Raw genomic sequence first — 71,751 nt, 5'->3', positions numbered from 1 at the left:
ATCTCCTTTAATTTTCTAGGGCAGTTCTGCACTGAGGTATACAAGAGAATCACAACACCACTCAAAATGGGTGCCTTTGACTCTGCAGGTCTCAGCAGTCCTCTGTGCCAGTTGCTATCTATCTGGCCCAAAGCAGTGGGAACTCCTGTGCTAAACCATGAGCTTTTGCATTTTGACCCTAAAATGCAGTGCCCACTCATGGGCTGTGATCAACTGTGCTGAGGAAAGCTCAGGAAAGTCAAGTCTCCTTCAACGAGACTGACAGCCACGTACTCCACCTAACACTGCCATCCCCTTTGGGAACATCGGGTTTTTGACCACTGCTATAATTAATAAATGTAGTACAAATGTAGTAAGGTGTCCTTGTTGGAGGGGTTCGAGATAAAGCTGTGCCTGGGCAAGAGTCACAGGTCGTCTTTGGAGACTAAAGAGCAAGGTAATCAATTACCACAAGCCTGCCTGCAGGCCTTTTGTAAATCTGGCTCCTTTCCATAGTAGAAATAATAGCAGTATCCTTTGCCAGGTAATTTTCCAAATGATTATTTTAAATAATATGTTGCTGCAATCCAGCAAAAGAGTTTTGAGATTTATTAGAGCATTTGTCAATGAGAGGAAAAGCAGCCAGTGAACTCTGTGGGCTGGCAGTAAGCAGCACAGGGCAAGTGGCACATAAAATACTAAAGTCTCTAATTGCTCAGGTCCACTCTGTGTTTGCAGAAATTGGAGACAGGGACATACATCTCACCCCTCAGCGCTTGCTGCCAGCATCACAGGTCACCAGGCAGATGGTACGGGAGTTGCTCTGAGATGGCAGGAGATATGGAGGGGGTGGTGGTGATAGATGGCTCCTCTCCCTTCCCTGGGCAGGTCTGCACAAAAAGCAAAGGAGGTTATCTGGTCCTGGATCCATTGCCCCTTCTTGTGGTAAAAGCTGAGACAGAGCCCTGTTTTAGCAACCTGGCTTGAAACTGAAGATTGTGGCTTTGCATAGAAACTGATCCAACCAAGCCTTGGAGAGCATGCTCTTATGGGTGCTTCAGTTTACTCTGGCTATGTGCCTGCTTTTATTTTATTTTACTTTTTAAAGGCAGAATTAGGATATTGTAAACCTAGGGTGCTTTTGTCATTTCTTGACTGTTTCTTGCATTTTGGAGCAGAGGGGGGAAATCTGCAGTTGCTTTGGGACTGACAGATATCTTATAACCAAGTAGCTTGACTCTTTTTCCTATTAAATAGCCTTTCATGGCTTTGTCAGTGTTGAGGAGGTGCTTCTAGTAGGATTTGGCAGATAGTGCTGCCAGGGTGGAGTGAAAGAGCCTCAGTGAAACTAAGAATCAGTCCTATGGTTTGGGAAGAGAAAATAGCACATACTGATAGAAACACACAGCAAAAAAAGTGCATGTCCACATCATAATGGCATTTTCTTTTTCCTCCTTCCTCCAGGTTACCTTGCACCCCGAAACCTTCCTAGTGCAGGCTTCTTCCCATTCCTGCAAACTGTGCTGTGTGATTCAGATGCCAGATGTAAAGGCACACCGTACACACCAGAAGATCTGTTGCCAAGACTTAATGACATCTCATCTCTCAGACTGTAAGGGAATCTGAATATATCTGGGTGTTACAAGCTGTAAAGCAAAACTTGCTTTGAGGTGGTGGGAGCAGCCATGTGTGTCTGTATGTGCAAGTGTGTCCACAACAGATAGATCATCTCAGATATCTGTTATAACAGATATAGTCTCAGATATATGAACACTTAGAAATGAGAATATGGGCTGCAACATGGGACACTTTAAAAATGTCCCTATAAGGGACAGCTCTCAGTAATGTGTCAGTTGATCCAGGCTTGATACAGTAGAAAAGAATTTTAGTCCCTGAGAAAAATGCTTCTGCTCACCCAGATCAGAGCAAAGAAACTTTTTTTTTTTGCATAATTGTGCGTTAAGTCCTGTAGGGTGTCAGTGGATAAGATTTGTACCAAGAGCAGCCCAGCGTGCTGATCTGCCACTGTGGTGATTGGTTCAGGACACTTTAGGTGGAAGTAGCAAATGTTTTCCAACAGCTCTAGTTTGAGTTACACTTGTTCTGGAGTGACTGCTCTTTCAGTAGCTCCTCTGGGTGCCAACTGGAATGGGTGTCTTCTCTGCATGTCATCAAACATTGGGAAACAGATGAAAATGGGGAGACAATTTTTGCCCACAAAAGCATGTAGATTTGCAGCGTGGACCTGGCTGGCCATGTTTTGTTGGAATGTCGGTTCATTGAAATTGAAATGTTCAGTGGAGGCATTTCAATTTCATTGATGTTCCAGTCAAAGCCAAGTAGCATTTGCTTTGAGACATGCCAGCCAGCGTTGTTTCTATGTCTTGCCTGCCTGGTTCTGGCACACCCCTGGGGAACATGGTTACTCTGAGGCCTGGCTGTTTAATGGAGAGCTGAAAATCTGGGTGTCTCTCATACAAGGTCCCTGGTTGCTCATCTGTGCTTTCAGGTGAGAGGCTGCTTCATACTGGCTATCTCAGACCCTCAAAATCCCCCTTGGCCAGAGCTTGAGAGTCTGAAGAGGTAAGGTGGGGCCCATGCCTTCCACCGGAGAGTCCAGCAGGCAGGATGGGGGATCCTGGGGTTGGTGGCTCCTCAATGGTCCTCCTTAGTCAGTGCAGAGGAACGGGCATTTTCTCAGGCTAAGTCAATGGTCAGGATCTGTCCATTGATTCAAAAGAGTCTGGATGGCTAAATATGTGGATGACTGAAGTAACGCAAGGTGAATCCTAGTCAAATTCAAGGTCACACAGCAGAAGAGGACAGAGCCGCACAGAGACTGGATGTCTGGATTCACAGTTCTCTACGCATTTTCTCAGTGTCATTGTTTTTCCTGGGCATGTTAAACAATGCTTAATTTGGGGTATTGAAATGAAGAAATGGGAACTTCTATCGCCAAAGCTGGAGGTCTTCCATGCGTTTCAATAGCTACAAATCCTCCTTGCTTTCTGTTTTTGGTTTCTGTACAGCTGTTTAGGAAATAACTGTTTTCTCCTGCCAACTGAAAACTAAAGGATTTGGCCAAACTATAGCTCAAGTCACATGAGTCATTAATAAGCATCTTGACATCTATTGATGCTGAAAGTTGGCTATATGTGAAGTATCACACAACTGTGTGGGTATACCTACCGTTGTGTGGTCAATGTCAGCTTTAGAAATATATTGTATTCTACAGGAAAAAACACCCAACTATTAAGTAGTCACAGCAAACCTAGCAGGATATAGCAGACTATAAAACCTCAGCAGAAGGTTGACTGGGTAGGGGAAAGATCCAGAAGGCAACATGAATAGATGCAGCTCTGCCCCAGGAGCAGAATGACCATGGGTGAGTTTGTCAGGAAGGCAAATTATTTGAGCTGTGACCCTTCACTGGATATATTATTGTGTAATATTCTAGAATTTGTAATATTCAGCTAACCCAGACTGGGTTTTTTCCCCTACCACTGTGCAACTCACTGAAGCTCTTATTAAACTGTTTTATAACTTGCCCTAAAACTGTGTCTTACCAGTGGCAGCAGAGAAAATGGGGAAGGTTCTTATCTTTGAATCTGTTCCTTAGAAGCATTTACTAAGGTGTGCAGGACATGGTCGCTTGAGATTTCCTTTAATAAAAGGGAACTAAGTACAAAAACTGAGCTCAACACCAACATCTTCCATCCTTTCTTTTACCTTGTAGTGAAATGTTTGGGAAGGATGAAGTAAGGTCCTGATGTCTTGAAGGATTTCTTGGTAGGGGCATGCAACCTGCTGTTAATAGCTTAGAGCTGTTCCAGCTTACATCAAAGGCCTCTCTGCTCAGTCCAAGTGTCATTAACAGTGCCATGAAGTTCTGCATTGTTTCTTCTGCTGAGCATATGTTGGTGGAGGACAGAATAGGACTTGATAGAATGAGGCTGCCTTTCCAGAAGTGGGAATTTGTTTAAGATTAGACCAAATACATATGTCAAGCCTTGCCTGTCCTTGATGTCCCTGCAGAGCAGGCAACAATGTGGTCCCCTCCATCTGTTTTGTGTCTGAGAGCACTGCAGTGTGCTTCCCCAAAATACATTCCAGGCCTCTAGAAGGAATCAGAATTTTGCACAACCAAAATTTCAACACACCTGCCATGAGTCACACAGTAGTTAAGTGTAAATTTAATCATAAGAAACTCTGTGAGTTGTTACAGGTGTCTTTTATTTTTGCCTTTTTTCTTTTTTTTTTTTCTTCCTTCCCCCAGTAAGCAGAGGAGCTCATTCAGTGCAGCCAAGGACAACCATCCATCACCACGGAGTGCAGAGGTTCCTAAAAGCAGGAATGCTTCACTGGGTAGGTTATTCACTGCTCTGCAAAGTTCTGGTCTTTAAAAGCGATCCTTTGAAGCCCTCTGGACAGAGATGCAATTCTTAGAGCACTGCTAAAATGATTTGTGTGTTCTGTACAGGGATGTGACCATGGCCATGAATTAGTGTAAATTCTTGGGAATAATTACAAGCAACTGTCTGTAGAAAAGACTTTTGGAATTTGTCCAACAAACCAGGATTAAATCGTTGTGCTTCACAGGAGCAATGTGAGATCGCAGACTGTTTGGACGTTAATTAAAGACCTGGCTATTTATGGAATATTGCCCTTTTACTGCCCACAAATTGTCCATAAACAGCTTACGATTTTTTTTTCAAACATATTTCTTATTCACAGTTATCCAGCAAATAAGTCTTCCTCTGTGCCACAGTGGATATTTATTGTTGGTGATGTTCTGATGTGATTCTCTTTCCTGAAGGAACTTTCAGACTTAAATTTTCCATAAAATTATTACAATTATTATTTATTGATGGTAATGGCTAGTACTATCCGCAAGCCATCATGATGGATAGTCCTTTCTCCAGGGAGCTCATGATCAAATGAATGATTACAGATTTGCATTCTCTGACTGTTCTGCCCCAGCCATTCACTATTGCAATTAGCATTCCTGCCAACGCACTCACTCTTCGGTGTATGGGCAGAAAAAGGCAGAATGCAAAAGGGACTGAATGCAGAGGCGTGGGGGAAAAAAAAAATCATCGAACAGTTATGGGAACTATCAGCTCATGCTGATGGCCACAGATGGTCAGGGAGGAACTCAGTTCTACGTCTTATTTAAAAAAATAAAATAAAAATCACAGGTCATAGCTTTTGCTGGTGTAAACTGGCATAGCTTCTTTGGTTTCAGTGAGCTGTATAGTTTTGAGAGTGCAGCTCAGTGCAAGTGTTGGCTTTGGTGTGTGTAAGCTGGGGACCTGGCAGTGTGCCACCATTTGTAGTGGGCAGCAGTGCTCCAAATCTCTGTTGGAGCTGTTTCTGAATAAAGAGTACCACCCACTGGTGCCAAAGACACCTGGAGAGTTCTTCCTTACAGGGCTATCAGCTTGAGCCAATGCGGGCTTCCTTGTAAGGCTACTCATTTCTCTTCCTGCCTGGGAGAGCTGCAATACTGGAGAAAAGAGGTGGAAATTAATGTTGAACTGCAAGCACATGGTTAAAAGCATTTAATTTTTAAGAGTTGCAGAAGTAAATAATGTAATCCAGGATTTAATTACACCAGAAAAAACCTTAAGTAAGTAATTACAGGATGCCATTGGCTGTACCTTTGGAAACAGATTAATAATGATGGCATGCCCAAAGCTGTAGTCAGCTATCCTCTGTCATGGTTTGATGTAGCAAAGAGGTTAAAAGACATTAAGTAAAATACAGTGTTTCAAACTGTATTGCAGCATTTGGGGATTTGGTATTTCATGGAGAAAAAACCCTTCGGAATATTTCATCACCATCCAACTTGACTTCCAACATCAACATGTTCAACAAAATCCTCAATTTTGGGAAGGTAAGTCTGTATTTGCATAATAGCTGAGTGTCAACATTTATGTATTGTTGTATTTAAAGAGTTAGAAGCTCAAAGTACCAACATACAGCTTTTACTGCTTTGAGATCTCTCCTATTATGTGAATGTGCTTTATTTTGGAAAGAGGAAGGCAGTTACTGTGGGTGGACTTTTAAGCTTTGTGGTAAATTTATTATCCTCTAAGCAGAAACCAGATAAACCAGACACCTTGGGACATAATACCATGAATTACCAAATACAGTTGCACACAATACCCTGAGATATTTTGCTCAAAACTTGTGTGAGTTAAGGTGTTTAGAGTCTGTTTTCTTTCATGTGAAATTAAAGATATGATGTCACAGGCTTTGCCATTCAATTCATCATTTGCCCACAATACTACTGCAGTGGTATCAGAGGCACTGTGTGTTCATTATGTAGGTGTTGACTATGTATAGGAACAACTCCTTTGTAACAGAAACTTGGTACCATGTAATGGACACCAGTGTGCTTATGTTTTTGTATTAAGGCCTACAAACACTTATGCACACATTCCTCTTTGTCTGTATGAGGAGTTTGAGGGATTTCAGTGACACTGTTCACTTGTTAGAATTCTGTATGTGTGTAAGTGCTTGTAATGACAGTGTTTTTCAGAAGTCACTACTACCCTTTAAAAAAAAGTCTCATCACTGCATTTAAAACCATACCAAACAGAGTATTGCTTTAAAGCTACCTTTAACGTTACATCTTAATTTTAGAGCCAGACCCAATATTCAACTGCAGCAAATCTCAAAGTCATTCTGTGTGAGGTCTTGTCGCGATACATAGCACATCCCATTCTCACTGGAGAGAAGATGGCAGCCAATATCCACCAGACATTCTGCTTTACTGACTCATCGCTTTTAGAGTCATTTACCCAAGAGTTCAAAAGTCAGCTCTCTCAGGTAAGTGCCTGGGACCTTTCCTAATATCCACATCTAGTAGCTGTGTTAGGTCACATGCGTTATTGCCATGTTTGGGAGATGATAGAACGTGACCCCACCTTGCTAGGAGTTGCTCATCTCTCTACCAAAGTGCAGATAGTGCATGATGAGGCTGAGCTAATTCTTGTGAATGGGATTAGCCCAAAAACCTTAGAGTTGAGTACACAGCTTGGAAAGGCAAGGACATCCAGCCGTCAGGTAGTGGCCACTAAGGGTCCTCACCATGCCTAGGTCTTGTTTCTCCTCTTTATTTGCCCTGCTGCAGTGTGAGGATGTGGCGTAAATAAGAGTATTTAAAGCTAGAGGAGGCAATAAATTTAATCGTGTATTACCTCAGCCGTATAACTCTATCTAGTAACTCCTGCATCTGATCCAACAATTCATGACTGAAGCAGTACTTTTCTTTGGGAAAGCTATGTAATTAAAGCAAATGAATACTTTAAAGGTAATGCCTTCTTTTTTGCCAGGGTGCGGATTAATATTAATTTTTCTTGTATCCCTAGTCTTTGGACTGTTTGGGACATTCTGAATCGTAGGGCTTGTCTAAACAGAGAATTTGTTGTACAATCTGGGGTGTGAAGGTAAAGCACAGTCACTCTCTCAGTTATTGCCTGTCACTGGAGTCCTTTGAATGTATTATTTGTAGAGTTGTGTACAAGTGCAGTGCAAACTGAAAAACATAAAAAGACACACCGGCAGCAAGGGTTCTTGTTCTTAAATAATTTCTTGCATTGTTTCTGTTAAGGTGCAACACAACACGCAATACCAGGCAGCATTCGTCAATGAAATGGTCTCGTTTCTAATGCTCATCTCCCGAGTGCAGAATGACACCTCCCTGTGGCATCTCCTTTTGCTGGCTCCAGATGTGTTTCAGGGCAGCATTGATTTCCTTCAGAATCCAAGCAGGTAAAAATACAGAAAATGGCAGGAGAGGCACTGAAAGTTGGTGGGTTTCTAATCTTGAAGAAAGTGTGTTAGCTTAAAAGCATGATTTGAGTGATGGTATAGCTCCATAGTAATGCATCTCTAACGGTCTCTATGGCCAGTGAGCAGTGTTTTGATTTTCAATGACTCTTGTGTCACTTTTTAAATGGGAGCTTGTTATGAACTCTTAGTTTTCTTCCAGCAGACAGAAAAGGTGGTGAGTAACAGCCACTGCCTTTGGTTGAACAAAAGCCCTCCTGGCTGGATTGTTGTTCCGCTAAAGAAAGCAGCTGGCTGCTTCTTTCTAGAAAAGCACAGAGCCAAATTCAAGTTGCTTTGGAACACCTCAAGCATTTGTAGGGGAGCCATAAATTCTCTCTCTATTTTTTTAAATTGATTACCTGATTTACTGCTGTTTTATCTTTCAAGATTGGTCCCAAGAAAGCAGAGAAGAGAGGGAGCCTGGGTTTTAGCATATGGGGCTTTGAATATGTCTAACTTCAAGAAGAAAGGACCAGTTATGTTCTTGCTCAATGGTTATATGAAAAACAGAGCTGACTTAACTGCATTAATTAACTGTGCTGAAATATTTGATGCTGTATGCAGCTGGGACAATAAAAACTCTTCTAAAATGGGCTTAGCCTTGAAAATCCCTTTCCCGGTCTGTACTTGGGCTGAAGTCTCACTGATCTCTAGAAGACCTGAGTTACTCAAGAAATTAGGGAACTCTGCTCCAAATCATCTACAGGATATGTGACTGACACTGCTATAAATTATTCTGAATAATCCACTTGTTACAGCACATGAAGGACAGCAAGAAACTGAGTGTCTTCAGGCTTTTTTTTTTTCCTTGGATACATGAGCAGTTGGGTAAAGATGCCAAAAGAAGTTGTAGAAACTTTGCCACTTTGATTACACTCAGGCTTAGAGAGACTCGCTTTTCATCACTGGCATGTTGCCAAGGCACTTAAAAACCTGTACATTTAATATCTAGGTAGTTTGCCATATTGCATTGTGACAACTATTTGTAAGTTGTAATGTCCTTATCCTTAAAGGAGTCAGTAGCAGTGTGGCAAGAATTTTAATTTTATTCAGAGTTGTTTTGTCCATGCTGCTGTTTCAGTCACAGGATTATTGCATTTTTTTGCATTTACTGGTTTGCGGAATCAAGCCTAAGAACCAGCACTGTTTGAGTGCCCAGGAAGAATTAATATTTACTGTGCTGCTCTGCCTTGCTCTACAGCTGCAGAGCTAGGCAAAGTTATCATAGGCGCAACAAAGAAGCACATAGAATTTCATCACCAGAACTGTGCAGTGCTTTTATGCCTAGCATCTGGCAGTGTAAGTGCATGAGTAAAGAGTTATTGCAAAGAGATTGCACAAATAGTATTTTTAATGATGCTTACAAAAGCACATCTTAGCGAGCCTGGCCATGTCTTTTACTCAGGCAGTACTGGCCTCCTAAAGAAATGCTGTACAGGGATTTTTTTGTAGTATAAATATGAAGATACAGAAGAAAAGAACTTTTACTCATTGTGGCATCTGTATTAACCATGTGATAAACACCACCACTGTGAAACCAACTTTAAAGTCATGAATACTATAGAAAGTTTAGGAGAAAATTTTATTACCCATACCACCCTGGTTTACAGACAAAATTCACAAAAGCTCCTGTTTGTTGCTTTAAGATAGTTTCTCAGAGAAGCACATAAGCTGAACTTTTTCTCTAAAGCCAACATCTGCAAAAGCGCTGCAAGACTGAAATAAAAGGGCAACAACAACACTTGTTTCCATGTTTTCTACCTTCTGATCTGTGTATGCGTCCACTTTTGACAAGCCTATGCCTCCCTCCTCCTTGGCTCTGCCATGGCTCAACTAAATATGTCATTTATAAATAACTGCAGTTTCTTACCCCTCTTATCCCTCTAAGACTCTTGCTAACAAGCACCTCTGCAAAATGGAAACAGTGAGCACCAAGTCCACAAAACCTGCATGGAGACATTATGTTAAATGAGGAGAAAAGAGATCCCTGGTGCTCTGTCCTCACTAGAAGTCTGTTCCCACAAATCAGTATGTATTCATGCTACTGAAATCACCTCAGCTAGGTTCTTCGTGTAGCACCTGCAGAACTTCAGGCAGGCAAGAGATTGTGCATTATTTCACAGTGACCCTATGCCCACAGTGAAGAGCTATTCTTTATACAGGAGAAGCAAAAGGGACTAATAATCACCGTGAGGTTTTCAGTAACCTGCACACATTGAACACACAGTCTTTTAAATTATGTCCTCTGTGATACAATATGCCTGATTATCACCTTGTTCTTTCCTAAGACTGAAAAACATTCCTTGCTTTCCCGTCAGCCTGATTGTTACAGTATAAATGAGGAAAGAAGGAGAATTGGAAATGGTAACAGTTATTTGTGATTGCTTCTTCCTTCCCCAGATGTTGTCCCCTAGGGATCCCTGCTCTCCCTGGAGCCTAGTCTGCTTGCTTCTTGGTTTCTTTTAGGAAGAGATTCACCCGCAGCAGTGAATCACTGGGCTGGCATATCACCTTAGTGTTTTCTAAGACCTATTGTGAGGATTTAAGTGGTCTATAGATTTTATATAACCCTTTGAATAACTGCACCTAATGAGTGCAACACATATGTTTGTGCTAATATACTGTCGTGGCTTTCCCATCAAAGCCCTTTACATTTTGTGCATGATCAAACAAATAATTAAAAGTAGGGGCAATGAGTTGTCTGTCAGACATTTTAAGAATGATAGGCTGTACTCCAGCTGTTTCCTATTTGAACACTTGTTTTATTTCTTCTCATAAACCTGTAACCACAATTTATTTTTCTTGGTTTTTTCTTCCCTTTAGTGTTGTGCTGGCAGCTCAGAATGTCTCTGCATTACCTGTGACTGATGATAGATTCAAAACTGTTCAGAATGGGGTTACAGATCCTCCATATTCCCTGAACTGCTTGGAGCAAGGTAAGACGCCTGCATATAGTTATATCTCTGCTGAAAACCTGTGGTGCTAAGGAGAAGCAAACTGCAGGCTAATAAGTAACCATACAGATTGCATACTGTTCAGGGCTCAGCATAATGAATTCTTCTTTCAACTTTTTACAAATGTGAATAAAATACCTCATTTCAAATGGAAAAGTAAAAAAGCTTGGTTTTGTCAGTAGACAATTAATTAACATGAGTTTGCAGTTTTGGTGGAAATGGGGAGCAGTAATTTTTTACTGTGATTTTTGGGGGGGGTCCAAATCAGCCTGTAGTTGTGGGTTCTGTCAAACTCACCTCAGTATATCAAGGTAGGGGCTGAGGCTGAGCTGCAAAACAAGGTGTATATGTCAAGATTAGCCATTTCTCTAAACCCCTTTCGGCTTACAGCAGAGGAAGAGACCTCGGCATCTAGCTCTGAGGTTATGTGAATGGGCAAGGGAAGGGTACAGCACCTAAATGCTACAAGGGACAGATTGGTAAATGCTATCCATTCTCTACCTCTTGTTTGATAGAGATTGTGGAAGTTGGGGTGGATAAGAAGAAAGCAGATTAATGCAGTGCAAGTAGGGAAAACATGGAGATGTGGCTAGTGAGAGGACTGGATGTGTGGGCATACCAAGATGGGTGTAAATGGCTATGGGAGACATAAATGATGCTGCAGTCAAAGCCTATGTGTGGGTAGTAAAAAAGCGTTCCCAAATGAAGGGAAAGAAACAATAATAAATATTAGGCCAGCTGGTGCTGCATCACTGATGGCAAAGTGCTCCTAAAGCAGGAGGAGAGCTCTATTAGCACCCAGATCACAGGGGCATTGAACTGTTCCAGAGATGGAAAATCATTTCTATGATGACAGGTAACATCCTGACTTCTTTCAGAAGGCCAGGAAGATTTATACCCTAAAAGAGCAATCAAATTTCGAACCAGGATCTTGTGTCTTGTCGTAGGAGCTTAACTTCATACATGCATGTTATCCTTAATAGATTTGCCATAGGGCTCTTCTCAGTTTCCAAATTAATGTCATCTTGTCCTATTTTCAGCTGGGCTAGAGTTAACTGTCTTCCTAGTAGCTGGTACAGTGCTATGTTTTGAGTTCAGTATGCGAAGAATGTTGATAACACCGATGTTTTCAGCTGTTGCTAAGTAGTGTTTAGACTAAAGTCAAGGATTTTTCAGCTTCTCAACCCCAGCCAGTGAGAAAGCTGGAGGGGCACAAGAAGTTGGCACAGGACACAGCCAGGGCACCTGACCTAAACTGGCCAACAGGGTATTCCATACCATGTGACATCACATCTAGTATAGGAACTGGGGGGAATGGGGGTGGGGAATTGCCGCTCGGGGACTAGCTGGGTGTCAATCGGCGGGTGGTGAGCAATTGCCCTGGGCATCATTTGTACATTCCAATCCTTTTATTATTGCTGTTGTAATTTTATTAGTGTTATCATTATCATTATTAGTTTCTTCTTTTCTGTTCTATTAAACTGTTCTTATCTCAACCCACGGGTTTTACTTTTCCCAATTTTCTCCCCCATCCCACTGCGTGGTGGGGGGAGTGAGTGAGCGGCCGCGTGGTGCTTAGTTGCTGGCTGGGGGTGAACCACGACAGATCTTTACTAATATACTCTTTACATGTTTGTTGTAGATAAAGAAGAAAACTTGATGACCAGATATATTTGTAATCGCTTTGTTAACTGGAAAGACAATCGGACTTTAGTGTCTGAATTGGAGGAAGTTCTGAGGTAAGACATTAGCTACAGAGAGATTACTAACAGTATAATTCAAATCTATGATCTTTGCTCTAAATCACTTTACATTTCCACTTGCATTGATTTCGTATTCACTAAAATGTTTTGGGTTTTTTTTCCCCTCCAGAAAAATAAAGTCACCAGAGATTGGTGGAAAAGACTCCAAGAGGTCCATTAATTCAGGTGATTTAGAAGCCATACAAAAGTCTCTACATCGTCTAAAAGGCTTTGAGAAAAAAATGAATAGAAGTGAATTAAAAAGCTTAAATCTATTCAGAAATTTGAAGAATGAAACATTACAGAAATTGTATGCAATTCTTGAACTGGGAATGAATCCACATCACGATTATAAATTAAAGGAACCATATAATAAGGAAATAATTGATGAAATCTATAACTTCACATCACTGCAATTACAGAGTGACTTTAATGGGACTTCCGTTTTCAATATAATGACCCAGTGGAAAGAAATTCAGAGTGCTTTAAAATTAGCTGCAATGATTTGGAATCCAGTTCTGTTAAATAATTCTAATTTTAGTACAGCACAAACTAAGGATCCTCTCAAAATGTTGCTCTCCGCTAGCATGCCATCATTTCTGGAAGACTTCAGAGACCGTTTAAATGGAATGCATGAAATACTGTCTTTGTTTTCTGATTATCTGCTTAAGCCTGTGTCCTACAGAAACTTTCCAGACCAGCTCCTAGCTCTCCAGAAGGTGTTTTTTATAATGACAGACACCAACATAGGTTATCAGTACTTACTGATGCCTGTGTTTGAACTGATGCGGAGAGTAGAAAGCTCCATGGGTGAAGCCTGGTGGGATGAGTTGAATGCCTATTGGCGCATTGGGGAAAAACTGAGATCGATGAAGTGGAATAACACAAGCATCACAGCCTATGGGCAGTTTTTAGAGGTATTAAACAGCCATTTACAAAAGCTGAATAATAATCCAAGTAGTGTCTTCAGTGGACAATTGGATCAACTGTCAGAATTTATAACAGCCGTGTTTAAAGAGTTTGGGGAAAATTCTGAAGTAGCCAGTATCTCACTAGTCAGTCAAGCCATACAAAAGACCTTGTACATATTAAAAGACTTACAGCTGAATTATAATGTCAGTAAATTAAAATCTATAGATCTTTTCTTTAATTTTGACAATAAAACCTTGGAGAGCTTGTCTGAACTTCTGAGGACAGGAATGAAAATCCTTCATTATACAAGTGCCAGTGAAGCTTCAAGTGAGGAAATAATCAACCCTGTCTATAACTTAACACATCTTCTACTGCAGGAGTTCAGCCAGTATTCCTCACAGCACAATACTTCGCTAGAGGCAAAGATTTGGGAGTTCTTGCATTTAGCCTTGAGTCCTTTCCTTGAAAAGAGCAACAGTGGTTATAGGACACCCCAGAACTGCTCCGCTCGGGATATGCTCCACATAACGCTTGAGATGCTGTTTGAAAATGCCACTCTAAGCAAGTCCTTAGCCGGGAGCCCCTGCAAACCCCTCTTTGATTCCATGGGCATGGAGGGTGGAACAGTATGCAATGACACCTTTACAAAAATGTTCCAGCTTGCCATAACAAACCTGAAACTGTCTCCAGAGCTTGCTGCCGTCTACAAGAACCGCAGTGAACGCTTTTCCAAGGAGCTGTCGTGCATCATCCAGTCTCTGCAGTTTACTCTGAGTTTCCTTTCCAAATTAAACCTTGTCTCTGAGCTGGAAAACTCTTGGGTACAGGAGAAAGTGAGAGCTCTGACTGCTGTCACAGAGGGGCTGCTGCAGAGTAATGCCTCCTGCCCCGTCCCAGTCCAAGATGTGGGTGGTGTTCTCCCATCCCAGCTTTTGAACATGCTCCTTCCTTTCATGCTGAGTGAAACAGTACTGAACTCCCTAAATGTCTCTGACAGTTTAGCAGGCTGGAATAACCTGTCCATGCTTTCCAGTGTGGCACAGGATGAGCTCCACATGAGCAACCTGCTGCAGAGACTCCAAGGCACCGTCAGCCTCACCAAATGGAGTTATTACTCAAGCTTCTGGGATGTGGTTGACAGTTTCCTAAACACCAAAAGGAATCTAACTGAAGCAGCTGCCTTTGCAAAGTTGTTGGAAGCAGTGGCAAACAACTCTGCCAACGATGTGTCAGCTCTAGAAATCACAGAAGCCAGTCGCTATATTCTCAAGAGGCTGAACTCCTCTGATCTGCTAAATGAATTCAATATACATTCCAGTTCGGCTTTTCTCTCCAACAAAACTAGTTTTGACAGTGTGATTGATATTGTTGCTCGTCACTTCATTGTCATGGCAGAAGCCCTGTATAACAAGACCCTACCTTGGACTCAGAGTGACAAAACTTTGTCACCAACCAGTTTGATTACGCGGTGAGTTTGCTTTTTGGGTATTGTAATTGCATTTATAGGTAGTGACCACCATTCTCGTTCCAGCATGAGAAGTATGTAATTTTCTTCCAGTGGAGCAACTTAAGCCTGAAATCACCATAATTTAGGATACTAGATGTAATGTGGGTTATATTGAAGAGGAAGAAATTTCTCCTTGAACTGAACAAACAGCTAAAAGTGAGGCTTTCAAAAATTTTCTGTGTTGGCATGTATCAGTTCACAGTAGAAGCAGAATCCTGTAGGAGCCTTGCCACCAGTGGTAACCTCTTTGGAAACCCTTTCTTTGTGGTATGGCTCTCTAATTTTTGATTCTCAGTCTCCCCTAGGCAGGCCTTTTCATCTATATATTGCATCCTCAGTGAACCTTTAAAGTGTGTTTTCTTATCCATATGGTTTGAAAGTGAATGACAGCTTTGGGAGATAACAGCAAAAAGAATTGATGAAATAAAATTGGGAGTATACCCACTTAGGAGGTGTCATGGGAGACACATGGCTTCATCTGGAATTCTTATTTACACTGCCAAGGAACAGCATCTACACAGCTGATAGGGTGCTCACTAATATACCTTGTTTCTGAAAGAGATGCTGGTTTAACATCCTATCTTATTTTTCAGATTTCTGTTTTTAGAATTTGAAAACACCATCTTACAGGTGACAGTGAATAACAGCTATAACCCTTACCTGATGTGTTTAATAAATGCCACTGAAATTGAAGACAGAAAATTGACAGGTAATCATGATTTCATTAATGTTGTGGGACCTCAGCTGGAATACGTTGTGCCTGTCTTAAAGTGTTTTGTCTAATGATGGGAAGGAATGGTGCTATCTGTTTTCATCCATTGGCAATTAACTGGAGCTGTGAGACCTTGGGAAGCCAGACTCCCTTTTTGTTTGACTTATGTCACGTTGTGGATTTAAGTTTTCCATCCAACTCTATCCAAAAGACACGTCTGCTCTTCACTATGTGATGGCAGGTTGCTGACACTCAGATAAAGAAATCTTACAAATAGAAACCTATATTCCCTTCACAGCTTTATGTAGCCATAAGATAACAGCAGTTATTTTTGAGAGTTAACGTGGTATTTCACATAGATATTCATCTTATGAGCTTATTGTAAAATCTGAGAGGTTCATCTGCTCACAGAATAGAGATACTGCGTGTGCTCTGAAGGGCACTGTCAGAAGTCCTGTTACCAGTGTGGGGTGGATTTCTTTAGACCCAGAGCACTTACTCAGACTGGATCTGTTATAATCCAGATTACAACCTGGGTCTTGGTCTGTGATTTCAGAAGTCCCGAGCCATGTGAATTTGGTGGGAAATAGCAGTGCTCAGTAGGCCTCGGAATAAAAGTGCCAATACTGCCATCTGCAAAGTTTCTGCAAGTCTGGTATTTCTGTCTCAAGTAACTTTTGTTTTCTTCCTTGCACAGAAAACACCACACTGCTTTTGAAGCAAGCTCATCTGAGAAAGAACCCTTTTATGCAAAATAATACCTCTGAGAAACATTCATCCATACCAGAGCTCCTGAAGCTAAAAGTGAGTCTGCTTAAAATGCTGACTTGAAGGACATCCCACAGTGATACATGAATGTGCAATAGAGGTTTTGAAACACAGCATATGGAAAAAAAGTTTCTTAAAAGAACAGCTGATAAAAACTAGAACTGAAACTCTGTTTTCTGCCTGCTGCCTATATTTAAAGGTCACCATTAAACTGGGCTGAGGAACTTGTTCTTATATGAGTCCCTACCCAGTGTACACCCACTTTTCTGAGAAGGTAGAGGTGTTCCTATCCTCCTAGTCCATTGGATAGAATGGCTTCTGCTTTCCACCAGCCATCCCAAAAGGATGAGCACTGGATAGGTTGCCAGTGGAAGCATATTCCTTATAAATCAGTGCACCAGTATTTTTAAAGTTCAGTACTTTGAGACTTAGCAAAGCACCTTGCAGAGCTGAGATCGTTCTGGGATGCCTCTGCTTCATTTGAGAAGTATGAAGAGAGGAGTTCTCAAAGGCACAAATAGCATTTAGATCCCTGTGCCCTGCTGAAAATCAGTGGAATTGTGCATACCCAGTTGGCAGTTATAAGGATGACTAACTTAGTTACCACTGTGCATAAGGACCTATACAACACCAGCTTGGCTGGAGTCCAAGTCCCCATGTGCTCCCTTAGCCCTAGATGTCTCACAACACTATAATGGTTTCTGAGATTAAGCACCTAAGGAATATTGATTCATGGATTTCCCTCACCAGCTTTGGATTTGGCAATGCCTCATTTGAATAAAATCCTTCTTACACCATACATACACGACTGCACTAATAGCTGCTTCATATATCTGTAACAATAATATGATGAGTCTCAGTGTGACAGGTACTTATAGGCACAAAATAGAAAACAGCTCTTGCCATAAGAGACTGATAATGTAAATAATGATGTCAGACAAGAGGGAAGTCCGTAATAGTAGAGTAGGCAAAGGACTATAATTTTACACAGGTTGGCAGATGTGGAAGTCCTGACTTCTAGCCAACTCTGTTTTGTATGCTGTAGTAAGGATGACCTGGTGGTATCTGGAAGGCTAAACCTGTTGCACAAGGTAGATTTATTTGGTCTCTGGGAAGATTAATTGGTTAACAGGTAAGTCGAAATGGAGTATTGCTGTGTATGCATGTTGGGCAGGGGAAATGATATGTTAAGGCTTGCAAGGTTTATTAGATCATGTGCAATGTTGTGTAGCCAGGTCTGCTACCAACTCATGTAGGAATGATTGTTATGAACTGTTCTGTTGGAGACCTTTTGAATGAAATAAAAATATATATTAAAATTTTAATCCTAGAGAAAAATGGAAAGAGACAGCTAGACTCTTTAAAACTTGCCTTTTATAATTCTGTCGTGTAACTGGTGTTTGTGCATTTGTCTTCCTTTTCAAAATTTCCTTTGAAGATCTCTCGCCTCCGGGATCTGACAACACTTCTTTGTGACTATGAGAGCTTTAAGTCAATACAGCATATTTGCCATCTCCCTAATGTTGGCTTTGGAGAACTGTGTGAACAAAGTCAGTCTCATGAGCAGCTCCTCCGCACCATTGAACTGAGCAATCAAGTTGTGATCAATGTACTGAATCACAGAAGGATCTCCCAAGAACTTCGAAATATACTGATTGGGGATGCCACGAACATCCAGACACAAATGAAGTGGTGAGGCTCTCCCTCTCAGTTAGACTGCTTTACTATTCTATTTATGAAATGATGAAATGGCTTCTTGCCTTCTTTTCATATTCCCAATTTTGTTCGTTGTTTTGTTTTTCCAATTTAGGCTTCAAGAAAATGTACCAGAAATTGCTTTCTTTCAAGAGATTCTGCAGTCTATGTCTACTTTGAATTCCATGTTGAACATCACTGAGAATTTAACAGATTCTAGCAAGCAAGGTAGTTTCCTGTATTTACTTTAGAGTGTTGGTAAACACCATCACTGGTACCATACTTTCTGCTGGAAATCCCAAGACTTGCTTAGCTGCCAGGAAGAAGTGATATTAATGAAATAACCATACACCATGTCCTTGGGATCCTATATCTAGGGTAATTCTAGAGGCTGTTCTAGATCGCCCTTTGTTTTCTGTACTGCCCAAATAGTCCTATGTGCTGAAAGTCCCAAGTCTCTTTGCATTTGAGCAACTTTTGCTATCAATGGACCTGTCAACTGCAGCCCACAAATCAGACTGTAAAACCTAGGAAACATGACTGTATTTTGCAAGTTGTTGGGGTTTTTTTATCAGTGGTGATGTACCGTACTTCTGTACTTTACCTAAAGGCCTCTCTGTGTGCTTGAGATTGCTGTATGTCTGGAGAAAGCTGCTACATCAGTTGTTCTTTGTTCTTTACAGAAAAGTTAAGAAATGTGTTTAAAAATGTGGACCAGCTCAAAGAGGATCTCAGAAACACAGCAGGAATGTCCACAGCCAGTATTGCTGCTCTTCTGGAAGCATCTCTCCCGGAAAACAGCAGTCAGGTGAGTTTGCTGTCATCCTGGTAGAGATCTTGTTGCTTTCTACCTCTCAGACCATTAAACCCAGAATTTGTTAGTGAATGCAGCTAAGCAGATCACTGCATGCATGACAGCACAGAGAGGTAGATGATCCCACAGGGACAGACAGCATAGCAGGTTATGGATCAAAACAGCCATCAGAAATGTAGTAAGAGCAGTCATTGACGTCAGTTCAGCCATCGGAGACCAAAAGCCATATGGTCTTTTTGGCTGTCACCAGTAGCTGGTAAGCAGCCATGTACTGCCTGGTGAGTGATTGCTCTGATCTGTTGCAAGGGCACAGTTCACTGTAACAGACTAATGAGGACTGAGTGGGGTCCTTGGTGGGGTCCTCAGTGCTAAGAAATTGTTGCAGTCCAGATGGAAAAGCACACTTCTAACGACAATTTATGAGAGCGCTTGGGGTCCAAAAATAGCCTCCCATAATGAGAGATGAGCTTGCCTTCCTCAGCCTCCTGCGCAAGCAGAGCTCCAGATGCTTTTCTCCTTCCCAACCATCTTGTCTGGACTGAGCCCCGAAGAGCGCACTCTTTTCCAAACTTCACAGGCATCAGTCAATGGGAAATTGAAACCACAAAAGCTTTTACTACTGGGCAGTAAAACACAATCCTTAGGATTTGTCCCTGGAAGCAGGAGCAATGGGTAGGCATTTTCTGGTTCTCAGGGTTGAAATATGACACTGTGGAAAGAACAACAGCAAGGCAAGATTAATCCATGCATACTGGAGCAAGCGGTCTACCCCCTAACAAATCTTTTCTTCCTTTTTGCAAACACAGCTCATTTCTCAGATCTTCCAGCTGGAGTCCTGTAGCATCCATCCTGCTGACCCACAGCTACAAACAGTAGCAGAGGAGTTCTGCAATCTCTCTCTTTCAGAGAGGACTCGTGAGACATACATCTTGGGGGTCACTCTGTTACGACACTTAGACATTTACAATTTCTTATACAAGGTTAGTGCTGGATTTGTAGAGTGCTTTCTATAGTCTTTGCTGCATATAGTGGCTGAAAGGTCATAAAATATCATTGCAGTGGCCAGAAGCTATACTGATTTACACAAGCCAAAGATCAGGCTTTGCTCATGCAGTAATTTTTATTGCATATCCATGCTGTGACAGTGTGGATATAAATGAGGATCTCAGCTGGTGTAAACCAGCAAACCTCATTTAAAAGCACTGGACCTACTCTAAATGCCTCCCTATCTGCTAGTATCATTTATATGCTGTCACAACCTCTTGAGCATTCCTAGCTCTGTTCAGGCTTCCCAAAAATAAGGCACTGGGCTAAATTTTTTTATTCCTTGAAAAGGAAAGCCCTGGAAAAAGTCCTGTAAAATATATTTTCCTGATCTAGTTGGCACTGCCAAGTTACTAAATGATTCAAATATCCCATGCACACAACTATATAAACAGCATGTAAAAATACCATTCACGGAGAAGTGCGTATTGAATACGTATTTTAAAATGCTACAGAAGTGATCCTAGGGAAAAGAAGTTATTAAATGAGAATGCCAATTAATTTGGCTCAGGTCAAAAGTCACTCGTAGTGTTTGACATCTATGTTGTGTCAAATGCTACCTCTTAGAGACTCAAATTATATCCCAGCCAATATCTGATACACATTTCCTAACTGCAGGTGTTTGGAAACATGCACTTTTCAGAATATGTAATATTCTCAGGGGATTGGTTTGCAAAAGTGCTTGGGGATTTAGGAATACAAATCCCATTCATTTCCCATGGGACATCCGCTCCCTAAGCCTCCTAACAGTTTTGAAAATCCCACAATCTTTGTCTTGGAATTAATACAATATGGGTGTGTACATGCTTGTGTGCACAGATTCTTGCTAATCATAATTTATTTCCTTCCTGCCTCTTGTAGATGTTTTTCCCTAAGGAACTTCAGAAACCCGTGGACAAGATGTTAGGCCTTCTGACAAAAATGAAATATTTCAGACACGAGGTTGAATCTGGCGTTGATCCATTGCTACAAGCTATTCATTCCCTGAAAAAGCTCCGGCAGTCTAGAAATGTGCCACTGACTAAGGTACGTGTAGTCTGCATGTGCTTTGGAGGCAAAACACCACTGGAACAGTTTCCACAGGAACTTCTTACCCTACAAGCCAAAGGTGCATTAAATCATAGATTACTGATTCTCTTTTAAAGCAGCGGTGTCCTAAGAAGAATCTCTATCAAACTTATATACTGCCTTCCTGGGAGAGCTTTGATTTGGAACAGTGGGACCATCATGTGCTTATGACAGGGGGGACAATAGGAACCTATGCTGTGGGGACGGACACTAGGAACAAAAATGCAGGGGATGAACAACTGTCTTGAAGGAGGGTAGAATTCCAACAAAATACTGGAAGGGGTCAGCTTGTGAAAACAACTGGAGAACTGCCCACTAAAGGCTATCCAAAGCCACGTAAGTCAACAGCAAAAATTTGCTCTAGCTTTAGTGTGCATTAGATTACACCTAAAGCCTCAAGACTGCCTAAAACATTCAGTACAAACCCAGTCCTGCTCCAACAGCTGCAGTAATTTCAGGTTGCACTAACTTCATCCAGCACTGGATCCAGTCTCTCTGATCCATAGTCAATGACAGCATAGATCACAGGAATCGCTTCTGGTAATTAGTTTGCCTGTGGATTGCAGAACCACGTGCAGTGGATTAGATGGGGATAGGGAATGGGCACATCTGTGTGATAAATTCTGTCTTGTAACCCAGGGTGTATGTGTGTCACCAGGCACACATTATAGGCAATTCCTGTACACACGTTATAGGCAATTTCCGTATTAGATCTCATACCTGGAAATGAATTTACCACCTCTGTCATAGCAGAGGTTAGCCAAAAAAGCATGATTTCCATGGAAAGTCCCTTTTTTTTTTTAGAGACAAACTTCTCATAAGAAAGCAGTCTAAAAATGTTCAGTCCGTGCCTTCTAATTTTATTATTTTTTTTCTTTTGGAATGGGATGCTTTTAGTATGCAGGTTTTATTTGCATTCTGTCTTTTCTGCAGGAATTGTTTAAATCAAACAACTTTAGGATAACACGTGACACATTTAAGTCCATGTCAAAAGTTCTCTGCAACCAGGAGATCACACCGCTGTTTTTTGAGTCCTTGCTTCCAGATTTTGGAGACCCTGTAAGCAACAGTTCTTCTGTAGAGGATGTCTATGTCCAAAAGATGATGAGGAAATATGGGATTCCTCATGACTCCAGTAAGTCTGGCTTTTCCTTAAGGCAAAAACATTTCAGAGCCAAACTCTACTGTTTCCAGACAGATCCAGTGCTGAGCTGTTTCCCCGTATGTCTCTGGTGGGCTGTAAGTGCTCATGATTTATGCTAGCTGAAGATCTGCACTGCCTTAACTATTGGTGTTTTATTTCCATAAATGTTAAAAGGAAAACAGCATATGTACCAGAGCAGTGCTTGACACTGCACTGTTTTCCATTTGTTGATGATCTGGTCTTAGGGCTTGACAGGCCACCGCTTTTTCTTGATGTGTAGTTTTTCGACTGTACTGACATTATTAGCTCCTCTGAGTTCACAAAAGTCCATTTAACCTTCAAGCAGAGAATCTTGGCTCAAACAGTCAGACTCTTGTTGTTTTGAGTTCAGCAACAGGAGATCTTGGGGGTGGATTGCTTTTGTCAAGACACGTTATATCAGCCAGTGAAGAGGGCCCTGAAGTCATTCACCGGACATAGCAACATACTAGGCAGATGGGAAAAAATACACTGGTAACTTTCTTTGTCTGGCTTATTTGTGCTCTGTGCAATTTGTTTGCTTTTCTCCCCCCACAGCACCATTTTGCTTATCCTTTTACCTGGACCTGGTCAAGACCCCAAGTGGAGCTTTAATTTGGTCTTTTTTAAAACCAATGGTTCTTGGGAAGATCCTTTATACACCAGATACGATAGAAACTCAAGCAATCATGGGAAAGGTATGGCTCTGTTTACAGTCCATCAGGATATGCCCACTCAAAAGGATTGTAATTTATTTAGCACGGTCCTGTTTCTTTGAGAAGCAGAAGTCTATTTTCTGACTGTTTGGAGTATTAGTCAAATTATCTTTTCCTAGTTGCATTGCTGGTCATATGAGTCATCTTTTCTCTTTGAACAAATCTTACCTCCAAAAACTTGCTGTTGGTCTAATATGTATAATACAACTTTTTAAGGCCTTCAGTTTATGAAGTTTCACCCCCGTATTTTCAGCCAGTAGTAGAGAAGTCTCCCAGGACAAATGCTATAACCAGTACTTGTTCGCAAACAAACCAGTGGTAGAAGGAAAGCTGATATCCAAGACATGCTCCAAGTGTCACATATGAGGCCATATTTTTAAGTACTTGCATCCAAATTCAGTGTGTTAAGGGGCATTTTTCCAAACAGTGATAGGGTGCTAAGAAAAATCCTAAGGAAACCAAATTTGGTCTTAGCTATTTTATTGATTTATTCATTGCCTAAAAGCTGTAAGGTAATGAATAAATTAATCCTTATATGTTGTGGGCTTTTTTATAGTCTAATGCAACCTTGAAGCAGATGGCTGATCTAGCCCTGAAGTCCCAGGAGTGGTTGGACAAGTCTCCTGTCATCATGAATTCACTGACTAAGTTAAACCAGACAGTTCCGATGATCAAGGTATGAGATCCTACCTCCCCTGTCTCTCTTGTGGGAGGGAATTGGGAGGAAGGATTCCTTCACTGAAATAAACAGGGGTTCCAGGGACCTCAGGGACATCTTAGGTCAGCTGGGGAGACCCTTCTCAGGCTTTTGTCCTGGACTTCACAGTGTCTGTGCCTGCCTGCCTGTTCCCGTAACAGAAATACTCCTGACACACCTTTCCATGCAAATCCTCTTTCTGAAATGATCTGTTTGTAATACGCTCCCTGACATTGGCCGCACTGAGGCCTGCTGGAGGGCTAAGGTGAGCGGAGAATGCTTGATGGAGTGATCCAGCGAGCCAAGACCAGGCAAGAAATGGCTTTTTCAGAAAATGAAACAGTATCTATAATAAGCATGTAGCTCTGGGTACACACATAAGAGCTAGAAGATGTCTTTGTACCTCAGTGAATGTAAATAAAATTTCTTTTTCCTCCACTAAGGAACCTAGCCTTGCATGGATACAGAAAGCAGTAGGCTGTAATGTTTCACATACTTGCTTCCCATTCTCCACAGTAAAAATTGTCCCCTTTTCTTACAAAACTATGAAAATGAGGTCTCTAGAACCCTAAAGCATTAGGAGTTAATTTCAGTGGCTGAAATTCATTGTAATTTCCATGGTAGTGACAGAAAATCCAGAGTGGAATATGCAAAAGTGAAATGAAGTATTCTTTGCCAACTGCGCTCATTGGTAAAATAATAAACTATTCAGCCAAACAAAAATCTGTCTACCGGTCTCCAAGCTGAATTTTGGTCACCTACCCATTATGCTCTGGCTGTGTTCACAGGACTTAAGCAGACACAAGTGAAATGTACTGCACTTTTAGAATAACGAAGATTATTCATGATTTTTCCATGGGACTCTAGTGCCTCATGGAGACTCAGTAGGCATCCTCTCTTGACTCCAAGAAACACTAGCTCGTACTCACAGGGTTCTGTATGACATTTTCATTGCTAACATTTCCCTATCCTGATACACAGAGTGAAATATGAAAGGTCAGGAAAGGAGTAGGAGGGGGCTGAACAAATGCTCAATGAAGGCAGCTGGTCTGTTGTATTTTAGAAATACACTGAATAAGCTCAAGGGGCTTCTGATCAAACTGATGCTTTTTCTTTTTGCTTGTTGATAGAACACCCTGCAGAATCCCTTTGTGCAGGTCTTTATCAAGCTGATGGTGGATTTGGATGCAGCTGAACTCCTGAGTCAAATAAACGAACTGGGTAAGTTGTTCCACCACATGTGTTGCCCTCCTATTTGCACTGCAGGTCTGGGAGCCCCAGAGTCATCAAACTGTAGCCATGCTCTGCTACTGCTCTTCTCTGGTCGGTATCAGATACTTTAGTGCAAGGCAATCGCAGCTGTGATTCAAAAATCTTGTGGTCTATGGGAAAAGACTCTTAGAAAGCAAAGGGCTTGTGTGAAAAGATGTTTCTCGTGAGTGTTGAAGGGATAGTAGGATGGGAATCTCTACAGCTGAGTGTGGCCACTGGAGGACACTGTTTAGCCATAATTATCACTTCAAATGAGCTACCTGGGACTCTCCTGGGAAACGTCGTGGAGAGCTCACTTGCATCACATCAGGGTTCAGCTTAAAAGTTTTTCAAAGCAGAAGAGCAAGGGATGAGATAAAAGTACCCAGACTGATGAAGCCAGAGGCATCATTACAGGAGATGCTCTGCTGGAATTTGCTGTTCTCTGGTGGTCTTGGATGTTCCTTCAAGGCAGGAGTTGCTGATCTGCACTCTGGGAATTATCAGCCAACAGCAGTGGTGGATACATCCCCTGTTAGTGCACAGCACAGTGATCACAGTCCCTTCCTAGCTGTTCTTACTGTCCCTACCTGCTTTTTCAATGAGTGGCCCTACTCACTGAAGTCAACATAAATCTGGATTATGCCAGCAAAACCCAGCATAAACCGGGAGTAGTTGTAGTCAACTACAGTCAGAAGGATATTTACATACTGCTCGTGATGACCCCTGTGTTATTTCATGAGTAGCATCTCCTGTCTTAACTCCCCATAAAATCATTGTGCTTGCAGCAGCTGTTCCATATTAGTTATACTGCATTATGCAGTCACCTTTTAAAACAGCCAGGAAACAGCAGCATCTTTATTAAACTGCATTATCAGGTTTAGTACACACATCAGCACAACAGACATAACTTTTCCTAGATATGCTTGGATAAAGCACATTCTCCCCTGAGACAGAGCAGCTCAACAGAGGAGTTGATTACATCAAAAACCATAAGATGTGGAATGAATGGTGAGCACCATATGCGAGTCTAAAACCTCAGCAGGTTAGTAGCAACTTATGATTTGGGATGGCTGTCACATCCCATTGCTGGCATCCCCCCAAAGGCGAACTCACGAGCATAGTACAAATGATTAACATAAAAATTGGGTCAACAACTTGCCTTCATTGCACTGCTAAGTGCAGAAATGTATTGTACACTTAATGTTTAGTATGGTGGGTTTTTTCTTCCTTTCTAGTGTCGTTGTTAGTGTAAAGAATGGAATGATGTGATGGATTTTTTGCTGTGTGTAGTGATGCTGCTGGTTTTGTTTGTGTTTTGGTTTTTTTTTTCAGATGATATTCGGCTGGAATTACAGAACAACGTTGACATTGTCAATCAGCTGAATACATTAGCTACCCTTGCTGTAAATGTGTCCTCCTGTGTCTCATTTAATCGCATTCAGGCAGTCAGAAACTTAGAGGAAATGGAAATGGTGGCTAAAGAGCTCTTTCTGAAGAACGAGCTTTTCGCAAGTATGTGACAGTCTCAAATGCCCCTGTAAATTAAAGTTAGCCTGGTATAGGGTGGGAGTCCAGAATAAGAAGTTTGGCTTTCCACCAGCAACTGTTGTGGTCACAGCTCCCACCACACAGCAATCGATTTTGAGCCAGTGTGTGTGGGACCTGCACACTGGGGCCTCTTTATGGCAGTGTTTTACACTCTCCTTTTTATACCTCCTCATCTCTTACACCTCCACTGTCTATATAGAAAACCTTTGGTCAACTGGGGTTTTCTCCTAGTTAATTATCAGTTTGAATGAAATTTCACTGCCCTTAGGAGTTCTTCATGACAGCTGCCTTCTTTCAGCCCCCCATGGGAAAAGATGTTTTAATCAAGAAAGATATCATGGAATCACAGAATCATTTAGGTTGGAAAAGACCTTTAAGATCAACTCCAAACATGAGACAGCTCAATTTATTAGAAGGTCATAAAGCTCTTGAGATGTTCCAGCCAAACACTGCAATATTATATTGGGTCTTTCCAGTCACTTTTCACATTTGTGGGGTTGGACTGCAGCTTCAGATCAGACCACAGAGAGAGGCATGGGGGAGTAGAGAATAGGAACATATATTAATTTGAATGTTGCAAATGTGCCTTAATTTTTAAAGAATCCCCAATATCTCCTCAATTAGTATTTACTTATAAGTCTTGTGACCTGTTTGGTTTTATACCTCATAAATGACTTGACTTTTCTTGGAACTTCAGACCCTGATAATATTTGTCTATTCCCATAAAAGCATTTTTCTTCCATGTTTGTCCTCCATTCCATCGTATGCTTTACATATGGAATAATCAGGAAAAATATTCTGGGAAGAAAAACTTCTGTGGTATTGCCTCTACTCAAACAGACATTTTAAAGGAAAAAAAGTCCTGTCTGTCAAACTGTATCTACAGCATGCCATTTTGTAACATGAATTTGCAAAGCTTTTATATTCTTACACATCTCAGCTTTGCAGGAATTTGTGTGGGCACAAAAATATGTGTGTAGGTCATGAATAATTTTTCAACACTGCGTTCCTGAGGTTTTTGTGTTACAGCATCACTATGTGAGCTCTACTGATAGAGTACCTTTGGGCACATTCATGAGAGGTGTGTGTGTTGAGTGACATACCTAACATATATCTGACAGTCATGTTAACAGCAAGATTTTTTCCAAATACAGCTGGTTATTTCAAGAGCCTTTGGTTTTGAGTGCTCAGTGGGAGAAGATTTAAAGGCTCTGGGCCTGTCTTTCGCACCCAGAATCATTGGTCACGTTTGAAAGTATGAGTAGCTGCAGTGAAGTATAGTTTCCGCTTCTAGACCCTCGATAAGCAGCCTACTCGTGAGCATTATTTGTGCAGCAAAGAAATGAAATGATGGATTGCAATGTAGAAAAGGTTTATATAAATGAGTTCCTACATATCTGTGTGTACTCCTCCTGTGCTGTTGGCTCTGAAGGAAAGCATTTTCCCTTTCTTTTCCAAGGTATCATTTTCAGGCTGCCTTCAAGTCATAGCAGCCCTGGACGCTCAGTTTATGGGCACTTGACCCTCCCTCCTGTGCTCAACTACACCATCCGAATGAGCAGCAGGATCACGCAAACCACCAACAGAATAAGGGAGCGTATCTGGACAGTGGGCCCGCATAATTCCACCTCACAAAGCCAGATTTACAGCCGTGCATTTATTTATATCCAGGACAGCATTGAAAGAGCCATTATTGAGTTACAGACTGGCAAGAATCCAGAGGAAATAGCTGTTCAAGTCCAGGCCATGCCTTACCCCTGCTACAATAAAGATATGTAAGTTTGTGTGGCTTTTGTCTTCATGCTTTGTGTAAGCTCATCTTGTCTGACTGGTGGAGTTCACCAGATGCGCTGGTCTCCTTAATACCATGTTCACATCGCACAGAAATAATTTCATTTGGTGTTTGTTTTGTTTTGTTTTGTTTTTTTTCCAAGTGTCTGACCAAAATAGGGAATTTTGGACTCTAGTATAAATGGTCTATGTTTAGTTTGCCTAATCTTTTGTTTTCAGTGCTCTGTATGTACCTGAATTGTCATGGTTTTACAGCAGGTAAAATTCGCTGTACCTGTTTTACTACACCTGGTGGAACTGAGACTGGGGTTGGCAGGGCTTGGGTTAAATATGAGTGTTGACTTGTTCTGCAGATGTTTACATGCAGACAATGCAGCAGAACTTGGGAAATGTATTTACTGGGCAAAAAAAAAAGAGTCCCTAGGTTTATGAGCTTTGTTCCTAGAGATTGCTATCCCGCTGTGCTATTTGTTATTCATTCCAGTGATTCTAGCTAACGTTCAGTGTATAGTGAATAGTTCTCAATACAGGTGCCTATCAGATGCTTTAAGAAGGATAAGGGGGAAGATGAAATTGTACCATTCATCTCTGCAATAATGAGGGAGGACAGAAAAGCTTTTGATGCACTGAGTTGCCAGGGTTAACAGCCTGTTATACAGAGCAGTGCAACGTGAACTGTGTGTGGACCAGAATAAGATTTGAATGGTGAAGCAGATCAAAAAGTTTTGGATTATCTTCCTTTCCGCTCATCTTGAGCCAGATCTGCAGCTAGTGTAAACTGCATCTCTGCCAAATGCAATAGAGAAGCAAATCTCTCACAGCTGAGGACCTGCCCCTCTGGCAAGGCAATTTTGGTCTGCGTTGGAAAGCTGGCAACATGGTACTTCCTAAGAGTTATTACCCTGACCACAGCTGGTGGCCAAACTGAGTGGAAAACACACAGGGAAGGGATTTCAATGTCCATCAGAAAGCACTGAAGGATCTTCAGCAAATAGTATTGGTTAGGTTGGATGGTCGCTCCGCCCTGACATGAGGGTCTCCCTTGGACCAAAAGTACAGACTAGACCTAGGAACAGCTACTATTGAAAAGCTTGCGTGACTACTGCGTGAGCTAAAATATTGTCTGGGAGCTATAGCTGTAGGAGCTATAGCAGACCGATTAACTTCCTGTGTCAGCCTGTCACTTAAGAGAGCTGGGGACCTATAAACTCTTCTCAAGGCAACAGCACGCAAAGTGCCTGCAAATACACAGGCAGTAAGCATTCAAACCAAGTGTCAGCTTCTTGCAGCAAATACGTGGATTATTGCTGTGAGATAGTTTTGTACAATGATTAACTGGCTGCGGGAGGCATTTACTACAGTGCTGTCTGCTCCTTTTCTTGTTCTTGGGCTGCTGAGAAAACCACTTGCCTTCGGGTTTCCATCCCCACGCCAGATTCGGAGGGACATGAGTTTGCTCAATTATTAAAATACCTAAAGGCTGTGGATTTGCATCCAGTAGAAGTCATCATAAAATGACTGTTTATCGATTGTTATTGCATAGTTACCATCCTGTAGGGAAGAGGAGGGAATATATATACCAGTATACAGAAGGTGATGGGAAATGCTGAATTTTTAATAGCCTAGAGATCATGCACAAGGTGGTAGCCAGAAAAAACCCAAACAACAAAGAACTAGTAGAGCTACTGAAATGCCTTTTCATTGTTCTTTATAAATATGGCTTCATTTGCATGGAAGCATTTCCTGAAAGCGCTGGTTTATGGGAAATTTTTGGCTTTACAGGTAAGAAAATTTAAAAAGAAATGTAATCATATTAATTTCTTACTGTTGTTGTACATTAAACCTTTCCCAGGAATAATACTGATTTTTTCTTTAAGCCAGGTTTAGAAATGAGGAAGGAAAGCATAAGCCCTGTAGATACAACGAAGTGAATCTCCTGCTATAAAAACTTGCTTCCCATCACAAAAGGAGAAATTTACTGTTGGCCGTTGTTGTCTTTTTTCTGTGCACATTTGGCACAGAAAAAAGATTTTAACTAAAGTGAGGAGCCAAGAATTGTGAAGCCCACATTGTAGACCTGGATCTGCAATACCTGTCCTGTGGGGGAAGGTATTCCCCTGAGGGAAAGCACCTATATCCAAACTCCGGCACCAGGAAATATGGCCTGATAACAAAATTTGGCCATTATATCTATTAACAGAAGTGGGAATTATGGATGGCTGCTGAGATGTTTCAAAATGGGATGCACCCCATCAGAGAGCCAGGAGATGCCACTGCCCATGGCAGTTCCTGCTCCTGCCAGTGGTGCTGCTAAGCAAAACTTCCAGAAGGCATCTGGAAATCCCTAAAAAGAAAACAGTTTTGAACAGTCAGGAGTTTCATGAATAGAAAATCCAATGCAGTGGCAAAATAGCCTTTTTTGTAATTATTAATTATGCTTCATGTTTTGAAATACAAGCATGTCTTCTCCTGTGCCAAAGTATTATTCTGAAAAATATATTCTGTATAAAACCTTAATCCCCAGAACATTTCATATTCAGCTAAAGCCTGCATTTGCCTTTTACAGGTTCTTAACCAGCGTGACCTACTCTCTTCCATTTGCTCTGATGGCTGCCTGGGTGCTGTTTATAGCTGATTTTGTTAAAACACTTGTTCAAGAGAAAGATCTGAGACTTTATGAGGTATGGTGAAACTTTCTGGGACGTGCAATATTATAAACAGATTTTCCTTATTAGTTGGTAGTATGTCTCGTGCAATATTAGATGAAGCAAAACAAGCATTAAAGAAAGTAATATACCAAATACCTATTGTTTGACCTGAAGTGTTTGAATTCTGACATTGTAACCAAGCTCAAAACCACAGAAATGCAGGGCATTTGCCCTTCAAGTGGTGAGAATATTGCTTTGCAGTTCTGAACACTGGAAACATGGGCACCTCACAAAATTACAAGTTTTCTGAAGATTTAAAGCTCTCTAAAAATTGACTGAGTCATACCTATTGGGGACAAAGACATGAAAAGTGACTTATTTCCTATCCTTGAAGTTATTATACTTAATATTTCAGAAGGTGGTACATATTACATTAGCTTCTCTGAAATGAAGTTCTTCATTCACGTTGTCTATTGGAAAAGAAATGACATTGAGACATAGGGAATTTATTAAATTAACTCAGGTTTTCAGTGTGAATACCATCAACAGAGATGAGCAGCAAAGAACTTTTGTAAAACTAAGCTTCAGCAAGCAACAAAAGCTCAAGCAGATTTGGGTTTTATCTGATACCATGGAAACAAATACTGATTCACCAAAAACATTTCCAAGAAAGGGCACTCTATGAACTGATGAGATTGAAAATGAGTGAACTCCAGTGGCTAGCTGACAGCCAGCTACTCTAGTTTAGGGAACCCAGTTTCACTGTCTCTAAGAACTAGGGTGTCAGTAGTCTTTTTAGGTGTGTAATAAACTGCAACAAGACACCAGCACCTGTGGTGTCTTTTGGCTTTAACAATACAGTTTTATACAAGTCTTGTGGACTTGATTATCAGCTAATATAATATATTGCTTCCTCATAACCATCGTAATTTAGCTATTATTCATTGTCTTGAGGTTGTGTGGGAAATGGTTTGGTTTCAAAGATACTTAAGAGCTGTTACATGCAAGCCATTGGATTGGTTAGCATTATTTTAAAAAATAACTAAAATACCTTAGAAAAGTTACAAATCTAAAGCCAGAAGTTGCTTTGGAGCTTGTGGGCTGCAATGCTTCATACTTGCAAATCCTGTCTGTGCTGTTCTTTTGCAATAGACTGCTTTGCAAACCTAGGGCATTCCAGAAATGTGAGCGCATGGTTTCTCCCTGGTTATCAACATGCCATATACGAAAGTATAAAAGAGCATAATTTGGTTGCATGCCCTGTCCAGAAACTGAAAAAAGAAACAGTATAGTATCAGCAGAAAGATCTCTTAATAAACAGTTGTCATTTGTGATTCTTTTTTTCACCTTTCTCTCTGTAGTACATGAAAATGATGGGTGTTAATGCCAGCAGCCATTTCATTGCCTGGTTCATAGAGTGCGCCATCTTCCTTCTAATTACTATCACCTTCCTCATCATTGTTCTAAAAGTGGGTGACATCCTTCCCAAAACAAACACAGTGCTCCTGTTCGTGTACCTTATGGACTACAGCCTGTCCATCATAGCCATGAGCTACTTCATCAGTGTTTTCTTCAATAACACCAACATAGCAGCCTTGGTGGGCAGTCTCGTGTACATCCTCACCTTCTTCCCCTTCATCGTGTTGCTTGTCATCGAGAATCATTTGAGCTTCTCTGTGAAGAGCCTACTGGTAAGTTCTGCTTTTCAATGACAGGGACCATGCGTATGAAGCAGACACTCACCTTCAATAAACTTCAGCTCCTATAGCTTGTGTCACAAATATATGTGAGTTGGGTGCCTTTCTAAATTCCATCAGTGGGTGTTGACAGGTATGACAGCACGGCCGGAGTGTTAGCTATGGCCTGTTTGAGGGACACCTGAATTAATTGTGTCCCATGACTGAAAGCAATACTTGTGGAATTTTAGTGAGTTCCCACCTGCTAGCTGAATCAGAGTAGCTTGAGCTATGTACTTTGCCCTTTTGAGTTGCAAAGCAAAAGCACTGTGAAAAATGAGGCTGTCTCAGCAAAGAGTTTAGGTAGCAGGGCTGTGAAGGAGGGCTGGCTCTGCTTGTCCTTTAGTTTCATGTGTCTCAAATTCCTAGCCGTGGAAATAGATGTAAAGCCTTGTTTCTTACCAAGGGTGGAAAAAGGTAAGTATTGGGTTCCAGAAGTCAGCCTGTATTTCAGAAGCCTCAGATAAAGCTCTGTATGAGAGATGAAGTTGGGTCCTGCGTGTGGAAGCAAAAGGCAGGCAGGCTCTAAGAAGACATTACAGCCCATCACCAGAAGTGTTACCCATCATAAGCCTGGTCCAGTGCTCTTTGTGACTGTTGGAAAAAGAAACCCACTAATTTTTCTGGCTACTGGACCAAGCCAATGAGGTAACTTATTGGTTGACTTGATTTCTCTCTGAGACTAATTCATAAGTTCTTTTTTTTTCAATTTTGTTTATTCCGCAGAGTCTGTTGTCTCCAACTGCATTCAGTTATGCAAGCCAATACATTGCCCGATACGAGGCACAGGGCATAGGTATGTTTATTGTAGACAAAACTAGGCTTTGAGCTCCCATGGTTGTAACATTTCATTAACTAATATGGATTCTGTTTATATTTCTAAATTCCTTTCTGCAGGTCTGCAGTGGGACAACATGTATAAGTCCCCAATGATTGGAGACAACACTTCCTTTGGCTGGATGTGCTGGCTCATTCTGATAGACTCTTTCATTTACTTCATCCTGGGATGGTATATAAGGAATGTTTTCCCAGGTAAGGATACAAAGCATTGAGGCTGGTGCTGTACCATCTCTTTTGGAAAACAATGAATACACGACTAGCCAATTCTATGGTTCAGGCAGTAAGACAGTGTGCACATAGAGGACACCTCTGTTTCTAGATCAAAGGGAGCATGACTTTGTAGATGTCTGACAGCATTAATGAAACTGAGACAGAGCAGAGCAAGGGAGAATTAGGGTCCCTCTGCTTATCACATGGGTAGGTGGGTCTCCTGAAGAAGCTGAAGCCAAGGACATGGGAGGATGTGTTTGCGGTCTGCTCAGTGAAAATGAGAACAGAGCATGTTAGCCTGCATTTGTCAGTTGAGTGATTTTGTGTTGTGTTACTTACATAATTTGATTTCAAAAAGTAATTCCTGCCTTGGGCAAGAGCCAGTACATTTGTCTTTTGCTTTTCTTTACCACCTAATGAAGCAGTCCACTGGCGTAAGGAAATCTACCCAGTGGAAAATGTAAAGTACTCCTGTCCTCCAGCTATGAAGTTACTCAGAATAACAAATCAGTGAATGCTTACTATCGTGTCAATTGGGCAAATTCTCCACCAAGTATCAGCAGTACATGAGCACATCAAGAGGGGAGAGACCTCTGTGGAGTTTATTGTTGCTATTTTGAGTGCTCCTCAGTAGTGATACTTCCTCAGAACAGATATCTGAATGAGTTTCCTTTTCTCCTTGCAGGTAGATATGGCATGGCTGCTCCCTGGTATTTCCCGTTGCTTCCATCTTACTGGGTCGAATACAACAGTTACCTCCCGTTTTGGAATGAGAAACAAAGAGGCCTTCTCTTCACCAAGCTGATGTTAAGGAAAGAAGCCACCCTCAACAATAAGATATGTATGTGAATGCTAGATGGGGTAGAGATACTAACTTATGTTTAAGGTAAACGAAGCCAAATTTGTAAAGGGGCACCATACTCAGAAAGCACATTTCTCTATTCATCCTTATTTTGTAGCTCAGGAAAAATTGGAAGCCATTACTTACGTGAATGGAGATTTGGCTTTTAAATTATACTTGTTCTTCCTTTGTGGTGTGGAAATCCAGTACTGATTTTCACATGCATATTTGTGTATGTTGTAGTTGGGCAGTTATCTTAGATACATATATATCAGTCTACAATGCTCTGAGTAGAAATACACTTTGGTTTGTGCAAGCAAATACAGGTTTCTATATGGCAAAAGGGATGAGTGCTTCTTTATTCATCTCTTCAAATATTTAGCCGGTAAAATACTGTGAGAACACATAAAAACTTGCTGATTCTACCTAACTGAAAATAACTCAGTAGTTTTGCTGTATGTTCTCCAATTTACTGTGCTTGCTTAGTATAAATTTGTTAGGTGCTCCAAAACATCTAAATATGAGACCTTTTTAAAAGCAATTAATGCTTATCATCAAGAGTTATTAGAAACTGCAGAAGTAAAAAGGAGAAATCCCAGAGAGAATGATACAGTTCCTGTGAAATGTTCTCTACGTTCCCAGCTGAAAGGCACCTACTTTTGCTGTCTTTTGTTTTTAAAAGCCCTGCTTATTTCTGAGGTGAAAAAGTAGCACAAACGTCTGATGCAGTGCAGTAACTGTCCTCTGACCCTTCCCTTTGATGTCAAAGGTGCCCCCCCACCTCACCTGGAACCAGAGCCCACTGATCTCACCTTGGGAGTCTCCCTCTGTGGTATAACAAAGGTTTATGGATCCAAAGCTGCAGTGGACAACCTCAGCCTCAACTTCTATGAAGGGAATATCACTTCCCTGCTGGGACACAATGGAGCCGGGAAAACTACAACCATGTGCGTATCCTTTAAAGGTGGGGGGGGGGGGTATATACTGTGGGGCATGATTGGGTGAATGAAAGAGCAAGTGGGGCTCTTCAGTGTTGGGAGACTAAATAAGATACTTTATTAGGCCAAATCTCTCTTGTAGTTTTATCTTGCTCATGGATGACCTCAGCAGTCCCTTCATCTATTAGAATTAAAGGTTCTTTTCTGCTTAGGAACATGCTTTTTAATCTGGTGGGATACCTGTAATACACAGCACAACAACTGTTCTAGCATTTCGTTCCATGACACTTTGGTCCCTGGGGTTAGGTTGTTCTGAAAACTATGGGTAGCTTTTGCACACACCAAAGCTGAAGTGATATTAACAAGAAAGCTTAATAAAGGTATATTTCAGCTGTACAAACTCATGTGTTGGCTGGGCTGGAATGGCAGTGGGTTAATACATGGGCATTTCGGCCCTTCCAGCCTTGCCATTTATAAATTATTGTTTGAGTTGTTAGATAACAGCACTTAAACAGACCTGTAGAACTTGATTTCTCCACTGATATATATGTGCATCACTCTGAAAGCAACATTAAGCTGATAAATAGAAGCCTCAGAAGAGCCAAAATGAGTAAGAAAGACAGATGTGTACTTCATCTCAGCTCATTATCAATTCATCTCATATCCTGTTTGCAAAGTGTAGGCAAAGGTGATACGCAGAAAAGTATAATAGCTTCTTGAAACTTAGTGCAGGCTTCAAATTCTGAGTAAGGTCAGAAGTAAGTTACTTCTTTCCTTTCTAATGATGGTTAAAAGTCCCAGGAGAGAGAAGCTCTGGGAGAGTGAAGGGCAGTCTGAGATGCATTTTCTCCCTTTAGTCCCTGCAGGACAGCACCAAAAATGACCTGTAATGTGCAAGTAGTTATTCTGAGCAGAAGGTGTTTGACTTGGGTCTGTTGGGTATTCCTAGGTAGGTAATTATTTGCTTGAACTAGATGAAAGTGCTGCCCACTGTGAGTGTCTTGTCTGGAAGTCCTCTCCCATGTCTTGTTAATAATGGCAGTGAAATCATGTTTTCATGCTCTGATGTGGTTAGTAAGATGAAAATGTGGTTTTCAATCTCTGTTGTGGTTAGCAATATGAGGCTGTCTGGATACTGCAGATAAACCTCAAAGAATGAAGAGTAACTGCATTATATGAATTCCCAGTGATTAAATTGGAAGTCAAGGGCATTCACGAATATTAATGAATGGGATATGCAATGCTCTGACTTCGGGAGATGAAGGCTGAAGAAGATAAAAGTACATGTGAAAAGTAGCCAGAGCTCAGTGTGTGAGCTTGGTACTTGCTCTTGCATTTCTGCAGAGGGGTGTGAGGATGTCCTTTGATGTTAATTGGCCACCGCTCTGCCAAAGCATGGTCAGACAGCAGAAGAAGCAGTGGTCAGTAGTGTCTGGCTGGAAGAAGTGTGATGGTGATGTAAGGAAACTTTGAAAGTGGCGATAGGTACAGGACCATGTGAAAAAATTACCTATGGCTTTCTCCTTTTTCTAACTCCCTTTTCTATTTATTTTTCCCTTTCAGATCTGTTTTGACTGGGTTGTTCCCTACATCATCAGGTACTATCTTTGTGTATGGCAAGGACATCAGGACTGACCAGGAGGTTATCAGGAAGAACATGGGTGTGTGTATGCAGCACAATGTTCTCTTTAACTACCTCACCACGAAAGAACACCTGCTGCTCTACGGGTACATCAAAGTCCCTCACTGGAGTAAACAGGAGCTCTACCAAGAAGTGAAGAGGTATAAAAATAGCAGGGTTGTAGAAGGGAGAGAGGGCTGTCAAAATTATTGTTTGGTAGTGCCATTGCCACTGCAAAGCTCAAATGAATGGTTTTGAGAAGTGTTGCAGATCCAGTGCAGAGTTCAAATAATGCCTTGGTCTAACTAGAGGAATATATTGGTATCTGTGGCTGTAAGAAAACAATGTCTCTTCTCCAGGGGGTTTATAACCTTCTGTGGCAATTCTTTGGAGATTAATTTATAGGCCTCAGGATCTAGTCCTTGCTGCTTTACAGTTTTCCCCAGAAAGAGATTTAATCAACCAGGCAGAAAGATGGTGTTGGCTTTATTGGTTCTGCAGAGAAGTGAAGCAGCCAGAACATCCCAGGGAGTTTGGATCTTGCTGTTCTCAGGTGATGAGGTTGAGCCTTTAACTTTGACTTGTCAGATGGAAACTTTGAAAACATCCTAAAAAAATGTTTTAAATTAAAATCCCAGTGACTGAGTTACAGGGTGAGTCATCTCCCTGCACTGTGACCATTCAGTCAGTTTGAGCAGTTTTTCATTTGCAGTTATGGGTTTTGTGGTATTTTCAGATTCCCTGCCTTTAAAAGATACCTGAAGGACAACCTTTGGGCATTGTTTTTTCTTTGTTTTCAAGGACTTTGAAGGAGACTGGACTGTACAGCCATCGTCACAAGCTAGCTGGCTCCCTGTCTGGGGGGACGAAGAGGAAGTTATCTATAGCTATTGCTCTCCTGGGTGGATCGAGGGTGGTGATACTAGATGAACCAACCACAGGGGTGGATCCATGCTCTCGGAGAAGTATTTGGGAAATTATCTCCAAGAATAAAAAAGGTACTGTGATGAGACAAGATGCTGCCTAGTGGCAAAGGTGATTCATGGTATCAGTGGCTTTGAATTATGGGTTTTGGAGACCACAGAGAAGGAACTGTGGGAGACTGGGATTTTGCAGGCCCTCTGGGTGCATCCTGGTTGGTTTCTGTAAATTCACAGGTTCATTTGAAAAGTAACTTTACCATAATACACAATTTACAATACAGTAACTTTCAGCTTCTCTTTAATGTTGCCTTTCATCCAATTTCACTAATAATTGCAAAAAAGCGCAGTTGATTTTCACCTGATACTCTGTGTCCCCTCATTCAGCATAGCTTTCACCTGTCTCATGTAATCACATGTATTTATTCTGTGGTGGCTGACATCAGCTTTGTTTTTTCCAGGCAGAACCATCATTCTCTCAACACATCACTTGGATGAAGCAGAAGTTCTGAGTGACCGAATCGCCTTCCTAGAGCATGGAGGGCTCAAATGTTGTGGTTCGCCATTCTACCTCAAGGAAATGTTTGGTGATGGATACCACCTGACACTCACAAAAAAGAAGGTTTGTGTCTGAGTTGGTCCTAAATTTTCAGCATCTTGGGTGGGAAACTGAACCAGTTGTATGACAGGAAGGAAGGAGACATGTCATAGTGTCCCACAGAAATGAAGCATGCTGCAGAAGGTTCATGTCAGTCTTAGATGTCTGCAGTGGAATGGTTGTTCCAGTATAATTTCACTTTCATGGAACAACTTCTTAATGCAACCACTTTATGCCCAGGTGAAAGTGGGGATATATTTTGGATTTAAACCCTTGGTTTTGGCCACACAGGTTCAAGAATATGCTGGACTGTTTCCTTGGGCTGCCAGTAAGATCACTTTTTCATATTACTCAACCACTGAGATACCTGGGTTACAGTGCACTCTGCTCTCCAGCTCACTCTGCCTGTCCCATGCTGGAATTCACATGCTTTTTTAATAAATAAGTTTCCTTCAGAAACACAGCCTATATGGAGAGTTCCCTAAAACACAGGAGTCTTAGCTTCAGCCCCTCTACACAAAGCCTTGCAGCTCTAATAGATAAGGCGGAGGTCTGAACTTGTGCCTCCTGTATCCCAGGTGTATGATGCAGTCCTTTTTATCCTCTCTTCCCTGCTGGGCCTTAGCTCCCTTTCTTGTCCCTTGAGCACGGTCACCACAGTAGGCACTGCTGGGGGCAGAGGCAGAGATTTTCCTGTTTGCAAGCCTGCGTGGAGCTGAGCTAGAGCGCTCAGCAGCTTCGTCTCTGAGAGGGGCCATCAAGGCTTGTTCAGGGATGCAGGCACCTACAGCTATATCGGCAGGAGCTGAGTGACAGATCCAAGGACGGTAGTGGTATCAAACAACTATTGAGGATCTGGATGTGAGCGCGCTGCTTCTTGGTGAGAGATGCTAACAGCACGTGTGGCCTCCACTTCCCTTGAAGCAGAGAGAGGCTCTCCAGCGGGGCCACCAGACCAGCCTCCATGGCCTTTGGAAAACAGGAAAGTCAGTGCTCTGCTTTGTTGAAAAAGAACAGTGTCTCCTTGAGGGTTAAAGGCAAGGCTGTGTGCATAGTGTGAATTCTGGAGTTCAGAGGAATAAAGCAGATGGGAAGAGTCCATCGATAGTATCTGGCCTGAGGCAAAATGTTCTGCTTGCAAAGAGGAGGGAACTCTGCTCTTGATAGCATTTATTACAGTGCTGTTGGTAGCCCCAGCACGCAGAATAACATGCAGATACCATAAGAGATCATTCTCTCTTCCAAATTGCTGACAGTATAGATAGAGAAAATGAAAAAATACCCACGTGCAAGCCTCATTTTTCATGGGAAAGAGTGTATTTGTGCTGGCAGCCAAGTTCAGGTGTCAGCTCTCTTGTGGCTAGGCTTTTTCTCTGTTGTACTACAAACCCTCTAGCTAGTGCAAAGTGGTTGATTCAGCCCAATCCCAGGATCCCTGTAGACAGAGGGAGCCCAGTAAGGTCTTGGATGGACCAAGATGGACATAGTGCCACACCTCCTTCTTCAAGGGCCAGAAACCCACTTTCATCTCCTTTTGATATTTAACTTCAAATGTTGCATGCCTGGATTGAGCTCACGTACTGATTATGCTGAGGGACAGAATTTGGGCTAAACCTGCGGTGGAAGTTTGATGTCGCAGCCTTCTTGGTGACCAGAGTGTTTTCCTTCTTTTTCAGAACATGATAGAGGAGTGTGACACTACAGCAGTGACCTCCTTGATCCAGTCCCACCTCCCAGAGGCTTATCTCAAGGAGGATATTGGTGGAGAGCTTGTGTATGTGCTTCCCCCCTTCAAGTCCACAGTCTCAGGGGCCTACCAGGCGCTTCTCAGAGCCCTCGATACCAGCTTGAGTGATCTCCATCTTGGTTGCTACGGGATTTCAAACACAACCGTGGAAGAGGTATGAGCTCAGGGTCTGCTTGATTTAATGAAATGTTATGGAGATTAACTTCACACCACTGTGTAGCTCTGCTTTCTGGGCTAGACAGTGGCATGTTTTAGAAGTAAGAGTTGCAAGCAGGGGAAGAAGTGGTTTTGTTGTTCACTGTGTTACACTTAGGAACATGTGAGTGTGTAGATATATTCATAAATCTATACATGTACTAATGCACAAAGTGTACCACTGTCTGACCTTGCTAACAGCTTTTTGGCATTTTACTCAGAAAATGAGATACTGGAGTTAGACTAAGGAGACAGAGCAATGATGTGTTTCTCTTTGAACTATTCTCCTGGTCTCCACGAGTCTGGGTTTGTCTGCAGATGCAGCCAGGAAGGAGGGAGTTAGCAAACCATCTAAATGATGAACTTCAGCATAGATGCTGTATTATACAAGTGAGTCACCTGGTGCATCTTGGAGTAACACAGGCACCTTTCTGCCCAGGGGAAATCTCTGGTCAAATAAACATTTAGTTGCATCAGAAATAAAAATAAATTATGAGCAGTGATGACCCTTGTCTTGCAGAAAGGAGGGAGGAAGATTGTTAACGTTTCTGCTCAGAAATTCTTGCTTGCTTTTAAGGTGTTTTCCTAAGGCAGCAAGAATGAGTTACACAGCATGTACCACGTGCAGCTTGAGTGCCACGAATGTGCACACTCTGAGCATGGAGGCAGCTGGGATTGTTCAGAGGCTAGAGGGGAAAATATCCCAGGGAAACAGCCCTCCTGCTTTCTTCACTGGTGCCATGCAGGGAGAGCTGTCTGTGCGCTGCTCATTGTGTGGGTGTGGAGGGAGTAGAGTTATGTAGGGCCCAAGCTGAAATGCAGCTTCGTTTACACCTACTCAGTAGTCACATAGCAGGTGGTGTTAGGACAAGGTAAGTCCAGGGTGCAGCTGCAAAGGTTTAAGTTTCCACTGCTGCAGCAGAAGAGAGACAGGAGGTGACAAGGAGCTGGACAACAACAATTTTATACTGGAAAAAAGTGAATTTCTCTTGCAGAGCACAAAGGGAACAGAAAGGATTATAATTCACAATTGCTGCACCAACTACAGCTACAAAGTAGGAGAGTGGATTCTGATTATTGTTTTGGTAAATGGAGTCATTTGGACCAATTTTCCTTCATATTTTCTTGCTCCATAGGTGTTTCTCAATCTGACAAAAGAGCTAGTGAAGGACAAGCAAGAAGATGCTGAACTGCCTCAACAGCTGCCTGGAGCCAGTGCTCAAACTGGCAGTGACGAAATGTCTATGAGCACAGATACCTTCACAGAAAGAGATGGTACTAAATTACCTCCAGGTTTTATTCCAGATTTGTTGCAGATGCAAACAGTGACAGGTGGACTGACTGAACTCCCCATCTTCTTTCTTTGTTGAAAACCATATTTCACCCAACCAGGAACCACAAAACCAATAAATCACTAGAAGTACAGCACTCAACAGTTGGTTAGGTCCACTGGTCTGCAATAGTCTGAATCACAGAATAAATTACAGAGGGGTTTTGTTTGCATCTGCCTTCCTTTAAACTGATCCAGGTTCTAATCTAGTCAAATACAGTGTGTGGGTGCAAGAGCAAATGTATACCTCTGAAAGTAATTGCAGAAACTGATGTAGAGAATTGTTTCTACATAACTAGTAGAACTGGAGAGAAACTTTGTGAAAAGCCCTTAGCCTGTTGCAAAAGCAGCACAGCTCTGAGCTGGATCCTCCTTGCTGCTTTTTACTGTGTCTCAGCCATTGCAGTATGGTAAAACAGCTCAAAGGGCCAGATAGTGGAATAAATTCACATGCAGAAGAAAATCAAGCTACACCACTATCTCTGAGGGTTTGAGAGCTGCAAAAGGTGGCATGGACCAAAAATGAGCAAATACCTGGTTGAAATGCTTCTCGGAGTAGAAACATTTTTTTGTATTTATAAATTCATGATTTATAGTTAGGGAGGCATCCAAGGGACAGCGAAGGGGTATTTTTGTACTCACTTCTCAAAGCTGACCTGCACTGTAAATGTTACATATTGTAAACAGTAACTCATATGCATAGAGAAGTGGTTTGTGTCACCCCTAATGAGAGCACTGAAAAGGATTTGCTTCATGTTGTATCATATAGGTTAATGTTTCATAAAGAGGAACAGGTTGCACAGGATTTGGCTCTGCTTTTAGTATACCACAACCCTGTCCATGCAAAAGATCAACTGGTTTATGTGCCTTGTTTTCTTATTTCAGGATTAATTCCCTTAGTGATTTGTCTGAGGACCTGCTTTCTAAATTATGAAAATTTTCAGTTTGCAAATATAATAGAATAATATGTTTCCCCTGTAAGTTGCAACTGGGTAGGTAGGATGTAGATAATTTCTTGCATCTGGAAGCCTGTGTTCCTCTTGCAAGATCTCAAAATGGATTCACTACATGTACGCATTTGAAATTAAACAAAAAAACTGGTGTCACATGAGCTTATGACTCAAGAGCCAAAATCTGAGTCCTGTCCCAAGCTTGACCCCTGTGTATGTTCCAACTTAGTAGTTTTGATTTGCCATCTGTAAGAGGAGTGCAGGAAACTAAATGTAATCCCAGGGTACTATAACCATCAATGCCCTGCATTTCACAGATACTGATCCATGACAAAATGCATTCTTTTGTACCCAGATCAGCTTCTGATTAGATCAAAAAGCCTGCAGGGTTTGCCATTGCTGCTTAAGAAGACATCAGCCTTGTTCATTAAGAGATTCCACCATACCCGGCGGGATGTCAGAGGCTTCATTGCTCAGATTGTCCTCCCAGTCCTCTTTGTGATGGCTGCGATGGGACTTGGGACTCTGAGAACTAAGGAGACTGAATATCCCGAACTGATCCTTTCCCCCTCTCTGTACGGCACATCCGACCAGGCAGACTTCTTTGGGTGAGTGGTGTTCTTTGTGATCCTTAAACCCATTTGTTTGTAAACCATCAAGGTTATTTCTAAGCACACCCAGTGGAAAGGTGTTACACAGAGAACATGTAGCTATGTTATCTGTGTAGTTATGTTACGCAGATAATGTGTAGAAATCCTGTTCCTAAAGGATCTCTGGGGGTGATGGCTTGGCTCAGATCAGCAACCAGAAAGCTTTAGAAAAACAACCTCTCAGTTGGAATTCACTAGGAAATATGTGAGGAATATTCTTTGTGTTTCCCATTGGAGTCCTCTGGCCCTGTGACAGCCATACTGTCCCACAGGGATTTTCTTAATGTATATACATTTCCCCCGATGTGAAATAGAGGTCATTTGTCTCCAAGATTACAACTCTGGGATCAAATTCTATTAATCTTGTGAACTGTCTGTATGCTTTTCTGCCCAAGCCCCGCTCGTCCAAGGCACGCAGTCAGTTTGAAGGGCGTGCACTTTTTCAGTGTGATTAAGATGTCACCACTGAATTATTTCATTGTGCTTAAAAATCCTATTACCAAAATGATTATAATTTCTATCATTCTGATTTTATGATGCAAACAGCTGTCTTTCTCTACTGGTTCTCAGCTTTAAGTTGGAAGTATAAAATTTTACTCTAAAGCAAGTATGTGTGCTCTTAGGTATTCTTTCCCAGGACTGCTCATGCCTTTCCACTTCGGTCCTGCTAGATGGGGGAATGAGCCAGAACTGCATGTCTGAGTCCTCTGTTCCTAATATTCTCTGCTTCTCCTGATGAATCATTGCTAGAGAGCTGGGTCAGAAGTGAGAAGCATTTTCTTGAATGACCAAAACCAAAGGGACATCACAGATGAGAGAGCTGATTGAGACAAGACTGGAAGTAGTGCCTGAAAATTGCAGTAGATGCTTTTTCCCTGGAAACAGAATCTTGATTGTCCAAAAGTTCATCAGTATCTTGCTTAGATCTAGCAGCAGCAAATCACTGGAATAGCTGTGCAGTTCTAAGCAATGAGCAGTCCTTTTAGACCTGTGTGACTGTCCTCAGGGACTGCATGTACTTAAGTGATTTGCAGGGCTAGCACCACAAATAATCATTTATTTAACATCTTAAATAAATCCTGTTTCATTCAGATACAGTTTTCCTCTGCTCAGTGGTAGTGGAAGTACCTTGAACATTTTCCTGTTTTCTTTTTTCCTTTGTTAACTCTTAGGAATTTTAATGAAACCACAGATGCTTTAGTCACTTCGATGCTTGCTTTCCCTGGAACAGATAACACATGCATGAATGAAAGCAATTCGTAAGTAGTTCTTGGTTTTCTTCCATTTAAATTCCAAATCTGCAAGAGAATTGACATAACACCATTAGCCATTAGACCTTAATAACTATCTTTGATTATCTGCAGAATTTTCATACATCAGTGCCACATGCAGAGAAAAAAAATATCTCCTGCCTCTCTTCAGATTGACTTGCAGACTCTTTCAGCTCATTAGGAGATGTCTAACTGGCCTTTTGCAGGCAGGCACAAGCTTGCGCTGCTCACAGACTTGAGCTGGCAGGATGCAAGTCAGTTCTGAGCAGAGAGCTGTATAGTCATGACTGGTGTGAAGCAGACCTCAGCCCTGCCGAGAGCCCATGTGGCTCCCATGCGGCTTGGAGCAAAGGCTTGCATCTGTCAATTACAGAACAGTAGATATCCTTGAAGACAGGAAACTGTACTCTGCTTTAAGGCTGAGACTGAGACTTCCACACAGTCCCAGGACCCGGTCCCAATTTTAACACTGAGCCCACCCAGGAAGTTGTCAGCATAGCTTTTGTTATCTGTATCTAAAAGCTGTGCCATGAGGGCTGGTTTGTTTCAGGCCCTACAGATAATTTTTCAAAGAATTGGTAGTAAAATCCTGGGCAGATTTGCATGCTCATATCTGCAGGTAAATATTTCTACTGAGTATTTACAGTGACTGCCTAGTCAATACAGTCCATCGCAGGACTTCCCAGTTATTGCAATGACAATAGCCATTATTTCTGCACTGTAAGATGATTTTGGCCTTTGTGTGCTAACTCCTTACACTGTCTACTGTGGGAATGAATTGGTGTCTGGATTCCTTCTCATCAGCTGAATGAATCCAGGCACAGAGAGCAGTAGTGAGGGCTCTCTGCCGAGAGGCACTGAAGATGGTGGGAGGATGGGTATTCCCTGAAGCACCTGGAGCTGACAAAAAGGTCTGCTTTTCTGCTGAAGCTACTCACTGCTATCCTTGCTGTCATTAAACATGACAGCAATTAGCATTGTTTGCACACCTGAGCATAGAGAACCTCAGAGGAAAATGTGTTCATTTTCAGGCAGTGTTTAAAGGAGGACATGCTTGGCCAGTGGATTATCAGTGGAAACCGGAGAACTAAGTATTCTGCCTGCAACTGCACAGATGGCATGCAGGTAACTTGAATAAACCCAAAAGTGCGGGGCTTTGGGGGGATATTTGGGGGGCTTGTAGGTTGGGAGTGGTTTTGTGGGCAGGCATGACACTAAGGGGAACTCAGTGTTAAAATTCCTCCTGTCTCTTTTTGGCCTTGTTGAATTTGTACACTGGATAACCACTGTCTGCACGAGTTTGGGGACAGGAAGGGAAAGAGCATCCTCAGAAGATTCACATGCTAATATATCTGTCCACTCCCCATGGTGGGAAAAGGTTTAATGGTGTTTTTGCATGCTGTATCGTTGTCCCATTTAGCAGAGGTGAACATGTATTCAAGAGGAAAATTGCATTTTATACAAGCACTGTCATTATATGAAAGCATAGCTATTATTGTTGTTGGCTCTTCAGAATTTAACTTTATCCAAAGTCTAGATCCATCTGCTTTTACTCTGTGCTGTACTATAAATAGTGATGATTAATAGTACTAGTTATTTGCTTTACAGTGGTACATACAGTACCAGATATGGGCACTGCTGGGCTTAGTGTCTTTACATGCACATGGGGAAAAGGCAGATTCTGTCCCAAGGATGTTACCATTTTACAGTCCAGTTTGAAGTTGAGCTCTCCTCCCTCCAGTGCTGTTCACCTGTCTTCAGATTTTTTCTAGTAGGAAATCAGACTGATGGTGCAGCGTGATGCCACTTGTAAGATAAAGCATGTACTTAGTGGATTGTTCCTAGTCATTCCTTAAAATGCAGCTATTTTATGCAGTTTTCTGGACATACTTTTAATGATGTGAAATTAAGTGTATTGGCATCATTTCTTTGGTAAGTCAGGATGATGTTCAACACTGACTCTCACTTCTAGCAGGCACAGGCAGGTGTTCTTCAGCATGAAGGAAGCTATTTTGCATATTCTGATGCAAAGTTATGAACAGATACACAATGGAGGAGGCCAGGGTTTTTGTTATGGATGAGCTGAAAGAAGCAGCTAGCATGCTGTCTGGTAGGACACTTCAACCTTACGAAACAGTCAATGTGACTTTGACCCTCAGCATGTTAAATTATATATTCAGGACTAATCCAGGGTTTCTCTGAAGCTCGGGAAAATATTCCCAATGACTGACAGTAAAGCAAAAATGTAGAGTGTAGCTGCTGTGAAATGCAAGATGAGAGTTTGAGGCCATCACAGAGTTTTCTGCTCTGTGAGTTGTTCTGCCCTCTGCAGTTGTCTGTGCAGTCACTCTGCTGCTCTGCTAAGTAGGATCAGCCTTAATTCAGCAAAAATCTTCCTACGTAGCATGAAGCACATTTCAAGGTCTTACTGATGTCAGTAGAACTGCACTGTAGATTTAGGCAAATGTTTTTAAGCACCTCACTAAGTATGTTCAGGACAGCGCGCAGGGATGTATGCCATGTGTCTTTGCACCCTGATTTGCAAATCACCTTCTGTAGGCATTAGTCCCAGGACCAGAATGTTGCCATTGCCTGCTCTCAATCTTGTCCTGATATGATAGTTTATAGTTAAAACACAGAAGCTAACATTTTTGTTTATTTCTTTCCTCTCAGACATGTCCACAGACAAACTACACTCCCCCCCACAGAAGGACCTTCTCCACGCGGACACTTTATAACCTCACAGGGCACAATGTGGAGACCTACATTCTGGCAACTACCAAAGACTTCCTGCAAAAACGGTACAGCATAAACCTCTAGTCCTTCTCCTCTGAATTGCACTGGGAGCAGCCTCTTATACATATCGCATCCACTGTGCTTGAAGAGGTGACAGTGCAATAGGGGTTTAGAAGGGCCTCTCTGCTGGTGGTCTCCGTGAATCTGGTGAAAGGAGATAAAATGTCCTGCAATCGTGGAGTTAAAGATAAAGGTTCATGCAAGTACTCTGCTTGATCATAGCAGAGATAGCCTGGGGATAGCCTGTCAATCATCTGGTACATTGGTGGCTGCATCTGCAGACAAGCCTTTGTCTGACTCAGAAATGCTTAAAAAGAGGAAAATCTGACACAGCCTGTCATGAATTCTATATGATTCTATGAAGTAAACACTGGGGAGAGACTTTCCTCCAAGTTTGATTCTCTGAAGAGTCTCAGTGTGTTCTTCACTTAAACATGTGCATCTGTTCCAGTGAAATTAGAGGCTGAATGTTTTCTTCACCATGTTGCTGTTAGAGCTATTAGTGTGTCTGGACTCTGCAACACAGCTGCACAGCATGTCTTGGGGCAAAAATAGCCTGCCATCAAAGTTGTCAAGGAATATGTTCATCTTCCATTGATTTAAACTAACCTGCTCATCTTTGGGGTAAGAAGCAGTCATCTTATTCCTGTGTGGTAGGCAGATGGGTTAGGAGTCCACACAGCTCCAAAACGTTTCTCAAATGGAGGCTTGCAGAACAGTTTTGTGATAGTGCTGCCAAGTTCCTGTTTCCCTTTTTTCCCCCAAATAAGGACTCCTGCAGCAGTTTTGGCTTGGCCACACACTATGTACTGGGATAAATTGTTTTAAGTCAAGCTACAATTAACTGGTGTGACAGTGGCATGCTAACATGCACCAACCAAAGGTATTAAAACTTTTGAATGAGGATAGTAATGCATTTCCCTCTGGTTTTCACTCAGGTATGGTGGCTGGAGCTTTGGGCTGCCTTTGACAACAGATCTCCAGTTTGATATCAAGCCGGTGCCCCCCAACAGAACATTGACTAAGGTAACTAACCTGGATCTGCTCATCCTAGCATGGAAAGTGTGGGACCCAGGAGAAGTGATGTCAAGTTCAGGGATATTTCAGAAAATAAAGTGAAACCCTCTGAAATCTGCAGCTTGGCATGGGAGAGATGACTTGCAGTTCATTTCCTTGTCTCTCCCCATTCTGCTTTATTGGTCTGACTTCTCTTGCTAGCAGGAGACAATTTTTCTGCTGCCATAACTTTATTATACAGAGGTGAAAAGATCAATTAGCACCTTTATCTCATGAGAGAGTGTATGTACCTTAACTAGGGCTGGCTGGTGCCTTCTGATATACCTGTTTCTCTGTTTCTGCTCAGTGAAAATGTTGTAACACATCAGTGTTAAAAGCACCAAGGCAGAAATTTGAGGTAGCAGGGAAATGCAAGTTTTTTGACAGGTTCCTATGATCTTATTGCAAAACCTAGCTACCAGGAGAGTGTTCCTGCAAGAGCAGTGCTGTTTTCAGAGGTGGCTCCAAAAGGGAATTTCACTAATTCAAAAAGGTTTGTTTCACTAACACTCAGAGCTTGTGTAATGAATTTGCCGATGTTTTCACCCCTCCAATCTTACAGCTTCATCTTAGATCTGAAAGCTATAGCTATTTGCTTATCACGTGTCAGATTTAATACCTGGAAACCTTGATAGTGTTGGAAGCAGGGCAGACTTCAGTCCTTGCTCTACTAGGGCAAGGAGAATGAAATCACTGAGCACACAGGACTTGGGGATATGCAAAGGTGGGTGCTGTGGTCTGTGTTTAAGCCTCTAACCTTAATAGCCTAAGCTATCTGTCCTTTGGTAGGTAACTTACACCTCCAACCTGGGTGCTGTGGGTTGTGCCTAAAGTAGGTGATGGTCAATACCCCCAAAGTGCATGTCCTGTCATCTGATTTTTCCCCTCAGTCCTCAGGGTTTATCGTGTCATAGGCAAGAAAAGTTATCATGGGGAGGGAAGGGCTGTTGCTGAATGAGAAGGTGACGACTGGCTATTTTTTGCCCTAAAGCAACCTTTGTCCCCCTGGCTTTCAAAGGGGTACTAGACATTTGACTGCTTAGCCTTCTTTGGGAAGTCCCCGCTGCTGGTGTTCATCACATCTGAACAACTTATTACAGAGAAGAAACCAAATTTCTGTATGCTTTATTTCACATATCCAGCTAGTGCTTCTTTCTTCTCTCCCAGAAGGCAAATGAAGCTGATGGGACTGCTTGGGCTGAAGGTGAAACGTGCTTTTTTACTCATTCAGTACTTGATGTGGTTTAATCATTGGACTTTAACTTGTAGAGCTTATGACTTTAGATAACAACCATGGAATGATTCATTTGTGCAAGCAGAACAAACCAAAATGTTATCAGTAACAATTTCTCTCCCAAATTGTTTCAATTTCTCAATTGCATGCAGGTGTGGTATAATCCTGAAGGTTATCATAGTCTTCCGGCCTATCTCAACAGCTTGAACAACTTCATTCTTCGAGCTAACTTGCCAAAAAATGAGACTTCCAGATATGGTAAGTGTCCCTTTACAGCAGCAGATAATTTCTCCCCTTTGGGGGGAAAATCCTGGTTCTGTCGAAACTGATAACAACACTTACCTTGACTTCAATGAGGGCATTTCTTTATTCCCAATTATGCAATTCCTTTTAAACGGAATGGAAAAACACGAATAAATCACATATTTCATTTGTCTTAGTCAAAGACTCAGGGGAGCTGGACAAGGAGGACCCCAGCTCCTACATAAGACATTTTCTTCATCCAAAAAATGCCAATGGTTGCTATTTGATTTATTGCCTCTCATCATGGTACTGAAATAGCTGTCTCTTGATAGGTGCCCATTAGTTATGCATAGAAAGGCTACTTTAGGTCATGTCTGGGGGTGGTTTAGATTAGTTAATTTTAATATGTCACCCTTCTGCTGAGAGGAACTCAGGATGTGTGGGTATGTGTATGTTTGTGTTTGAATGAGAATGAGAGAGAGTGAGATTAAGTGAGAAACATAATTTTCAGCTATATTTTTCCTCTGACACATGACATACAGTTTCCAAGGAGTGTCAGTAGCTGATTCAGGGTTATTGGTTCTCATAGCTTCTCCTCAGTAATGTAATGCAGCAACCCAAATTCCTGCTGATAAATCAGGGCACCCTTTCTTAACATTTATGGTTTAGCCTACATTAAGGGTGCAGCATAGGCACAAACATGTCTGTGTATGTATGCCTCTCTCTAGAGATGGAGAGGATGCAGGGAGAAAAGAAAGATTTATGTTGATGCCATTTTGAGAAATCTTATACAGAGATTTAGGGGATCTGACAAGAGTAGCAATTGTGTGCAGAAATGCCCTACAGATTTATTTTCTTTGACAAATGGTGCCCTTCCAGCCATGGCCTGGTCATGCCTAGCCCCCTCACCTCAGAGGCTTGCTGTTCCAGGTGACAGTGAAATAGGTGACAGTGTCTCTTTGCTCATAAGACTATTCCTCACTGATGTCTCTGAATTGAACTATAATGGAAAAGGCATCTGGTCTGAAGCTTTGAGTGTCATGCCGTGAATTAAAGAAACAGCAGTATGCTGATTACAAGTCAAAACAGCATGTCTCTCTTCCCACCTCCACATACCGATGCACTGAAACTCCCCTCACGACAAGCGAAACCAGTGTCTTGTCCCTGACGCCATCCTAAAATACTCACTGGCTTGTGCCTTTGAGATTTGCAGCATGCCCTCCGAGTCAGAAGGTTCAAGTTCTTCGGTGAGCGCCGCAAGAGCATATCACAAAGCTGCAGCCCCTGCCTGGGTGCAGAGAGAGGAGACCTGAGCCAGGCACTTCCAGCAGCAGGAGCATCCCAGAGCAGCTGAATTATTAAGCAGTGAAGTTTCTTGCCCTGTCTCTGTATTCCCAACACATGCTGTAGCAAGAGCAAAGGCAGGAAGCTTGTGTGAACAGTCAGAAAGTTTCCATGGGGGAAGTTTTATACCAGCAAAATAACACTTTTCAGTGGGAAAGAATAGCAGTTTCTATTCCATCTGTCCTGCTGCTTATGTGTTTTTGGAAAGAAATGCTTAGTAGTAAATGACCAGACAGATAATTCTCTGCTTCCCACTAATGATCCAAGCCATAGAATGGGGGAAATAAAATGAATGGATGAGGATAGCTCCCCTGGGGTAGTGTAAATCCAGTTTGAAATACAATTGAACAGACGTTCTGCATGGTATGTTCCTGGCAGCTAAATCTATTTGTTGTTGAGACAAATAAATGACAGTTTAAAAGAACCATTGAAATGACCAGATAAAAGTGTGTTGTCATTTCAGCAGTTTGAAAGAGGTGCCAGTCCTGCTTTAGAGGTTTGACTTAGGCTGCGTATATTTTTAAAAAATACTTAAAAAGCTTTTTACCCTGTCACTAAGCAAGTCATAATAGCTTTTGACTTATGTATATTGTGCTTTCTCATCTCTCAATCCCAACCAACAAAGAAGAGAAAGCATTGAAATGGAAATTTTGACTTCTAGCCTAAGCTTCAGTAAAGGAAAATGGCTTTATAGTGAAGTATTAACAGATTAGACAGACGGTATCTTTCATTCTCTCTCTCTCCCTTTTAGAGAAGGGAAACATTTCCTGGCTGTTTGTGTGGCTTTATCAGCAGCCTGAGATTTTAATTCCGTTTCTCTCACTGATGACAAGACTGAGTTTTTTTTCCCCTCTGAAATGAATTTCCTATGAAATATTCCCTTTCAAATTTATTTGCTCAGTATGGCGTTTGGTCAGCTAAACCCACAGTCTCCTCCTTTCTGGTCCCCATGTCACAGTGCTTGTTCTTAAGAAAAATAGCCCAGAATAGTTCTTACTTGTTTAACTGCTGAAAGCCAGGCACCTGGCTGTAAGGAGCTTAAATTTTATAGGTAGCATGTTTTAGCAAATCTCTCTGGATTTAATAGCAGCCAGAGGTCCTCCAGCACACCCTGAGAACTGAGGCATTTACTTAGGTGCCTAAACATAGATTGAGAACCTTGGTTTTAGGCACATAAACATCTTAGCCTAAACCCCTTCTCAGGTGCTAGAGTCTTAGAGACTGGGCTGTCATCGTGGTGGGACTAAGGCAGAGACCTTCACTGGAGGTTGGAACTGGCCCACCAGAGCCCCCTAAGTTCCTCCCTTTGTTAGAAAACTCTCTTTTTATAGGCACAAATTGCCTCCAAACAAAGCAAATGCACCGTAATGAACAATACCAGTATATTTTGAGCTAGGTGTTCTCCTTGGTAAAGTACTTAAACTAAATCTTATGAAGACAACTGCACATGAGCAGAAAATTTCTCTCTTGCAGCTTGTGCCTGATACAAACCCATTTTTAAGGGATCTTTTTGGAAAACATCACACTGAGCTTACAAACACAGTAACTAGATTTTTGTTAGTTCCTTTGGACAAAGCAATCTTTTTTTTTTTCTTTTCTTTTTCCTAGCAGCATAAGACAGAGTAGTTCAGAATTAACTCATTGCCAAATTGGGAACAAAAGTGTCTGTAGCTTACTTGGGTTTATGCTAGCATCTCAACAGGTGCCTGTATTGAGCAAGACATATATCATTGGAAGATTGTAGTTGTGCAGAAAGCCAACATGGAATGATTTGTTTACAATGAGAAAAGAACAAATGAAGTGAGATCATCAAAAAGCAGCTTTAAAACAAAACATATTCATCAGTTTTGAATGTGTCGGTGTTGAGGAATCTAACCTAAAATACATGGACCCACAAGCATGTGCCTAATTTTAGGTGTGAGAGTGCTCTCACTGAAGTGAATGATACTATCAGCCAGATAAATGCTGAAACAAGGCCTAGGGTTTGAATTTCAGATCTGCTGTGCATTGAAGTGAAGTCATAGGAAAAATGAGGATGCTCGAAATTCTGCCCAAGATCACACCAAGACGACAGAGCAAAAACCAGCTTTTGATCTGCTTTTCTTCTCTACTCACAGTTTTCTGTATTACTGTCAATATCAGGAACTGGTGAAGGAAGCTTTAAGTTAGCCACATTTTAAATTTCTTTTTTTTGTTGTTTTTGTAGGTATTGTCTTATCAGCTCATCCATATCCTGGAGGACAGAGTCAGGAACAAGTAATGTAAGAAGATTCATTTGGCTGATGCCTGAATTGTTTAACTTCAAAAGGAGCAAACCAGCTTCTTGGAAACCATAAACCAGCCTAAATTACTGAATATCTTTCTCTAAATGATGAAACTGCTTTCTTCCTTGTCTTCATTCCCTCTATGCATGAATAGCACCCTGCATGCCACAGAGCTGCAGATTCCTGTTAGGGTTTCTTTGCAGGATCCCATATAGATCTGGAGGTCACAGTTACAGCATCACACACTTTTGTCCTTTGGCACAATTAATAATAATTACATGATTTTCCCTTCGGCCTTTCCAATCAATGCTATGGTACAGTGTTACGACTCAGTGCTGTGAGTCCTTTTTGCTAGGTGTAATTACCATCAGCAAAAGATGGTGGCACAGAATTGGGACCTCTTTGCTTCTGAGCTCTGAATATTGCCTCTACAATGAGGGATATCTGCCACTTTGATTCACCATATACATCTTTCTCCACTTTCTCCCCAGGCTCAATAGCTTACTCGACATCATAGTTTCAATGTCTGTTTTGGTTGGCTACTCTATCACAACGGCAAGCTTTGTGCTCTACGTGGTAAAAGAACATCAAACGAAAGCCAAACAACTGCAGCATATTTCAGGCATTGGGATGACAAGCTATTGGGTGACTAACTTCGTTTATGATCTGGTAAATAATTCACATTCCTAAATGCACCAAGAGTAGCATTACACAGCAGGGGAAAAAAAGTTCTTTATTTAAAGTTGGTTGCCTAGACTTCTTAATAGTATTATTACCAAGAGTGTTATGTACTAATTGTTCTCCAAGGCATTGAAGAGTATTAAATGTGAACTGCAACACCGGATTTTGCTAAGCGAAGGCATTCCTTCTCTCTCATGTGTATGCAAAATACTCAGCACATTTATATGAGCGCAACACACAACAGGCCAGAGCTTGATTTCAATTTTAACATGCAAGCAGCAAGCTGCTTTTCTGTTAGCTTGCAGGGCTAGATTAGTTGTCATGCAGGCTTTACGTATCTGGGGTAAGGCTTTGGAGCTTGAGGCTGCAGCCATTTTGGAAACCCTGAGAGCACAGGGTGTGACATTAGCAGACATCTCACAGCTGACACTCCCCTTTTGGACAAAAATCCATTGCTGGGTTGAATGCTGTCTTTAAGATTACATATTATAGAGGTTTTTAAGCCAAGGAAAGCTACTAATGCAGCTATATGCCTTCCAGGATCCAAGCAAGTTCCTTTATACAGTGCTGCACTGCGCTGTATAGATTTACCATCTTGTTCCTATAGACAGTTGAGCTCCCCAGCACTGTGCTGCATTATGTGGCATAGGCATGCCCTTGTTCTCCCTGAATTTAAGTTTCCTCATGGTAAAGAAAGAGAGTTAATAGCACTGCTGGAAAGCATCGCTGGGCTAAGAGGATAAATATGCACAGTGTCTGTAGACTAAAGTGCTTTGTGTCTTATGAATTACCTTCAGTGCACAATGTCAAACCATCCACATAGTTAGAGATCTGCAAGTGCAGACTATCTCTGCTTGTGAGCTTTGGCATTGCCAGCTATGCTGTCATGGTAATCAGCTCTACGTATCTGACAAATTTCTATTGATGCAGTTTTGCTAGTGCCTAAAATCCCAGTGATATCATCAGTTCCTGAAAATATGAAATCTTCGAGGGCATTTGGGTAGCCAGCCCCCTTTGATGCAGTGAGGGCTAGGGGCTGAAATCCCTTGGGGAGTGTGAACCTCGACTCTCTGCAGAGCACAGCCTAAGCTTCTAGGTGTTTTGGTGACACTGCTGCACGCTAACAAAGCAGTCCCAACAATACAGTTCTCACCACTAAGTAGTCTAAACTGCCTGCTTATAGGGGCTGGTGTGATTAGGCAACAGCACAAGTATCTCCTGCCTTGCAGGAGGGGCTTGAAAGGGGTCTGAAGGCAGTGTGGCTGCAGTCTGGCCTGGCAGAGCAGCCCCAAGTCATAGCACAGGGGTAAGGATGGGGTAGGCCTGCGCCTGCTTCCCTGATCCAGGCGCTTGCTCCAGCACTGCATATTTGTAAATCAGCCTGTGGAAAAATCCCCAGAGTCCTTGCCACAATCAGTATTCAGCGGGCTGAAACTAATCCAGCGCTCTCGGCAACTTGATATTTCTCAGTGAATCCCTGCCAGTAAATTCTGTTAAATCCCAAAGCTGGGGAAGAGAGGAACCTTTCAAGGCAGACGTTTGGTAGGTCCCTGGCTTGACTTAATGTTATAAAGACTAGATTTACAGGGCACAATGAAGTGGTCTGACTGCAAGGCTAACAGAAAACCCAAAGGGGTATTTTTCATTCACAGCCTTTTTTTAAGGCACTTTCTGCCCACAGTCCTTAATGTTGAGGCTTAGCCTATTCAAAGTGGCTTTGTGGGAATTCATTTGCAAGACTCCCAAAAGTGTCAGGAGGACTAAGACCCCTCCTATATTTGGTTTCCCTTAGAAAACCCGAGTTGCACTTGTGGGACCAGATTCAGACCTGGCGTTGTTGCTTCTGCATAGTTCTAGAAAAATGTTTAAGAATTATCTTCCTTATAACATCTTTTTAATATCATTTTGCAGGTACTTTTTATGGTCCCTATTGGACTCTCAATAGGAGTTATTTCATCCTTCCAGATACCAGCTTTCTGCAACAATAATAACTTACTGGCAGTATTTCTTCTGCTGTTACTGTTTGGGTAAGTAAGTGTGGAGCTTTGTTATTTAAATATCATTGCACGGAGTGAGGAACTGGATATTGCAGGCTGCTGCAATTTGAGATCCAAGGGAAGAGTACGTGGGCTTTTTTCTTCAATGTGCACTTTACGAATGGTGACTAGTTGCTCCTTCCAGGAGCAGTGAGCTAAACTACTGTTGTCATGCCTGCTTTATTCAAAGTAAACTCTATGTGAGGGTATGAAATATTCAAGGTCACACTGACAGCCCAAGCTGGAAGCAGATGCTTACTGAACTATTGCAAAGTTCAAGATACAGAAGCATTTCGAAATCAGAGAGGGAAAAAAAAACCCAAAACCAAACAGCAGCACAATTCAGGAAAACTTAGCAAAACTGTCTCCCTGGCTTTGAATCCTCCAGGCCCAGTCTGTCTGCCTTCATTCGGGGCTCCATGTTCGAAGTGTGTATTATAAACTTTTTGTCCAAACTGTAACAGATACAAAGCCATTTTTCCTTCTTTAAGCTCCTGTAATATGGAAATCTAGTCACATGCCAAAACAGAACTGTTGTGTTGTCTGAGGTCTTTAGTTGTTTCTTTTCAATTGCTCTTTCAGTTACCATAGTATTCTCTGCACTGTTGGCAATTTATAGGTTTGCAACATTTTCATGGATGTACCTGCTGGCTGGGTTTTTCAAAGAAACAGGAATGGCCTTTATTGTTTATGTCTGTGTCAACTTGTTCTTTGGCATCAATACCATTATTACTCACTCAGTTGTATTTCTGCTCTCCCAGGAAAAGGCCACGGACCAGGTAGGAATCCTACTAATACTAACCCCTTGGTGAAACAGCAGGAGGCTTCTTGTTGAGTTTGGTGGCTTTGATCAGGTCCTTAGCAGCTGGCTGGTTTCAAGATATTTGAGGTAGACCAAGCAGAGGACACTAGTTGCAGGACTTAATGGGGTTCCCTATAGACAGGACATGAGTCAAATATGAATCTTGCTTGTCTGTAAATCTGCACCCCCAGCAAAGAAGGAAATTGTGGTGACAGAGGGGAGAATACAAAAAGAGAGGCAGAAAACTGCCCGTGCAAAGAAGGGCAGGAGGTGGTTGTAGATGTTTGATAAACAGTTGATAGGGGCTTCGAACCATTGCTAAGTTCTTGCAGCACAAACTGCAAGAGTGGAGAGTGACAACTCGATGTCATTGCCGAGTCTGACGTGCTGCATTAAGCCCAGCACCGTCTGTGTGTTATCTAGATCTGTAATGCAATCATCTTCTCCCTGCAAGGATGAAAAGTGACTCACAGGGAGTGATGATTCCCTAAACTAAAGCCTTCTCTTAAACTGAGATATCCCTGGGATAAAATGTACACCTTACGATTAGTTTTCTTTTTTTTTTTTATAAAGGGCAATTACATTGTAAAACAATAGCTGGGTTGGATTTTTCTCTTTAGCTGGACAGTGCTTGTTTAGCAATGCCCTGGATTTTAGGGATGTGCAATTATGATCATCTTTATCCCTCTGTGCCCCAGTGGCAGGGAGTCAGTTTCTTTCCTGCCTCTCCACTTTTCTGTGTGCTCTAATCCTTTCTTCTGCCAGAAACATGCCAAATTTCTCTGTACGAGAGTTCATAAGCATGAGACTGCGCACTGGGCTGTTTTGCTATGAATTAACTGGAAAAGGCCTTCTAAGTCCGTTCAAGCCAAATCTTGTGCTTTGTGGAGACATTTGTCCAAGGAAAACAGGACAGTGCTCCAGGGGAGTGGGCTGTGCTCCACAGTGGGCTGGTACGGCAGCTGTGTAGTTTTGGGAGGCACAGTGCAGCTCAGTGGCAGGATTCAGCTCTGGCTTACAGGTGGGTTTCAGGCCGCTGCATGCCCAGGGTGAGGTGGCTGGAGCAGCAGTGAGGGACTGCACTGGGAGCTGACTGCTGTTTACTATGGGTGATCACAACCTCAGAGCTACCTGTTGACTTCTCTGACCTTGTGCCTGTGAAACGAGCTGTCTCCAGAGCTCTTTGCTCTCAATTTATCTCTGCTCTGAGACACAAGTAAATCCCAATGTAATTGTTACACTTCAGTCCCACAGTAAAACCTATGAATTTATTCCATGAATAAAAACAGTGACTGACTGTGTGAAACCTAACTTTTTGGTGTCTTTTCAGGGCTTGCGTGATCTCGCTGAAAACTTAAGGCATGTGTTCCTTCTGTTCCCACAATTTTGCTTTGGCTATGGCTTGATTGAACTGTCGCAGGATCAGGCGCTGCTGGGCTTCTTAAAAGCCTATGGAGTAGACTACCCTAACAAAACCTTTGAGCTGGACAAGACCACATCCAAGCTGTTTGCGATGTTTATCCAGGGCACCGTGTTTTTTGCCATTCGTCTTATGGTTCACGACAGGCTAATTCAGAGAGTCTGGAACAACATACTACAGTAAGTAATATCTGGAGTCTCGCAATGAAAACAGACCAGGCCAGTGTTCAGTGGCTTAATTCTGTGCTCTTGCACCATCATTGTCAATTATGAAGCCAATAAATTTCCAAGATACTTTGCAAACGTGGAGTAAGTTTTCTCTGGTAGCAGTCCTGGTACCTACCAGTAATTAGAGTATTAAATAATAGAAGCATAGGTTACTGGAGTCCCTTGGTAGTCCTTGCTGGCTGAGACTGTGGCCCTTGTTTCAGGGCTCTGGGTTTGGTGGGCTGATGTTCAGCTGGTTGGTAAGAACAGTCAGTCCACTGACAATCTCCTCTGTTTGAATCTCCCCATCTCCTCTGGCTTGGGTGCACACAGGGAGGAGTGAGAACAGTCTTGTCACCTGCATTATGAGTGTGTCCACAAGGCAGGACGTGCTCCAGCTCAGAATATTTGCTGAAAAAGAGAAAAAAATTTAGGCAGAAAGAGAATACTGGAGTTTTAAATTCCCAAAATGGAGCAAATATCAGGAGAGAATAGAAACTGTCTGTATTTCTGAGTATTTTTTGTATGCCCTGGGATCTCATAGGAAGGCTTCTTAGTATCTATCCCAAACACACAGGCCCACTGCTGTCTGCTTGCCAGAGGGTAAGGTTCATTCTCTGCCCTCCCTGTAGGTTCCTGTTTGACAAAGTACATGGGAAAGCATCACTTCTGCCACCCGCAGCTGAAGAGGATGGGGACGTCCAGGCAGAGAGGAACCGGGTGGAGTCTGGCAAAGCTGACTTTGACGTGGTGCAGCTCCAGAATCTCACAAAGGTCTACCACCTTCCTCACAAACGCATTGTGGCTGTGAAAAACATCAGCCTCGGGATTCCTGCTGGAGAGGTAAGTGAGGGAAAAGGCTGCAGGCACCTTCTACCCTGGGCAGGGAAACTGGAACAGATCCACAGTCCCACTGTCATCTTCTCTCCCAGTCCTTGCCACTGTCCCAGCACAACTGTGATGGTTTGTTCTGCTCTGACCCCTTCGTTTGCCTTATTTGTTGATTGTTGGGGTTACGGTAGTGATGAAAGGCTCCTGGTGGATTTGGGACACCAAGTGACAGTTTGAATGCCCTAGAAAGAGGAAAGGTGGATGGGACAGTGATGGAGCTGTATTTAGAGCAAAATGTCTGCATGCTGTGTTTGTACAGCACCTAGGACAGCGCAGTCTTGGGGGGTCACTGTGGATTACCATATGGTAAATGAAGACAGCACAATTTGTCCAGCTGCAATTATTCACCTAAACTGCATGGGAGACAGTGAGTCAGGCTTATCTGCTTGTATTTTCCCATAAGGGAAAGACAAATCACTTCAGCTGAAGACACATTTTCATGAATCAGGACTTAAAACTAACTCTAAAGAAAAAAACGTTCTTTGGTCATGTCAGTGGAGTTACCTGCAATAACACTGACTCATGAGAAGAGAAAAGACAGGAGCACACAGAGCACCTCTGAGATCCAGAGGAAAGTGGAGACCAGATTCTACCTCAGGCCGTGCACCTGTGCACAGGGGAAGCTTGGAATTAATCCTTGGTACCTCATTTTTTTTAATCGCCTGGATCCCACTGAGGTGGAAGGACGTAGGGTGCTGGGCAGGAGGAATGTGGAGACTTTGGTGCTGATCTTTCTGGCAGAGGATTTTTTCAAAGCCACAGCTGGCATTGAGGTTTCTAACTTCTGGCAAAAGTCACCCTGATGCTGGTGGGGTTTAGGATGCCATTCCCCATCCGTCAGCGGAGGCCGTGGCCCTGCACCGCAGACTGTGCACAGATACTGTCCCTGCATGGACCTCAAGGTGGGAAAGAGCCTCAGATCGATGCTGTGCATCTGCAGTGGGCCCAGCACATGAGGATTTTCAGATCAGCTCATCTGTACTAACAATATCAAAATAATAGTAATTATCAGCACAATGGCGATTGCTTATGCAACACACAACTGCATATCTCCAACCTTAGCAATAAAACATAGATTGTAGCATGAGATACTGAACTGCACTACAGGGAGCCAGTTCTTAATCTTATTAATGTAGTGCATTAGTGAGATTATTTGACAAAAATCTGGTGTCGCATTAAGGTTTTACCAATGACAGCACAAACCTCACTCACCTCATTCCTATGAATAGCTCTGTTCCTGTCAATGGGAGGTTTTGCACAAATTAGATAATCAGGATTTGGCCTGTCAGATGAGCTCGCTGCAGAAATGCACCGTGCAGTAAAAGGAATGACTCTATTAGAGACACATCCTTGATTCTTCACCATATTAAACAAACGGTCCTAATATAAGCTGCGGTATATTGCACCATAAACAACCTCCATTATAACGTTCCTATGCTCTGAGTACCTCTGCCTCTCTTGCAATTCATCTTGCTCAAGGGTCCAGAGAAAAGAAGAGACAAGATGCACTGAGCACTCATCTTGGAGCAATATTTCTGCAGTATAAATACAGCATGGTTACATTTCTCCTTTTCTTTCCCACAACCCAGTGCTTTGGCTTGCTTGGTGTGAACGGAGCTGGAAAGACGACCATCTTTAAGATGTTGACGGGTGATATTGGAGCATCCAGTGGAATGTTGCGGGTTCAGGATCATTCTGGGTATGGAGGATGTGATTTCTGGGGAAGGCCTGTGAACAAATCAGCCTGAGAACAGTTTTCAAGGCTGGATGGCAAAGGAAAAGAAATGTAAAAGTCTGAAACAAAACAAAACATTCAAAACAGTGCAAAGATAAATAAGGCAGGGAATTTCATCCCTTGGAGATGGTATGGTTGCTTCCCTAGGGGGTCTGCATTTTGCTGTCTGTTGTGGTTTAGGCCCAGTGAGCAACTAAGCACCAACCAGCTGCTGGCTCACTCCTCCCCCTCTGGTGGGATGGGAAGTAGAATTGGAAGAAAAAGGTAAAACCTCATGCATTGAGATAAATACAGTTTAACAGGACAACATAAGAAGGGAAGAAGTAATAATAACAATAATACTAATAAAAGAATATATAAAGCGAGTGATGCACAATGCAATTGCTCACCACCCGGAACCTGATGCTCAGCCCATTCCTGAGCCATGATACCTCTTCCACCCGGCCAGCTTCCCCAGTTATATACTGAGCATGACGTCATATGGTATGGAATATCCCCTTGGCTAGTTGGGGTCAGCTGTCCTGGGTGTGCCCCCTCACAGCTTCTTGTGAAAATTAACTCTATCCCAGCTGAACCCAGGACACTGTCGTACTTTTGCTGTTCTCAGTGGTGTTTCTTCCACTTCATTCCATTGCAGATGGGATCAGACTCAGATCCTCAGCTGAGTGTGATCCCATTTCTGAGCTAGTATCTGGAGACCAGTAGGACTCATCTCAAAGCGCTCTTTAACTGCAGTTGGCTTGGTGGCAGCTGTGCCATCTGAAGTGCTGGCAGTAATTGGAAAGCGATGTACTAGACATCGTGGCTAACAAACATTGAAAATACAATTCTTCCTTTGCAGAACTGAGGGCCTAAAAGCTGAAGGTCTGCAAATTCATAGCATTTTCCTTCAAGGGTTAGGGAAGGGAGTAGGAAGCAGGAGGAAGGGTTTCTCTCTCTCCTGTCTGATTCCAGAGTGTGTTGGCAATTCAGTGTGTTTAAAATGACTTGTCAACTTCTTTACACAGGTCCTTGAATGACATTAGTGAGGCACACTGGTCACTCTTTGGCTACTGTCCTCAAGAAGATGCCTTGGATGACTTGCTGACAGTGGAAGAGCACATGTATTACTATGCTAGGCTCCACGGCATCCCAGAGAGAGAGATCAAAGGAGTGAGTAACACTGGGGCTTGACTTAAAGCATTTTCCTGTTACTGAGAGCCTTTACATTGATATAATTAGTCTTTCAATAAATAGATATGTGTGGGGTAATTTATGCCTGGACTCTTGCTCCCATAGGTTGTACTCCAGCTTCTCCACCGGCTGAATATGATGGCCTACAAAGACAGAGTCACCTCTATGTGCAGTTATGGCACCAACAGAAAATTGTCAACTGCTCTGGCTCTCATTGGGAATCCATCAATTCTGCTGCTGGTGAGAAATGGGGGCCTTGTTGGGGGAAAGATGGGCAGATCTTTGGGCTGGCAGGGGTACTTTGACAGTCTAGCAAAGCCTCCTCAGGCACAGCTTACAGGACACGCCCCAAATGCCCACACTTAGCCTGACAACATATGAATCAGAGGAAAGTTTAGATTCCAGCAAGCACCCAAATTTTCTCTGAGGGCATAAGAGAGTGGTGAGTCTGCCAGTTTCTCTGTTAGCATCTTTCAGAGGTCTAAAATAGATCCTGTATTTGCCAATTAAACTCTCCTTGTTCCCAGCTCGCTCTTGGTTTTTTTTGTATCGACTAATCTGCAGAGTCTTGCAAGAAAAGCAGCATCCAAGGCTCCAAATCTATAGGAGAGCAAAGGAGCAACTTCCCTCAGGATTAGAACATAAAACTATTTTTCTAGGTTTGGCTTCCCCTTTTGTCTTTCACTTTGAAATTTCCAGTTCTTCCATGAGATATGCCATTGCTAAAATATACCTTTTTGTGCAGTTTTTCCACTTGCTGTGTTTTGAATGTGTGCAGTGCTCTGTGAGCAGGTTTCCCAATATTAAATTTGATACCTAGTGGACATAAATCTCCCTTGCCCCAACTTGTATCGAGCCCAGCACTGCTGCCTTTACTTCTGATCACATATACCAGTGCTCTAGCTGCTTTTGTGAGATAAAAAATCTCAATACAAATAGAAGGTGGGGAAATTTCCTCTGTACAGACTGCTGCCTGAACCCAAGCTGTTTTATTTCTGCATTGTCCTCAACAATAACAATTTGTCAATCAGAAATTGGCTAACAATTTTATCAGCAATGCATAAGACAGGAGATAGTATACCATCTTTCATCTCTGGCTTTCTTTCTAAATGGAGAAATGCAACACTTGCTTCTTCAGCATATGAGAAGGAGGCGAAACACAGGTGATGTGGGAACCAAGTGCCAGTTGATAGCTTCTTGTCTGAGATTATGCCTGTGGTGTTTATGGATATTTAAAATGCCATGGTATAAAATGCACAGTAGGGTTGATCTTGGGTGGTGCTATCACAGCCAGTCAGTTCCTCTAGAGTCCAACAGAGGTTGAGAGTTCTCACCAGTCATCAGGGAGCTGTGCAGCTCCAAAGGGCAGCAAGGATGGAGGTCTTGGTCAAGCTGACTTGCTTCTGCTTGAAGGGAGCGTAGGATGTCTCAGTCAAATCCATAATGCAGTTGAAGATAAACCTTCTCCTGGATCTGCACCAGTGTAGGCTCTCCTGTGGGTCCTTGGTAAGAAACATAACACTAATGATGAACCTAAAAAGAGCACAAGTTTTAGGAAGATGAGATTTTGAGTGCAAATTTACATTCAGTCCTGTTTTTCCCAATAGGATGAACCAAGCTCTGGAATGGATCCAAATGCTAAACGCCACCTTTGGAAAATCATCAGTGAGGAAGTGCAGAACAAATGCTCGGTGATACTCACATCCCACAGGTAGGGCTGGTTTGGCTCTGCCTCCAGTGTCAGGATCTGCAGGAGGTATGGAGAGGCCTGTCCTTCACGCTCCCTGTTGGTCCTTGCAGAATTTCAGGGCACTGAACTATGACAGGTTCGGGAGTTTGTTGTGGCTGAGTGTGGGTGCCCACAGAGTCACAACACTTTAGGGAAGATCAATAATGCTCTCAGATTACTAAAATAACTATTTTTTTTATACCTTCTGAATGACTTACTTATTAGAGTTTCTTGGTTGGTTTTTCAGCATGGAAGAATGTGAAGCCCTCTGTACCAGGCTGGCTATTATGGTGAATGGGAGTTTTCAGTGCATTGGCTCTCTGCAGCATATCAAGAGCAGGTCAGTAAAATGTACCTATTTCACTTTTACTGAACGGCATATGGAGTTAGTAACCTACAGCTTTGAGGGCTCAGAAGATGAGACCTGTGTTAACAGGGCATCAAAATAACGTCATTTTCTGGTTTATGTTTCTTACTACAGCATTGAAATTCTCTGTTAACTAATGCACTTTCTACTCTCTCACAGCCTTTTTTCCCAGAGATGTGTTCCCCAAAGTAATCTGTTCACTGCTGAAAATGTGAAATACATGTTAGGGTTGAGCTTCAATTTTATTAGTTATCACAATAGCTCGGCTTCTTATTAAGTTTCACTGCAGGTTAACAACCCTGACCCCATTCAGGCTGCACTCTGCCTGGATTAGATTTCCCCAAAGAGGCTGTGCAGCACTCTCAAAGGATTTTCTTTATCTGTTTCTCTTTTCTACTGTGTTAATTGTGATTTTCTTTTTCCCCTAGGTTTGGAAGAGGATTCACTGTGAAGATGCACTTAAATAGCAACACAGTTTGCACTGAGATGTTGACAGAGTTCATGAAGTCACACTTTCCAAACACATGCCTGAAGGTAAGCAGGACAAATGCTTTCAGGAAGGGCCCTCTCAATGCCTTCAAATTAACCAAGAGGATCTTGCAAGATAGACATCTTGTAACATATTGTGCACATAGATGCGTACTCTCAGAGTGTAAGGGATTCATACACGCACACTTGTCAGTGCTATCAGCAACATCGTCCAAGGACCGGAGCACCCAAGTTCCCTGGTGGCTTAAATAACTTCAGCCAAACAGCTGCAGTGATCCTATAAGGCAGCTGTTAGGTGACCCTCTGCCCCTGGGAATGGTCCCACTGAAGTCTGGACCGCATGGAGACTCACTTCATATTCAGTGGGTAATGAGATGGTTGGGTGCTTCCAGTAACTGAATAACTGTAAAACCGGAGTAACTGAGTCACAAATCCCATCCGTTGTCCATAACCCAGTCTCTGCATTAATCAAAATGGCAGACTTGGAGCTGGAAAATGCTACCACTACCCTCCAGCCTCCAGCTCTGGGGCTTAGTTATCATCTCCCAGTCACAAAACCCACAAAAAACTCTCAATGGGGAAACACAGGTCAATACTGGACAATAATATTCTTCACCTTTAGGAGCCAGCAGGGGAGAACACACCCTCTGCCCCTTCACTCTCCCATCATTCAGCTCCTCTTTGCTTTCGTTCTGAGCCAGACAACCATCAGACCTGTTGGCTCTTCATAGGCAGCAACCTCTTAACTTTACTCCATCGTTCCTGTTCCCACAGGATCGGCATTTCAACATGGTGGAGTATCACGTTCCAGTCTCTGCAGGAGGGGTAGCAAATATATTTGATCTCCTGGAAGCCAGCAAAGCAGCCTTCAATATCAGGCACTTCTCAGTGAGTCAAACAACGTTAGAGGAGGTAAGGAATTAAAGATGTGTGGCCATCCATTTAAAACTGTTAACAAGGGAGCAGAGTGATGGTTACACATAATGGACTGCTGCACACAATAGACTACATTTTGAAAGGGATTTCCATCTATATTCCTCCTGGGGATACTTTATCAGTGCTACTGCCTCCAGATACCTGTGCTGGTGCTAGGAGAATGCACATAGAAAGCTGCCTGTAGCATAAAGGATCTGTTCTTCCCTCTGTCCCTGCTGATTTCAGCAGCCTCGTGGGTGTGGATGAAGGGCAGGATTATGAATCACCCCTGAGTTCAGTGCTAGGCTTTCCACCAGTCCTGGAAATTTACTTGATTTCACTCTTTCTTGTACTGTATTTAGGTTGTAAGTTCATTTAGCATTACTCCAAACTTAGCTTCATGGCTAAGTTCCTTCCATTTTCCCTTGGAAGAACATTCCCATCAGCATCAAAATCTTGTAGGAAACACATCAGCTGAAGGGGTGCTGCAAGGACTATCCAGAAGAAATCATCCTGTTGAGCATCAGCTTCTGATATATTAGGTCTGTCCCAGAGAGAGGAGCAAAACTTGCAGCTCTGTAATCCTCTGAATTGTTAAATAGAGATCTGGGGGAAGAGAGAGGTCCTCAATACTGTTTTAATAAGGGGCAGTGGTTGTGAGAGAAACGGGCAGGCAAACCACAGGAAGCCCCGTGTCATGTTTCGTGGGAGGACAGCTTGGATTTGTGTATATGCAAATGTGCAGGTAGCGTTCTAGTAAGAATATTTTATGTATTCATTAGATACTGTTCAAATGAAGACTGTTACGTGTGATTATATATACCTATCTATATAATGTGCAGTTGTGCATGCACAGATGTCAATTATATATAGACAGATGGGTTTATAAAGTAATAATATAGCTGTATTACACCGTGATCAAAACGAGCCACCACACGGGTATTAGCTCACTAGTACTTTTGAAACATGAACTGCAGGACAACTAGGTTCTGTACAGGAGTGTCTAGCTTTGCATCCCAGCTGTTGATTCAGCGGTACAGGAGCATCCATTTATTTGCGTTAGCCCATGGAAGCCCAACATTTCATGGAATCATAGAATGGTTTGGGTTGGAAGGGACCTTAAAGATCATCTAGTTCCAACCCCCCTGCTACAGGCAGGGACACCTTCCACTAGATGAGGTTGCTCAAAGCCCCATCCAACCTGGCCTTGAACCCTCCCAGGGATGGGGCATCCACAGCCTCTCTGGGCAACCTGTTCCAGTGCCTCACCACCCTCACAGTGAAGAACTTCTTCCTTACATCTAATCTAAATCCGCCCTCTTTCAGTTTAAAGCCGATACGCCTCATCCTATCAATTTGCATTTCTCAAATCCAGCATGAATCCATTCCTGAGTACTCTCTCCAGGCTCACAGTCAAATAAACAGCCATTCCTTTTTTATATTCATTCAGATTGTAAATTATTTATGCTGTCACATACTTGTCACACAATGTTTTCCTTTAAACTTCTAGGTTTTCATCAACTTTGCTAAAGATCAAGCAGATCCTGATGGCTCGGATGCAGGCCCTGATGTGGCACTGGACGGCTCTGACACAAGTAGTCAAGATAGCACCATAAGCTCCATCTATTGAAGGGATCCAACCACAGGGGATGATAGAAGCTGAGGAAAAGACCTGATGGCCCCTCGGGGTTCTTCCAGCCCTGTTTTCTATGATTCTGGGATGGTGGGGATAAAAAGTCCCATTTCCTTAAAGTACTTTTTTTTTATATGCACTTATTTTGTTAGAAGGAACGTGGTAGGCATTTGGTTACAAATCAGATTGGTCTTTCCACAGGTTCTTTTTTTTCCTGTTCCCCAGTTCTTGTTTTATGATCACTTTAATGCCTGTGAGGCTTAGCTGACATCACCTGTTGCTCGTGGCCATTTGCTTACAGCAGAAATGGCTGTGATGGAGCAGAGGAGCTGTCAGCAGTGCAGGGTGTTTGACAAAAACACAGCCCCACGGCTGCCCTCTCTGAAAGCCCAGGCTCCACTCCTTGGTCAGCAACAGACTTTCTGAGTGACCACGAAAAAGTCACTCAGTTTTGACAGCTTCCCCACTGGTGACATGGGGTTCATGGCCTTGCCCTACCTCACAGGGGTGTTGTGAGGACATAGGTGTTACATACTGAGAGTCACATATACCGTTGGTGGGGGCCATCACATCTTTGGTAATGACATAAAGCATATATGTATGTGTGGGTTATGTCAGTACGAATAGAATTATTTTAAAAGTCAGCACTTCCAATGGTTTTGGTTTGTTCCCGTAGTTTGTTCCAACTCTGTGTAACTCCTCCAGTCCCAGGCAGTTCCTGGATCTTGGTAACCAACGGAAGATCATTCCACCAACCAGCCCCTTTCTCCTTTTGGCTGGTGTTCAGGGCTTCTTCACTACAGCAGAAGAATGGTACGAGGCAGGTAGAGTTGTTGAATCTGCTGATATGAAGAAGTTTACTTAATCAGATTGTGTTTCCCCAAGCAGAGTAAAAGCAATGAGCATCTCCCTTGCACAGAAAACCTCCCTCTCCTGGGCAGCTCTGCCTCTCTGCTTCCTTGTCAGTGACCTTCCTCCTCAGCACCTGAGTGGAGGCTGCCCCTGTAACTCTAGAGCTGTGTTTTCCCACATAACGAGGCATAATTAGCTTCTCCTTCAAAGACTCTGCCCACTGGCTTTAAAGCAGACCTCTGCCTACCTGTGAGCAGCAGCCCCCTAGCAGCTGAGTTCAGGACACCAGCACGCACATCCTGCTTTTTTCCCCCAGAATCATTAATAGATAGAATAGTTTAATACTGCTCTTTGTTATATGTATCAGCATAAGGCCTCAAAGACTCAGTTTTGGGTCATTGATGTACGTGGTGCTATTCAAGCACATAATGAACTTAAACTGTTTGAGCTCAATAAACTTACTGTTGCTGGTAAAAGAGACTGCCAATAAAGCCAGGTCGTACTTACCTTGTAACATCTGGGAAGGCCTGTATGGTACTCAGTTTTGGGTTCACATGCACAATTCCAGCCAGACGGGCTTTTTTCCCTTTTTTTTTTTTTTTCCCGAAGCTGATTTGACCAAAGGAAACTTCAGATGAAAGCTGCAATGACACATCTTTCTCACCCTGACCATCAGAGTGGTTTTACTAGTTCAGTTACCATTTGATGCTAAGGCTTGCTGAGATAATCACACAAGGATTAGGTACTTTAAATATCAAGGGTGTTTGGGATTTTACAGTGGGATACTGAAGTTCAGAGTTTAGCTGCTGCAAGGAGGTCACGTTTCCTCCTTGATCTTGGTGTAAACTTCTTACTGATAGCAGGAGTTCTGTTGCGGATCGAAGGTTTTATCAAGCCTTGAATTATGCCTCAACCTGCTGACTGTAATTAAAACTGGAATTCAGCTTCTTTCCAGAGTGCATTTGACACCTGCAGTTTATAAGTAACTGAAAAAGCTGCCCAGACATTCATTGTAGCTTCTATTATTATGTCTCCAGCTCTGCAAAAGCTCTTTTTTTCTCATTTTCATTGCATATCTTATACAGATCACAGTACAAAATTAAGCTTTTCTCTAATGGTGGAGGGCTTCTGCTCCCTGCAAAGGACTCAGAGCATGAATGCAAATGATTTAAATGCTGTCTTGTAATACCAATCAGAGTATTATTTTATTACGTTGATGGCTTTGCAACTGCCAGTGAAAGATGGATCTTCAGACTCTGTCCAGATGTACTTTACATTTAATTGAGGGAGACTGATACAAAGCTATTCTTTTGTTCCTTTAGAGCCTGCTAATCAAAAAAAAAAAAAAAAAGGAAGTGATTCATTGGAATACTTCAGCAAGTTGCAGTTTAACTGGGTAAAATAGTTTTCAAAAAAAAGCAAAAAAGCATCCTTTGAATTTTCACCCAATTCTGGCATTAATAGAAACATCTGCTTCCCACGAAATGTGTCATGGCCATGATATACACTCCCTGTTTTCACTTGCAGGTAAAAATAAAACATCTGCTATTGCAATTAAGTCTGTAGATATTGGTCCAAACAAGCCAAATTTTACATACTTCAGGGAATTTAATTGAAACCTGTGGAGAAGCAGTTACAACTGTTTAGGGGGTTGAAGCATCTGGCAAGGAGGTTGTATATAACATCACCAGGGGCTGAACTACCTCTTGTGCCATATTACAAATACTCCTACTCCCTGCAGAGCCTCACGGATTCAACCTGTCCCTTTCAGAGGTAGGACACACCCTGGGCTCGATTCTGGGGCAAAAAACGTGGAAGCTAATGTATCCTGCTTCGGAACACTAGCTCCAGGTTTCTCATTGCCCTTTTGTCTCCCCGAGGAGGGTTCATCCTGATTCCAGGGGTGGCCAGGAATACAGAGCCCTGACTAAGAAAACAACTGATAAAATCTGTCTCAAAGATCATGAGCAGGCTGTACATGTCAGGGGAAGGGTGGGGACGCTCCCCTACCTTCGGTTCTTGCGGTGATCTTCACCCCGCTGATGTGCGGGTGTAATAGCAGGTGCCCCCTGTAGTCAGCCCTCTCTGAATCCCCTCAGAAATTTTGGCTTTACATGACTCTGCTTTCAAAACAAGCCAGGCAGCCAACAAGCTCGGTCCCTTCTTTGGTCTGAGCAGGGAGATAAGATCATTGAAAACCCTGACCCTGGCGTTCCAGGAAGGGACAGAGGAGCGTTCTGCGTAGCCCTGCACGTCACCTCTCCGGGTGCCAGAGATGAATGCTGCAGTCTGGGGTGGGGTGAAACAAGCTTTTCATCTCACTTCTTCAATGCAATCTCACTTCAGCCACCCTAATAACCCCTTTTTGAGGCAACAGGGAAGCCCTGCCAGAGCAGCCCGTATGTGTAAATTGGAACTGCATGGGCCTTAACCGAGCTTAATTTAAAAACTCTCTAAAATATTACAGACACAAGGTATATGCAGTGTAATCGCTGAACAAGTCCAGGGAGTCAAGGAGGAATTTCATAATTGGTTATGTGGATTGCGAGACTGATTCAAATCAGGTTTGTAATTGGAGCTGTGGACTCGGAGAGGACGATTCAAATCTCCACCCTGGCTCTCCTTCATTTATCACTTTGCGGTGCTGCTGAGAGCACGGCACTTCTCCAGCCTGATCCTTGCTTAGCTTCTGTCTCCATGCAAATGGCCACTGAGGGCTTAACTTGCAGGGTCAGAAAAGGTCAGGCAGGGGCCGAGGAAAGCTGTCCAGAAGGGCCAACGTTAAGCAATGTTTTTCTCACACCTCACCGGTACCATAAATATAAATTTAGGGTCTAATTGGATTTTTTTGTCCTTTCATGAGAGCTGCAGGAGTGGTTTTATTACTGGGTCGGATCAGGAAACACGTTTACAGGTCAAATGAATGCATCCAGGTCAACATAACTCGGTGACTAGTAAGTACGGCACAGGAGCGGGTGGTGCTCACAGACCTGTTGCCTCTGCGGACTCACTCTTGGGATCCAGCATTTGCAGGATCCGACCTCATAACAAACTCAGGATGGGGCCCCAGCCTGTTGTAGGGGCTTTGGGTTCCTTACATTGCTGCAGCTTCACTGAAGCCACTGTGAAGTTTTTTGGCTTTTTACAAGCTAAGAAAAATGTATGCTCCTGCACTTAATAGGGGAAGG

The 71,751-nt window shown here is 42.4% G+C and overlaps 1 protein-coding gene across 1 annotated transcript; it reads left to right on the top strand.

Moving 5' to 3' along the window:
• Window positions 1–14,076: 14,076 nt before the first annotated feature.
• On the top strand, window positions 14,077–67,708 carry ABCA12 (ATP-binding cassette, sub-family A (ABC1), member 12). The gene is made up of 45 exons (XM_010583259.1): window positions 14,077–14,894; window positions 15,527–15,642; window positions 16,343–16,449; window positions 17,852–18,105; window positions 18,224–18,336; window positions 18,792–18,916; window positions 19,729–19,902; window positions 20,828–20,992; window positions 21,968–22,169; window positions 22,755–22,894; window positions 23,469–23,588; window positions 24,740–24,830; window positions 26,196–26,375; window positions 27,871–28,186; window positions 30,769–30,883; window positions 32,212–32,541; window positions 33,313–33,382; window positions 33,484–33,618; window positions 34,322–34,477; window positions 35,247–35,424; window positions 36,979–37,197; window positions 37,838–38,034; window positions 38,418–38,578; window positions 40,231–40,455; window positions 41,633–41,771; window positions 43,132–43,384; window positions 44,599–44,685; window positions 45,729–45,822; window positions 47,371–47,498; window positions 48,432–48,519; window positions 49,936–50,041; window positions 53,577–53,631; window positions 54,126–54,303; window positions 56,227–56,342; window positions 56,971–57,130; window positions 58,484–58,752; window positions 59,412–59,622; window positions 61,260–61,369; window positions 62,413–62,557; window positions 62,684–62,818; window positions 64,186–64,289; window positions 64,555–64,647; window positions 65,103–65,208; window positions 65,938–66,075; window positions 67,589–67,708. The coding sequence occupies exons 1-45, from the start codon at window positions 14,077–14,079 to the stop codon at window positions 67,706–67,708; spliced, it is 7,542 nt and encodes a 2,513-aa protein (XP_010581561.1).
• The last annotated feature ends 4,043 nt before the right edge of the window (window positions 67,709–71,751 follow it).

This window comes from Haliaeetus leucocephalus, unplaced genomic scaffold (genome assembly GCF_000737465.1).
Source record: "Haliaeetus leucocephalus isolate CR32 unplaced genomic scaffold, Haliaeetus_leucocephalus-4.0 Scaffold880, whole genome shotgun sequence".
Lineage (NCBI taxonomy): Eukaryota > Metazoa > Chordata > Aves > Accipitriformes > Accipitridae > Haliaeetus > Haliaeetus leucocephalus.
Note: the sequence above shows the minus strand (reverse complement) of the source record. Positions and strands in the feature narration are given on the sequence as shown.

What these genes read in the sequence shown, in the direction of transcription:
- ABCA12 (XM_010583259.1), top strand. Translation starts at nt 14,077, where the DNA reads ATGTTCCAGCTTGCCATAACAAACCTGAAACTGTCTCCAGAGCTTGCT. An exon ending in CCAACCAGTTTGATTACGCG is followed by an intron (nt 14,895 to 15,526) that starts GTGAGTTTGCTT and finishes CTTATTTTTCAG; the next exon opens with ATTTCTGTTTTTAGAATTTG. An exon ending in ACTGCACAGATGGCATGCAG is followed by an intron (nt 45,823 to 47,370) that starts GTAACTTGAATA and finishes CTTTCCTCTCAG; the next exon opens with ACATGTCCACAGACAAACTA.